Here is a 72,089-nt window from a genome sequence, read left to right on the forward strand (position 1 = left end):
TCTTCTCCAAAGCAACATACCTTTTTACTTTAATTTTGAAGTCAAGGTATTTTCAAAATACCTCTTGAATTAATTTAGCAGCATTTATAAACAAATATCTTTTAGCAGCTGTTGCTCCTTCCTCATCATTCAAACAATTCAAAGAGAGCATTATAACATATACTATCCAGACTCTCTGTGTATTTTTCATCCTTACACGGCTTTATTTTAACCTCTTTCTTTTATTTTTATTTTTTTATCTTTTTGAGACAGGGTTTCTCCGCGAATCTCTGTCCTGGAACTCCCTCTGTTGACCAGGTTGTCCTTGAACTCACAAAGATCTGTCTGCCTCTGCCTTCCAAGTGTTGGGATTAAAGGTTTGTCACCACACCCAACTACTTTCTTCCTTTCTTTCCATCATCTGAGTATCCAGAATTGAAATCAGGCCATTTGGCTTGGCAGCAGGTACCTTAACTGTCTAAGCCATCCTGCTGGTCCTTGCTGGTGCTGCTTCTTTAAAGATTTTTAGTTTTACCATTTTAAAATTCTCTGTGTACATACGCCTGTTTGTGGCCATGTGTATGTGAGTGTGTGTGCCCCACAAGGCCCTAAGTGTCAGATGTCCTAGGGCTAGAGGTATAGGTGGTTACCAGCTGCCTGTGGTGGGTGCTGGGGATCAAACTCAGGACCTCCGGACAAGCAAGCAGCACATGCTCTTAATGGCTAAGCCATCCTGCCGGTCCCAGCTGCTTGCTTCTTGATGCAACATTTGGTCACCAGGGCAGCCTGTGAGTCGGTATTGTCCAATAGAACTGGGATTGATGATGGATGTGCCGTCTGCTACGCTGTTGAAGAGCTGAAATATGCAACTGTGACCCGGAAACTGCAGGCGGTGATATACGTGACTACTGGCTACCACCCTGGACAGTGGAGATGTTCCAATCACTGAATAACGTTCTGCTGGAGAGCACAACACTCCTGGGAACCAGCCCTGAGCTATAACCTGTCATTGATTTTGCTTCTGGAGTGGGAACATAGGCAGCTGGAAAAGGGAGCACTGAGAAGGGATCTGTGCATGGGCAGTGGGAGCCCTATCAGCCCCAGGAGTTCTGGGAAACAGCAGAATTCACATCTTAGGATAAGGCTGTCTCAAATGTCATGGAACTGGCATATTTCTCCAATTTTCCCGTTTAGTTCCTGTGACTTTTTGGGCACTTCCACTTGTCCTGCGCAAGAGAGGACACTGGCTCTAAAGGGTCTCAGTCACAGAACAGGAACAGTCAATGCTGTCAGGGTCTACAATATTGGTTCCCATAGGGTCCTGGTCCTGACCTCTAGGCTCAACCATAGTGTTTTATATATGCCTTCAGAGAAGTTGTCTCATATGTATTTTTTATTTCATTTAGACAATAACTTTATTCCATAATATTCTTCTACTTTGTTTTTCCTACTGAATAGAGTATGTTTCAGAAATATTCCATTGAAATCATTTTTTAAAGATTTTCCTTCTTGGCTGTCTTTATTACAAAAAAGCTTAGGCTGGGGAGAAAAGGACCTTCGGGGGCTTGACTGAAAGAACAGAAAAGCCTCGTGTTTAGCTTATAGATTTCAAAGGCAATTGTTGAGACTGCACTTTGCTTCAAGTCATTTCAGGATGGTGATTTTCCTGTTAAAAAAACAAACAGGCGTTTGCTCGGTGCTAAATTCAGGCAGTGTGTGGGCTGATTAGATAATGGAGTAGGCAATCAATGCATTAACTCCCAGGATGCCTACTGCAGCGGAAGGAAGCAGACTTTTAGGCAAGGTAGCTTCCAGCATGGGAGGTAGCTTCCAGCGTGGGTAGTTGTGGATTCAGTCCACTTCCGCAGCAGACAACAATGTTACTTTTGATGCCCTTTGAAGGATGTCTAGACTCCTAGTTTCTTTTTCTTCTCCCACCTCCTTCAAACATTCCAGACTGGCCTTGAAATCCCTGGGTAGCTTCTTGAACTTCTGAGCTTATTTATACCTTCACCTCCCAATAGCAGGAATTACAAGCATTGACCATCTTGCTCAGCTAAGAATGCATCATGTATACTCCTCCTACCTTTTCCCATTTCCTTGACTGTTCAGTGAGGATGGATGACAAGGGCTATTGAGATCAGACTCTGCCCTGCTCTAAGTTACTCTATATTGTGGAAAACAGTGGGGTTTCAGGCTGTGCCTTGCTTTGGGAGATTCCATTTGAGGATGGAGGATGATTTTCCAACTTGGGGCACCTATAAAAAAAACACCATCTATCCTACACCACCCACAAGGCACAGGCTGATAAATAACATTCCTAAAAGTAGAAAAAGTGCTGTCCTAATGACAGGAAGCTAAGAACTTGGGTTGGCTCAGAAAAAGTATAGCCTTCAAGTCTACTCCCACTGAGCTACCTCCATGAGGGTGGCCCCACGTTCCACATGTACCACAACCCACCAAAAGAGCATCACGACCTAGGGACCAGAGGTCCAAACACATGTGCCGATGCGGGACATTTTACATTCCAACCAAATCAGAGAGTTTTGTGTAGAACAGATTATAAGAAAGCAAGGGTGGGTAGGGAGCTATTGAAATAAAACCTCGATTTGAAACGGACAGTAGCATTTGGGCAGTATGGAGGTTTGAATGAGAATGGTCCCCCAAAGCTCATATGCTTGAATACTTGGTTCCCCAGTTAGTGCCACTGTTTGGGAAGGATTAGAAGGTAGGGTCTTGTATCAGGAGGTGTGTCACTGGGATAGGCTTTAAGGTTTGAGGAGCTCACATCAGGTCCAACTCTGTCTGCAGTTTGTGGATCAGATGTGAGCTCTCAGCTACGTAACCATGACTGCCTACCTGCTGCTTCCCTCCCTGCCAGGATGATCATGGACTAGCGATGTGAAACTGTAAGCAAGCCCCCAATGAAATGCTTCTTTTAATAAAATTCTTGATCATGGTGTTCCCTCAGAGTAATAGAACAGTAACTAAGGCAGGTAGAGAGGCAGCGGTGTGATAGCAGATGTAGGCAGAGCCAGCAAGATTTCTGATGGGTTGAGCGGCTGAAACACCTAGAAAGATGGAGTTGTCATTTCTTCTCCATCTCTCACATCTATCTTCTGTCCCGTTTCACTGCCACTTTCACTGTAGGTCCCATTGAATTTCAGTGCTGTTATTGCTTTCAAGCAGATCATTGTGGGAAATGGGTTAGTTCAGTTCGGGCCTTTGTGAAGGCTTAGCAGCTGCTCACAAAGTCCAAAGTGTAACACGGAAAACCTGCTCCAGTTCAAATGCAACTTGTCTGCTCTGCAATTCAGTCAGAAATTAATCCTTCATATGAGATATTAAGAGATATTGGAACCTTAAAGAGGTGGTTAGGAGTCTGAATGGATTAGATCATGCAAGTCCACTCTAAACCCAGCTTAGCTAGGTCACATGTGCGATCACTGTGTTTCACCATGTGGGTCTATCACTGACTGTTTCAGGATCCTGCCAGCAAGAGTATTACCCAATTTCCAGTTCCTGGCAAACACTAACGCATTTTCTATCTCAGTGGATTTGCCTCCTTTGAACATTTCATATCAATGGAATCATTCAGCATGTGTGTGTGTGTGTGTGTTCTATCTTGCTTTTTTAAACTGATATAACAGTTTTGAGGTTTCTGTTCCAGACACTTATCTTCGCAGTACTGGGTCTTCTTATGTTACCCAGTTGGCCCTCTTTCCTCTCTGACTCTGTAGTCATCCTAAATGGTTTATTCTAGTTGCACGAAATCCACTGCCTTGACCTCAGACTTCTCTTTTAGTTTTTCACCAAATGCCCATCCAAACCACTCTGCAACCCCAGGCAGTGAAGACAAGAGACTCAGTCTCCCATGTCAGAATGCTCAGGCTCCCTCAAATCTTTTGTCCATCTGCAGATGGAAAGTGTAACCCAGAGGCAAGAGCTCAGAGAGACTCAAAACCCAGATCAATCTTCACTCCTGATGTGGCTCATTTGCCGGCTTAGGGCCACTTCCTCTGAGTTCATTTCTCTATCTGGGCAATAAAGAATTGACTTTCAGAGGTATGCTAGGGTCGAATCATGTAGTGCACATGAATTGCTCAGCACATAGCATCACCAATCAATCACCCACTTCCTATATCAATTTCCTGTTTGTCCTTTCTGGTAGAACTGCCACAAATGTAATGACTTAAGCCAAAGACAGATCCTCTTACGCTTCCTGAGGGCAGAAGTCTGCACGGAGTCTCACAGGGCTAACATCAAGGCATATGAAAAGCTTCATTTCTTTGAGACGCTCTTGGGGGAAAATCCATTTTTTTTTTGAGACAGGGTTTCTCTGTAGCTTTTTTTGGTTCCTGTCCTGGAACTAGCTCTTCTAGACCAGGCTGGCCTCGAACTCAGAGATTCGCCTGCCTCTGCCTCCCGAGTGCTGGGATTAAAGGCATGCGCCACCACCACCCGGCGAGAATCCATTTTCTTGACGTCTAATTTCTGGAGACTGCAGGTGGCTGTCTTTCGCTCTTTCTAGTCATGTCTTAGACTTCTGCTTCTGATGTTCTGTTGTTCACTCCAACCCACATGCGATCGCAATTATAAAGATCCTGGAATGACGAATCACAATGTGAGAATACAGGATCCTCCCTCCCTTCATAAGATCGTTCACTCCATCAGTCAAGTCCCCCATTGCCATGTAAAGGAACTGGACAAGTGCCTCAGACGAGGAAGTACTACCATACCATCTCTGAGATCTGTGTCAACACCCGCAAGACCTGGGTTTTTCCCTTCAGTGCCTAGGGCTAGCTCTCTCCAGGTCTATCTACATCCCACTCTCTTCTTTTTTTCCTCTTTTTTTGGATTTTTTGAGACAGGGTTTCTCCGTAGCTTTTTGGTTCCTGTCCTGGAACTAGCTCTTGTAGACTAGGCTGGCCTCGAACTCACAGAGATCCGCCTGCCTCTGCCTCCCGAGTGCTGGGATTAAAGGCGTGCGCCACCACCGCCCGGCCCCACTCTTTTCTCTTATTATTATTAGCTCATGCTCATTTTTTCTATTATCATTAGTATTATTTTATTGCCCTTCGAGACAGGGTCTTTCTACATAGCCATGACTATCCTGGAACTCACTATGTAGACCAGGTGAGTGTTAAAGTCCGAGATCCACTTGTCTCTGCCTCCCCAGTACTGGGATTTACCACTCCCAGCTCTCCTGCTCCTTCTGGACAACAGAATTTAAGAAGTTTTCGCTAGAGCACTCTGGTCCTTCCCCACTTGGAGCTAAAGTCCTGCAGGCTATCTTTATGCAGAGACTTTTGGCTGTCTGTTACAGGGCATAAACATCTCTCTAATCTCAGGGTTGAAAACTGATCTGGATGTAAGGGAGACGGAGGCATGAGGACCAAGAGTTTAAGGTCATCCTTGGATCCAGAGCAAATTTGGTGTCAGATTGGGCAACATGAAACCTAGGCACAAATCCCCGCAAATTAAATATGAAATTAAAAAAAATTCTAACTGACCATGCTGGCTAGTTTTATGTCAACACAAGCTTTAGTCACCAGAAAAGAGTGAGCCGCAATTAAAAAAATGAACCCCAAAGATAAGCTGCAGGAAAAGCTGGAGGGCATTTACTTCTCTCTCTCTCTCTCTCTCTCTCTCTCTCTCTCTCTCTCTCTCTCTCTCTCTCTCTCTCTCTCTCTCTCTTGTTTTTTGAGACACGGTTTCTGTGTAGCCTTGGCTGTTCTGAAGTTTGCTCTGTAGACCAGGTTGACCTTAAACTCACAAAGATCCACCTGCACCTGCCTCTCAAGTGCTGGGATTAAAGCCCGCTGTAGGGCATTTTTAAAATTAGTGATTGATGGGGGAGGGCCCAGCCCATGGTAGGTGGTACCAATCCTGAGACACTGGTCCTGGATTCTACAAGAAGGCAGGCTGTCCAAGTCATGTGGAAGAAGTCAGTAAACAGCAATCCGTGGCCTCTGCATCAGCTTTTAGCCCCAGGTCTCGAGTTCGTGTCCTGACTTCTTCCTTCAGTGATGAACAAAGTAAGCTAAATAAACCTTTTCCTCCTCCTTGATTTTGGCCATGGTGTTTCATCACAGCAGTAAGAGATGGTTCTACACTCCTTGGTGGGAGTTCCCGACTTTCTACTGCCCGGCCACACATTTGCCTATCTGAAAGGTGTGAAATGTTATTCTATTTGAATTACCATGGTTTTGATTAGCTGTGGGGTAATCCATAATAGGCTTGTAAATACTCTATATGCTTTCACGTTGCGGTAAGATTTATTGGTTTTGTTTTTGTTCTTTGTGACAAGGTTTCATATAGCCTAGGCTTGTTTCACACTCATTAAGTAGCTGAGGATGACCTTGAACTCCTGACCCTTCTGCCTTTACCTCTACCTCCCCAGCACTGGGGTTACAGGTGCACACTACCACACCTTGTTTATGGAGTGTTGGGAATAGAACCTAGGGCTTCATGCATGCTAGGCAAGCAATCTCAAAACTGAGTTACAGGCCGGGCGGTGGTGGCGCACGCCTTTAATCCCAGAACTTGGGAGGCAGAGGCAGGCGGATCTCTGTGAGTTCGAGGCCAGCCTGGTCTACAAGAGCTAGTTCCAGGACAGGAACCAAAGCTACAGAGAAACCCTGTCTCGAAAAACCAAAAAAATCAAAACAAAACAAAACTGAGTTACATATCTGGCCTTGTGGTATGATATGCAATACGTATTAGTCTCTGCACCTGGTTCCCAAATGAACTCCTGAAACTATGGTAGAAAACGGCTCTAAGAGAATATTAATTCTAATACTTGGCTTTTGATTTTCATGGTATGGAGTTCTTAAATCCCTTGGACTTCCCTATATAATAAGATCATCTCTTGATCTAATGAAACAACTCTTGGTAGCTCTAGGATGGTGTCAGTTTGGGAGCTTGCTGCGAGCAGAAACAACTAAAGCTGTCAGCATCAAAATGGAACCCCTTATGCTAACCTCTACAAAGCAATTGTTTCTTCAACTTTGACATAACTTCGGTTGTTAGTCATTATGGCAGAGGATATTGTTTCAAAATATCTGACTTGACCCTCTTCTTTTTCACCTTAAGTCTTCCCCTTGTTCCAAACTTTCTGAACATAGGCATAGTTTACTATGGTACAATTACCACTGCCTTGCCCTAAGCTCTCTCTTCTGCTTTTACAGATGCCTCTAGCAGTACAGACACACAGCAATTAACATAGTGCACGTTTATGTCCCTGCCTAGAATGCAAGTTCCCTAAGGGAAAGGACTACGGTGCAGCTAATTGGAAGGGATACTCAATATATTCAACAACCATTTGCTGAGAAATGGTCCTAGGAACAAATTACAGGTGGGTATGAGGTATCCAGAAGCAAAAGTGGACAGGGAAGGAATTCTCTATATTTGGAAGTTTTATATTCTGGATCCCCCTTGATATTTTATGGCATTTTCAAAAGAGGGAATATGTATTATAAATACTTACTTTTTACTGTGTGGCCAGCCCTGTGTTATAGGTACTGCTCAATGGTCTTCCCAACAGCAGCGAAGGGAAGGCATTGACACACATTTCAAAGAGAAAGAGCAGCACCAAGAGAGGAAGGTAACAAAGCCAGTAGTGGGGAATGGCCCGGCAGCATCTCTGAGGCAGGTAGAGAAAGCTGTGCTCTTAGCCAAGCATCTCCTGCTGAGACACTAAGTGGCTTGTTTGTGCGTGAGTCACATTCGTATTATCATTTAGGTGTTGGAGTTTCTAAGAAAAGGGAGAAAGATGGAACACTGAGAATGTTAGTCACTGTGTCACCTTGGGGGCAAGTGAATTCTGATTTTTGTCTACAGTACCTAAGCACCAATCGCAATGCCAGTAATAAAATGAGAACCTGGAACAAGTAAACACCCAGGGCTGCTGAAAGGAACACTTGTCTCAGGGCAGGGCTGGATGGAAGCTAAAGGTGCTCCTCGGGAGAAACATGTCCGTACGAAATCTTTTCACCTACCTTTGATGGATGTGCTAATCTTCTCAGGTCAATACAGGCTCACCCCCAGCAATGCACTGTTAATAACTTATTTAAAAAGTAGCTGGCTTCTATAAATGGACTGCGCCGTCAATGTTTAGGTTTCCTTCTCACAGATGTACTTGCTAATGGTATTTACCATATGCAGTAAGAGCTCAACTGTGCATTCTGACAACAAGAGGCTGCAAAAGTGACCAGATTGGGGAATTCCTGTTCCTTGCTATCAATTGTTTGACATCCAAGGTCTGGACAGAAAGCAAAATAAGAATGTCAGATGGGTGATTTTCACTTTGTTACAGCAGCAGTTGCAGATCAGATCCAGTCCATGGCCTGTATTTTACAAATTAAGTTTTATTGGAACACAGTCAAGTTCATTTGTTTACTCAGTATCCATGGCTGTTTTGACGCTGTAAAGTCGGGGTTAGGCAGTTAGGAGACAGAGCACATGGCCTGCCAAGCCCAGAGCATTGCTCTCGGGCCTTTTAGAGAGCACGTAGGCTGACACCTCGCTGAATAGCAAGTGCCATTTTCCTTACTGTACTCTTGTATCATTTTCAGAGGGATCCAAAGGGTTACAGTCAGTGAGAACATGTGGATTAGAGCCTAGAATGGGGTGCACATCTGTAAGCTAGCAGTTGGGAAGTGGAAGGAGGAGGATTTAAGAGTTTGAGGCTAACGGGTTATATGAGAACTGGTCTCAAAAAAAAAAAAAAAAAGAATGACATGTGGCTTAAGGCTTTTGTGACATCCAGGAAGGCTTAAAGAAGGAAATTACAAATGCAAACCATTGTATCTCTAGGCAAAAATGTCCATGAACTGAACTCTATTAGGGAGTTAATCAAGAGCCAGTATAATAAGTATAATATATATGATTAGGGGACATTTCTTGTGTCGGCAACAGTGTACCTCCTGCTGACAGAATTCTAAGTGGCTGACAGATCGTATCCACTGTATTGGTATATAGGCCTCTTTCTCTGAAAAATGTCCATGAGAAATGAAGAGAACACATCCAGAGGAGGGAAAGGCGAGGAATTGTGTTCAGGAGGCTTTCCCCAAGGTCACTGTGCCCACGACTCAGAACTTCAGGGGAATGACAGGCCAATATTTTGGCTGCTTTTTGTCACAATACTTGTCAAAGCTCATCTGCACAGCAGCCTCCATGGCCAGGATCTTGGGAGCACTGTCCCCATACAAACGCTTCATCTCGGCTTGACGCCGCTCCCCAGGCTTCTCCGAGGGAGGCTCTGTGGACCGGTGGTGGTTGTAGTACAGCCCATGGTCGGCATTTACATAGTCGTCCAGGCGCTCCGCTTCTAGCTGCTGCTGTCGCCCTGGGGATGGATAAGACCATGGCCATAAAAGATATGTACATGCAGGAGAGGACCTGATGAGTACTGCCGCCACTGGCACAACTCTTGTGCAGCCATAACTCACACGCCGCCTGTGGCCCCTAAGGTCCTTCTGTCGCCTTTCCCAGTGGTAAATATGAACCCTGCTGGACCACCGAGGTAATTTTCAGACCCTGAGGCATGGCCTACAGATTCTCGTCATCTATTAGTAGTCATGAAGCTCACTGCTCACTTCTTAGGGGCCACTAGCTGCTGACAGAAATGGCAAAATGCCACCAAGAAACCCATCATTCCAATCCACCAATCCTTTGTAGCAGACCTTAAAAATACAAGAGGAAATGAAAACACGTGGCTTTCGCTGGCCATCTGCTGGGCCATGCATGGCAGGCAGTCCTTGTGTGCTCTCATGTAACGTTCCCCCACGAGAATTACTATCCACTGGATAGACAGAGGCAGGCTCAGTCCCTTGGACCCAGAGCTCCCTGATGCAGCTAGTTTGTTTAGCCAGCTTGCTCCTTCAACCGTGTCTCTTCTCAGACGCTGGGATTACAGGCGGACTGCCATGCACATCTGCTATTGCTGGTGCTAAAGTCCCAACTCTGGTCCTCACACTTGTATGGCATGACAAGTGCTTCACACAGAGCCGACAACTCAAGCCAAGAAGCAGTTCTTACGGCCACAGATGAGGTATGTATGTGGGGTGAACCCTCTGCGCCTGCCACACAAGGAATCTGCTACATAAGCCATCTGCTTTTCTAGGTGTGGGGTGAACCCTCTGCGCCTGCCACACAAGGAATCTGCTACATAAGCCATCTGCTTTTCTAGGTGTGGGGTTTCACTTGTCACTTCACAGCTTAGCCTGGGTGAAACCTGCGAGTCTGCCAATTTAGTAAGTTCCTGTAAAGTAAGCATTTATTCAATTTGTTTCCCCTTTTCTGCTTTTGTTTAAACCACACGTCCCAATAGTACAATTTTTATTCCTATGTAAATAGCCACATAAAATTGTCAACAAAGCAATGCTGCAGAGGGTAAAATGGAGCCAGCTCACACGGATTCTGCAAGTGATGCTGTCAGGAGGGAAATGGATAGCAGAAAGCACATTATCTGTAGCTGCTTTTGTTACCAAGAGGAACGCCTGGAGATAAGGAGTCGAGATGGCTGTAGGGGAATAAAACAATGGCATGAATCAGCCTCTCCTAGTATCTGGAAGGGAAGACGGCACTGAGCTAATCAAGTGTGAAGGGAAGACATTTATATAGCTATTCGCCATCACCCTTGTAAATCTAGTTCTTTATAACTAACACCTTGGAGTTGGCAAGGAGTTTTACAAACTTGGAACCATTATGAAGAATAGATATCGCCAGGCCTGATGGCACAAGCCTTTCAACATGCTAGCCCTCCCAAGGCGGAAGCAGGTGGACAGCTGTGAGTTCTAGACCAGACTGGTCTTCATTGTTAGTCCAGAACAGCCAGAACTGCATAAGGAGACCCTGTCCACATTTCATTCCCACACCCAAGCTGGGCAGTTCACACTTACCTGGAACTCAAGCTTCAAAGATGCTCTGACAGCACCCCCACACATTTGACACGCACACAGACATACACACATATACATAAATAAATAAAAATGGCTATGTCCACATATATTCATCTGGCCACTGTTGTCCTAGAACATCTGCAGTTTACTGTCCCATGTGGAAGTAATACATAATAAGGCAAAAGCCCGTGAAGCCACAGAAAAGAGATGTATATTGATCTTTACTGGAAGATGCAAAAAACTGGCCTACTGCACAAATGAATTGGAGGTCACCAAGTATTTGCTTCAAAACTTGGGACCTTGGGGATGGGGGAGGGGAGTGGGGGGAGGGGGCAATATGTGGGAGGAGGGGGAGGGAAATGGGAAACGGGGAGCAGTTGGAAATTTTAATTAAAAAAGAATAAAAAAATAATAATAATAAAAAAAACAAAAAAAAAAAAAACAAAACAAAACAAAAAAAAAAACTTGGGACTTTCTCCCAAGTTTCAATCATTAGCATTGCTGCTCAGTCCTCAGAGGTATGTACATTCTATACCCCAAACCTGAGTTCTGGTAGAGGAACATGATGGTGAATGAACTGGGCCCCAATTAGCCAGGGGAAATGGCCATTTCACTTCTGACCTCACTTCTGCTGGAAGAACAAAACTTAAAAAACTGAATCAGGGAAAAGCACGTGACAGCTCTCTGTCTGCATCGTATTGCTATAGAGATCCCTGGGTTTTAGATATGGGAGCTTGGGTGTAAGCCCAACCAGGGACTGTCTTTTCCCTGGGCTCACCCCTCTTTTACTCCCCCTCCTCCAGTCCTGGAATCAGTCACCTCTGGTTCTTCCGGCAGAACTCTGAAGTAAACTTAGATTGCCTGGTGGGACAGTGTTTAATAAGCATTGGGATAGTGGCTTAGCCCAAACTCGCAATGTAGCCAAGGTGACTGACTCCAAACTTCTTATCTTATGGTCTGTACCTCTGAGGTGTGGGATTATAGTAGAGTGCCACCACGCCTGGTTTAGACACAGCTGCAGGCTGTGGGCAACCCAGGCAAGAATGTTACCAACTGAGCTATATCTTAGACTCAAAAATTTAGTTCAAAATCAAACACTCTCCGACCAACAGGCTGTGTACTTATGATCCATTAGTATCTGAAAATACTATGAACAGCAGTTCTCAATCTGTGAGTTGTGACCCTTTCACAGGGTCAACCAAGACCACCGAAACACAGATATTTACATTACAAACCATAACAGGACCAAAACTGCAGTTATGAAGTAGCAACAAAAATAATTTTATGCTTGGTGGTCAGCACAACATTAGGAACTGTATTAAAGGGTTGTAACATTAGGAAGGTTGAGAAACACTGATCTAGAATACATTGACTTAGAGAACCAAGAACTGTATGATACAATGGGCTTGAAGGCCTCCGCCCAGTCTGTTTATTAATTATTGCTTTCTTCCTCTCTCCCAAGGAAAGAAGGCATCTTTAACCCTCTACATTTTCTTTGTCAAGGTATGGTGAAGGCTCAACTGAATGATCCAAATGAAGCTGACATCAGCATCACACCGGAGACACAGCTGAATGGTTGCCTTGCACGGATAACAGAGTAGGTCATGTTAATTCTCAAAACACAGTAGCACTCAATGTCACAGCATTTTTTTTTCTCATAGGGTTGTAATAGGGAATCTTAATTAACAACATGACTGCATTGAGGGACACCTAGAGACCCCCTTTGCGCGTGTCTAGGAGTGTTTTTATAGATGAACAACCAAGGAAGAAAGATCTGTCATAAGCCAGGCGGTGGTGGCGCACGCCTTTAATCCCAGCACTTGGGAGGCAGAGGCAGGCGGATCTCTGTGAGTTCGAGGCCAGCCTGGTCTACAAGAGCTAGTTCCAGGACAGGCTCCAAAGCTACAGAGAAACCTTGTCTCGGAAAAACAAAAAGACCAAAAAAAAAAAAAAAAAAAATCTGTCATGAATGATGAATGCGGGTGGCAACGGGCTGGCTCCTAGAGAGAATAAAAGGATTAGCAGGAGTGCTAATGTGCTAAGGTGGCTACTCCCACAAGCCACTGTCAGTTGGTGTTCTGCCTTTTCTCAGTCTCAAAGCCGCGATTCCATCCAACTGATCTTGGACTAAAACTTCTGAAACTCTGAGCCAAATCAATCTTTCCTTCCTAGTTGACAGGTATTTTGTCACAGCCACGGAAAGTCTGACTAATTTTAGGGTATTTGGCCGAGGGAATTTACTAACTACAAATCAGAACAGCACTTAAGTTCCATTGCAGTTTCAACACAGGGCTGAAGCAGGCTAAACAGCATGTCCTTACCACCGGAACATCAAAATGGGAGCTTACTTGGAAAGAGGGTTTTTGCAGACAGTTAAAGAGAATGATGGGATTATACTAGATTAGGGCAGACCCTGAATCTAATGAGAGTGATCTTATATGAGACAGAAAAGGACACAGAGCACACAGGGAAAGCCATGTATACAGACAGAGCCTGTGACACTGCTCTAAGTGAAGCGGTGCTGGGAGACACCAGAAGCTGCGGCAAGCAAGGCTTCAGAGCCTTTTTAGGAAAGTAGCCCCGAGGACACCTTGATTTTGGATTTGAAAAGATAAACCTCTCCCATTTGATCATGAAATTTACTGTAATTTGCTACAGCTACCTTATAAAGCAAATACAAGGATTTTCATGTGGGGTGTAAATAATCCTCCAATCATTAATATGTTTTAAAGGAAAATGTCACTGGACTCCATCTAAATTTAGGGTCCAGAGTTTTGACACGTTTCTGTCTCAGTCTGTGCATCTATACGAGACTGGAGATATGGCTCAGTGGTTAAGAGTTCAACTGCTCTTGCAGAAGATCCAGGTTTAGTTCCCAGCACCCAGGCAGGGGACTTACAACTGCCTATAATTCCAGGCTGCTCTAGCATTGTATCAACACTCTTATACCTTCTGTCCCCCCACTCCCATCAATTAAACTTGATTTTAAAAGAGAGAAATTCCTAATGTAGAATTATAATCCATAATGGGAAAAAATAATCACAGGAAGTTACTCAGACTTTAGGGAAATTTTACACAGCAGGAAAACACTCATTAAATATTCCACAGATAATTAGCTCAAAGGCAGAACAGTTTGAGACAAAGCACTACAATAATGAGTGTTAAAGAATGTTATTTCTCCTCATTTTTCTAGGATTAACATGTCTTTCTTTATGAGAGTTCTCTGCTATGTTGCCAAAGTTAACGATGCTAGCATAACCAAGGGACAGCACAAACGTGACTAAATCAACAATGCCTTTCTGGTTCATCAGCAACAGACTCAAAACACAGGTACTTGCCAAGCACAGTCATCTGATTGGTGTCCTTGTTCTGTGTCCATTGTTCCACATCAAGTGTATCCCTGAAGTCAGTGGACAATCATCATTTTAGCTTTTATGAGGAAAGTGCATTTACCCCGCCCCCTTTCACTTTCTCTGACTTTCCACATCCATCATCTCGATAGCTGCTTTTCTGAGCTTCGCAACATCTGTACCAATGAGATGAAGGCATAAGGTGGGATGGTGCACAGTCAGTGTGATTTCACACTTTCATCCCACTACCCAAACTAAAACAGCTCAGGAAACACTCGACTATAAGCCTTGTTAAATACTCCATCTCCATAAAACCCTCCAGGGTTCCTTATCCTACTTCAAATTTTATGCTTTTGCATTTAAAGATATCATTCACTGGGAAGGGTAGAAGTCACAGGCAAGAACATGCCTGCTGTTTAGACTGAACAACTGTGTTAAACACCTCACTGCTGCTGATGGACCATCTAACTCACACATTCCTGTGGACTGAATACTTCTGAAATACTAAGTTTTAAAAATTCACATATGCAGCTGGGCAGCTATAGTTCAAACCTTTAATCTCAGCACTTGGGAGGCAGAAGCAGGTGGATCTCTGTGAGTTTGAAACCATTCTGGTCTATAGAGTGAGTTCCAGGACAGCTGAGGCTATCGGAGAAACTTTAGAAACTTTATCTCAAAAAAAAAAAAAAATCAGATAAGCCTTTTCTTGGCAGCAATATTTTGCAAAATCCTGTGTTCTCTAACCCATGCTGTAAGTCATAGTGTTACAAGTACATATGAACATGCTCCAACACCTTACCTCTTCATTTGTGATATATGTCTTAATTAGAGTAATGACTGTTCTGTATGAATTTTGAGAAAAACTAAAATTTATTTCTGAGGATCAAGGAAAGAAATGTACTCCATGGGTCTCCTGAGATGATTTGGCGGATACGGGCATTTATCAAGACCCATGACAGGAGTTCAATCCCTGTGACCCATATGGTGGAAGAAGAGAGCCAATTCTGACAAGTATGTCCTCTAACCTGCATTCCCCCAATAGATAAACATAATAAAAAAGAAACATACTCTATGTAAAACAAAGTATTGCTTTCATAGTTGTTTAGATATAGTTTCTTTTTTTAATTATTATTTTTATTTACTATGCATGAGTGTTTTGCCTGCATATATGTCTGTGCACCATGTGCATGTCTGGTGCTCCTGAAGATGAGAAGGCATTAGAGCCCTTAGAACTGGAGTTACAGACAGTTGTGAACTGCAGGGAATGGAACCTGGGTCCTCTGGAAGATCAGTGCTCTTAACCTCTGCGCCATTTCTCTAGCCCCTGGATATACTTTCTACCATGCAACAAAGAAATCAAGTGTTTAATCAGAAGAAAACTGGCAAAAATATGAGAACAAATGTTTTAGTGAAGAATCACAAACGGATACTTGGTATAGGAGGTTCTTCTGTTCATGTGATGGAGGAATTACTTTCATTTAATAAAGAAACTGCCTTGGCCCATTTATAGGCCAGCCCTTAGGTGGGTGGAGTAAACAGAAGAGAATGCTGGGAGAAAGAAGCTGAGTCAGGAGTCGCCATGATTCTCCCACTCCAGACAGACGCAGGTTAAGATCGTCCCTGGTAAGCCAGCTCATGGTGCTACATAGAATATTAGAAATGGGTTAGATCAATATGTAAGAGCTAGCCAATAAGAGGCTGGAACTAATGGGCCAGGCAGTGATCAAAAGAATACAGTTTCCGTGTAATTATTTCGGGGCATAAGCGAGCCATGTGGGCGGCTGGGTGCAGGGGACGCAGCCCTGACGCTCCTATTACAACAGAGTGGCACCCAACATGCTAATGAACTCCACGTAAAACCTGAGAGGGCTTAAAAAGGACAGAAAGAGAATTTAAGACAGCTTTTTGCTGTTTCTGGGTTACGTGCCGCAAAGAAATTGTCCTGACTCAGCAACAGGAAAAAACTGGCTGTTTTAAAATGCCGGCTTTCTGGCCTGTGCCGCCATTGCGATCTCTGTCTGGCTCCTGCGGGAGATGGAGCTTTTGAATGGAGCATTTGGAGTAAAGTGCTACGGCTTGCTCGATGGCAATGTGGACTGCTGTGTGCCTGGAACTGTGTGTGACTCAGGGGCACCAAATGGTTCCTATGCAGGAGCAGCTCAGCTCCGCCATGCGGAACTCTGCTGGTCTCAGGCAGGAACTACCGTAATTACCATAATAACAGCGCAGTTAAGGTTTAGACTGGGCAGGACACAGGCAGTACCATAATACCTCTAAATGGTGCAACTTAGATTTTTAAGAACTGCTTAATATTTTAAAAAATGCTCCTGGATAGTAAAAAAATTACAGATTCACAATAGAACTGATTCAGACACTGTTGGATGAATGTACGTAGGCTTGAGAGAGAGAAAAATATATATATGAAGAATAAAGTTAATGTCTTAAAAAGGGTAAAGTCTTTAAAGAGACAGAGTACAGATAGTTGTAGATTAAAAGAAATAAAGAAAAATAAGCCACGTAAAAATGGAAAATTCACAGAGAGTCTGGATTCTTTGTATTATTGTGTTTTCTTTAAAATTTTTGACTGTGAAGGAGCTAAGTACAGAGAGACATTTCATTATATGGGCTGCCAAGCTAAACCAGAATGGATATAAGGGTATTATGATTTCAGAATATGGGTCTAAGGATATGATGCTTTGGAGAGGGTCTTCTTTTGTTTTCACAGAGGATGCGACCCTGTGGATTTCTTCTATCCCAATATGGTATGATAGACCACGCCCTCCTGAAAGGTTACTGTGAACGCCCTCAAAAAATTACTTCACTCAACTGCCAACTGAGATGACCCTGGCACACAGGTTATCCCATAAAAGACCTGAATAACAGCGCCCCCATTCAGCAGGAAGTAGTTTGGAGAGAAAAAAAAACTGCGCCCATATTCCCAAATATTGTTTATGAATATTTTTTTACATTTAAAGGGGGATATGATATAGATATGAATAATTTGCATTGGTATAGATTTTAAGGTCAATTTTGTTATATGTATATGTATTTCTGATCTTGATTAAGGTATTGTGATTTTGTAGTTCATTTAAAAATGTAATGTATAATTAGGAAATATAGGTTGCTAATGGATAATCATAAATAATAGTCAAGCTTGTAGTCATGTTAGTTAGGTTTTCTAGATGTGCATAGATATATTTCAGATAGGCATTCTTCATATCTTTCAAAGGCTACAGAATATGGCATTTAGTGTTTTAATAACTTAGGGCTTTTCATGACAATGAGACACGTCTGCTCCTGGCAGCACCAATCTACTTCAAGAGGAAGATGGGCATCGAAGAGGCTTCTTATGGAGTTTGATAGCCATTTGGGCATGAAACTGCTCATGCCTGGACTGTTGCATAAACTGGACACAGAGAACCTGCAGAAAGAGGACTGCTGAACTTGCCTAAAGGTGAGATGGTTTTTCAGGGTTCCTGACTCATAAAAGAGTCTGCGAGACATTCTGCAGGACACAGCAAAAAGTGACTGAACTGTCTTTGGAATTTCCTGCTTGATGAAAATGTCTGTTGAATACTATGGGCCTGAAGGCTGAAGATGGATGCCCCAACGGTACAAAAGAACTTTGGGTGACTGTCCAGGCAGTGAGATGTCTCTGTCATTTCTAGAGTTTTGGATCTCTTGTTTACTTAGGTAATATTGTATCCTTCTGGAGTCTTTGATGGAGTTGAAGAATGGATAGATAGTTATAGTTTTCCTTAGTTATGATAAGAGATAAAATAGATATATTGTAACTGTAATTCTTGTTTGATAACCATTTTGTTATATGTAATTTTACCACGTTAAAGTTAAAGCCTTTCTTTTTTGTTTAAACAAAAAAAGGGGAAATGATGGAGGAATTACTTTCATTTAATAAAGAAACTGCCTTGGCCCATTTATAGGCCAGCCCTTAGGTGGGTGGAGTAAACAGAACAGAATGCTGGGAGAAAGAAGCCGAGTCAGGAGTCGCCATGATTCTCCCACTCCAGACAGACGCAGGTTAAGATCGCCCCTGGTAAGCCAGCTCATGGTGCTACATAGAATATTAGAAATGGGTTAGATCAATATGTAAGAGCTAGCCAATAAGAGGCTGGAACTAATGGGCCAGGCAGTGATTAAAAGAATACAGTTTCCGTGTAATTATTTCGGGTAAAGCTAGCCGGGTGGCGGTGGGAAGCAGCCCCGCCGCTCTCATTACAACATTCATGTGCTGTTTTCATTGGCTAATGAATAAAGAAACTGCTTTGGGCCTGATAGGGCAGAACTTAGGTAAGTGGAGAAGACAGAACTGAATGCTGGGAAGAAGAGCAGAGTCAGAGAGAGCCGCCATGGAGCTGCCAGAGTCAGACATGCTGAATCTTTCTCAGTAAGCCACTGCCACGGGGTAATATACAGATTAATAGAAATGGATTAAATCAAGATGTGAGACTTAGCCAATAAGAAACTAGAGCTAATGGGCCAAGCAGTGTTTTAATGAATACAGTTTCTGTGTGATTATTTCGGGTGTAAGATAGCCGGACAGCTGGGACAAACAAAGGGCTCCCCTCATTGAAACAATTGGTGCTCCAATGTGGTCAACTGGATCCACGTAAAACCTGCGAGGGCTTGAAAAGGGAATTCTAGACTATACACATGTACATACATAATACATACATACAGAGAGTTTAACACAGCTTTTTGCTGTTTGCTGGTGGCGTGCCGCAGAGACATTTTCCTGACTCAGCAGCTACAGCAGGAAAAAAGTGGCAGTTTTGAAATGCCTACTTTATGTACTGTGCCAACAGCATGACCACTGACTCTTTTGGGAGACGGAGTATTTGGATGGGATTTGTGAGTGGATTGCTCCGGCTTGCTTGATCACAACTTGGACCGGCTGTGTGCCTGGAAGTTGGGGCATGTGCGTGGTTCAGAGGCTCGAGCAGCTCAGCCATGCAGGACTGGATGGGGCAAGCAGGTACTGACGTATTACCCAAGCAATGACACAACTTAAGTTTTTAAGAAGCGCTTAGCATTTTAAGAAGTGCTCCTGGACAGTAAAGAATGACAGATTTGCAATAGGACAGATTCAAATATAAAAGACCTCTAAATGGGTCACAGTGTTGGATAGGCTTGGGAGAAGGAAAAGGGTATAGAGAGTCATAAAATAAAGTTAATGCTTAAAAAGGAGGGTAAAGTCTTTAAGGAGACAGACTACAGATAGTCATAGACTAATAGGAGTAAAGAAAAATAAGCCACATAAAAATGGAAAATTCACAGAGAGTCTGGATTATGTGTGTTATTGTGTTTTCTTTGAATTTTTTGACTTTGAAGGAGCTAAATACAGAGAGACATTTTATTGTATGGGCTGCTAAGCTAAACCAGCGTGTATATTATAAAAGTATCATGACTTCCAAATTTGAATCTAAGGATAAGTTGCTTTGGAAAAGAGGTTCTTCTTTTGTTTTCACAGAAGATGAGAACCTGTGGATTGCTTCTACACCAATATGGTTTCATGAACCAAGATCTCCTGAAAGGTCGCCATGAGCACCCTCAAAAAATTACTTTGCTCAACTGGTGACTGAGATGAACCTAGCACACAGGATACACCATGAAAGACCTGATTAACAGTGCCCCAATATAGCAGGAAGAAGTTTGGAGAAAAATAACTATGCCCATATTCCCAAATATTGCTAATAACTGTTTATATTTAAAGGGGGATATGATATAGATATGAATAATTTGCATTAGTATGGATTTTGGTTTATTTATACAAATTTAAGGTCAATTTTGTTATATATATATATATATGTATTTCTGATCTTGATTAAGGTATTGTGATTATATAGCTCATTTAAAAATATAATGTATAATTAACAAATATAGCTTAATAGAGAGTCATCTTTATTAGTCAAGCTTATAGTCATGTTAGTTAGATTTTCTAGATGTATAGAGATATATTTCAGTCAGATAGGTATTCTTCAAGTTTTTCAGAGACCTTCAGAATATGGCATATAAATGTTTTAAAAATTTAGGACTTTTCATGACAATGAGATACATCTGCTCCTGGCAGCACAAGCTACTTCAAAAGGAAGATGGGCACTGAAGAGGCTCCTTATGGAGGTGGTTAGCCATTTGGGCAAGAAACTGCTCTTACCTGGACTGCTTCACTGGACATGCAGGACCTGCAGAGAAATGACTGATGAACTTGCCTAAAGGTGAGATGATCCTTCAGAGTTCTTGCTTCATGAAAGAGTCTATGAAACATTCTACAAGACATAGAAGAAAGTGACTGAAAACTGCCAATATAGGCAGAACTGGCTTTGAAATTTCCTACTTTGTGGAAAAGTCTGGTGGATACTATGGCCCTGCAGGCTGAAGATTGATGCTCCAATGGTATGGAAGAACTTTGAATGACTGTCCAGGCAGCAAAATGTCCCTGTCAATTCTAGAGTTTTGGAAATTGTTTATAATGCACTTCATGTTTACTTAGGTAATATTATATCCTTCTGGAGTCTTTGATGGAGTTGAAGAATTTATAGTTATAGCTCTTCTTAGTTATGATAAAAGATAAAGTAGATATAAATATTGTAACTGTAATTCTTGCTTGATAACTGCTTTGTTATATGTAATTTTACTATGTTAAAGTTAAAGCATTCCTTTTTGTTTAAACAGAAAAGGGGAAATGGTATAGGAGGTTCTTCTGTTCATGTGTTTTATTAGTTAATGAATATAATGCTTTGGGCCTGATAGGGCAGAACTTAGGTAGGTGGAGAAGACAGAACTGAATGCTGGGAAGAAGAGCAGAGTCAGAGAGAAGCCATGGACCTTCTGCCTGAGATGGACGCTGGTTAGAATCTTGCCAGTAAACCACAGTCACATGGCGATACACAGATTAATAGAAATGGGTAAAATTAAGATGTAAGAATTAGCCAATAAGAAACTAGAGCTAATGGGCCAAGCAGTGTTTTAATGAATGCAGTTTCTGTGTGATTATTTCGGGTGTAAGATAGCAGGGTGGCTAGGACAAACAAAGGACCCCCCTCTCATTGCAACAGATACTAAAAAAAAATCTTTCATCCAAAGTCTGCTGCTCGGTTCCTTGTATCAACTGGGGATCAATAAATGCTAATCTATTTTTAAGAGGGCACAGATATCTTAAAATGGAAATGAAACTTTTCTACTTTGAAGCTTCTAGGTTTCTGTTTATTAGAAAATTCTGGGCAAGGAGCTGGCTTTAGTGGTGCATATCTTTACTCCCAGTATTCAAGAGGCTGAGGCAGGAGGATCAGAAATTCCAGGTTAGCCTGGGCCATGCAGGAAGACTCTGTCTCAAAACCCCAACCAATCAACCAACCAAATGAAAATTCTACATAAAATATACAATGAGACCATATTGAAAAGTGTCTTGAGACTGAATACTAGTTGTAATAGGAAAGAAGTATTTGTAAATCTTCAAGGGCACTTGAAACAATAATAAATGATCTAGTAAACACTGCCAATGTTTACTAGGAAAATTTCTGCTGTTGAAGATACAGTGATAAGATCTTTATTGTAATGCTCTAACCTGTAGCGTGGACCAAACAGGAAAGCTGTATATGTGGGGCATTTTGTTATTCTGTTTAGGTTCATACTGACTCTACACTGCAAGGAGCTATATAGGACCAGCTCTGAGCTGTGTCCCCGAGAAATGGTCAGAGTACAGTATTTGGAAAATCTTGTAGCGTCAGGGAGAAGCATGGCAGAGAGAAAGATGCATGCTAGTGTGCAGTCAGGAAGAGCTGAATCCTAACAGCAAATGAGTAGCTGTGCAATTAACCTCCTAAACCTTCACTTTTCTCATTTGTAAAATGAGTTTCATGCCTTGAGAGACTGCTGTGTGGATTAGAGGGCATACAGGCATGCACATACATGCACATACCATCTGGTTGAGTGTTTAATGCTCAAAAAAATGGGAGAGGTATCATTAGGAACTCAAATGAACAGTCCTATATAAAATCTCTGGACCAATGTAATTGAGGTACATCAGCATAGTTTTTCTGGGCTTAGGACCAGATTTAGATTAACTGTACATAAATGAAAAGTTCTAAGAACTTTTTATGTTAGAGAAGAAAAGAGATGCAAATGGCAGGGCAGCCAAAAGAACACAAGATAACAGGCCCAAACTTACGCCGCTCTTCTCTGTGCCTCTCAGTCTCTGCAAAGTACTGGCGGAGCTCCTCGGTGATTTCCATATTGCTCAGGTCGCATTCTATTTCATTATCTGAATCCGACTCCATCTCTTCCTCTTCATATGGGGCTTCATCTTCTCTTGTGGTTGCCTGGAATCTACTGCTATCATACAGAGGCTGCCCAGAGCTTTGGAGATGGGAAACACTGTAGGGAGGCTCCTGCCAGACCATGTGTTGGCCTTGATAGTTCCAAGGATGCCCAGCCTCATAAGCAACAGGGTTCCAGGGAAGAACTCCTTGAGGGTAGAACCATGGGGAAGTGAGACAGGAATTCCTGGACTTCCTGTAGACATTCTGGTGGGTTCGCATCCAAACCATTGCATGATGATAATGTCGCCAATATCTTGCATACACTGGGTGAGAATACCAAGGTTCACTAGTTCTCCATTTTGAAGTCTATGGAATGGACACATAGGAGACATCAAATGATTCATCCTCTAGAGAATCTTCAAATGTTTAAACTAACCAACACCTATTCACTGAGTGCTATCATTTCTTTTTCTGTTGCTGTGATAACATACCAGGAACAAGAACAATTTCTAGAAGAAAGCATTAAAGAGGGCCTTGTGCTTCCAGAGAGTTAGTCCATTACAGTCGGGAGGCATGGCAGCAAGCAGCAGGCACAGGAGCCTGAGCAGAAAGCTGAGACGCCACATCTTCAACCATAAACTAAACTAGAGAGTAAACTGAAAAGGGGACAAGGCTATAAATTCTCAAAGCCCACTCCATGTGATGTACTTTCTCCAGCAAGGCTACATTCTTCAATAACCTCCCCAAACAGTGCCACCGACTGGGGATCAGTGTTCAATTACACCAGCCTACAGGGGAGATTTCCCACTCAAACCACCACACTAATACTAAATATCTACTTCCACAAGGATGCTACTAAGCATAAATAAAAAGAAAAAAGTGTCAAACAGGTTTGTACCCACAAACAGGGGGCAAATGTAATATATTTCCGGAGTTACCCACAGGACTATAGCTGAAGGTTATGGAGGCTTATATAATGTGATGATTGGTGTTGACAACATCACAGGATTTAGAATCAGATCTCTGGGTTCAACTGTGGGGGATTCTGTCAATTGCGTCTGGAAGACCAGTCTAGTAGGTGGCACCATTCCCTGGCAAGGATTCTAGAGTGTAAATGGAGCAGAAGCATTAATTCCTCACCCCTTGCTCCCGACTGTATCCAATATTACCGCCACGATGAACTATACCTTTAAACTGGGAGCCAAAATTATTTTTTCTCCCTAAATGTGCATTTATCTGAGAATTTTATCACAACAACAGGAAAAGAAACCAAGGCATTAAGGACAGAGGCAAATAAAGACTGTTTTCACTAAAAAAAGCCTTCATTTAATTCACAGTATTTCTAGCAAGAGTCCACTTTAAGTTTTTTATTAGTATATGTAGTAACAGCTTCATGATGACATCTCCATACTAGTACATTAACATATCCATCCCTATTATGCGTCCCCCTTTTCTACTTTACTGGCTGCTTTCTATAAGATAAGAAAAAAGTCCTGACATTTGTCATTTTGGCTATCTGTACTACTTCTAAAGTAGAAATGAACTGCCAATTCTAATGACCCCAATAGCCTCTGGTTCCTTTTCTTGTTTCCTACTAATCTGCTAGCTTAGTTCACTCTTCAATGTCTGAGACATATATCTAACAGCACACGAGATGGGGCTTTTATTTTTAGTTGCTGATAGACAGGTTGAGTATTCCTTATCTGAAATGCTGGGGCCACAAGTGTTTAAGATCTCAGCAGCATTTGGAATGGCTGCATACATCTTTACTAGAAATCTGTAATCTGTACTATCTCAAAATCTGAAATATTGTGTGTGTGTGTGTGTTGTATTGGTGTACAAACATTTTTGGACTCTGAATGTCTTGGAAGAATGAGTTCATCAAGATTTTAGGGGGTTGTTGGAGTGGGAGGACTATTAGGGGTTGAACATAGAGGTGCTGTGCTAGGCAAGTGCTTTACCGGTCAGCTATATCCTCATCCTAAATGTCAATAAAGACTAACTTTAAAAAATTCGTAAGAAAAATAGGTAATCTTACCATTGCTGCTATCGCTGATTGCAAATTCCAAGCGGGCACTGAAAAGACAAACACAGTATGAACATTTGATCAGCACTGCTATAGTATGGTCACAGCTATTTCATGGTCTTCAAAATAGCTCTTAAGAGGTTGCCCCTGCCAGCATCATGCCCGATCTTCATGCACAAGAACCTGTTACCTGGCTTGTGATCTCATGATCTGGGGAAGAACAATTTCCTTTGGTATAAGTGAGTCAAAGGGCCATGCCTGGTTTTGTATTCAACTACTTGTTTATTGAAAGAAAAATCTATAAAAATTATCACATAACTTAGTATGTGTATAGAAAAACCCACTACAGAGCATGAGCTCCAAGCTCACAACAGTACTTCACTAGTCTAAGCATAGGCTAATGTCTATTTAAAATAACCACAGTTTCTCTTTTTCTTCTTGAACATTTATTTATTATTTATTATGTATGTGGGTGCGCTAGGTGCACCATGCATGTGTGTGGAAGTCACATGTGAATGAGTCAGTTCTCTTTTCTCCTGTGGCTCTGGGATTGACTCAGGTTGTCAGGCTTGGTGGTATGTAGGCAGCTTGGCCCATGGAGCCACCTTGCCAGCCCAAGAGAAGATTATCTTTCCAAGACTGGACGCCTCTGTTGGGTCTTGCCTTAAACTTGCAGAAGTCTCTTGAAACAAGAGGATTCTCTAGTCTCCACTTTGGTTTTGGTTTCCTGTGATATTCTTTCTTTAATCATTCCGCTTCCAGAGGCATAGCATGTTCTAACTGCGTTTGCCAAAGCACTGCTTTGCCAGTTTGGCTCCTTCTTCTACTACCTATCTGTGATCACTCACTCATCCACTGAACAACCTGCCTAAATAGAGGTCTAAGTTCCACCTGCACATCTTGTACAACCCACAAAAATTAATGTTTGGGCTGTTGAGACTGCTCAGCAGGCAGACGTGCTTGCCACATGAGACTGATGAGCTGGAAACCACAGTGGACAGAAAGATTCCCAAAAGTTGTCCTCTGACCTTGGCCTGTACACACACACACACACAAACACACACACACACACAGTGAATTAAAAGATAATTTCTTCTCCTTGGTTAGAGTTTTTAAAATGCCTGACAACACCAGAATGTACTTTTAAAATAGTTATATCAAGCATGGTGGTACATGCCTGTAATTCCAGCACTTGGGAGGTAGAGGCAGGAGGATCACCATGAGGTCAAGGTCAGTATGGACTGTGGAGATTTTCTCTGAAAACAAACAAACAGATAAACAAACAAGAAATATCTTAAAATGCTTGTAAATTTAAGATCATATAAGACAAAAACACTAACAGTGTGATACTTAAAATTTTAGAAATTTTAGAAATCAGATTCTGAAGAAGCCCTATTTGTTTTCCTTAACTAGAAGCCAGAAAAAAACCCAAACTATTAAAAATAAAGGAGACATAATTTGTGACCTCAGTAAAATCTTTTCATGAGTATGTTTTTTTTATGTGAATTTTTTTTTCATGAGTATGTTAAAAACTAAGATGTTGCACTGACTATCCTTGTTTTCAGATTTATCTTAAAGAGAATCGTTCTTATTGAAATGTAGCAAGCTTTCAAATAGGGTATTGATAAGAGGGTTGTCATGACCTACAGACTTCTTTTAAACACAAGTATCTTGTAAATTCAGAGATGTAACACACGCTTGCGAACACACACACACATGCACGCGTGCACGTGCACACAGACAGACACACACACATACACAGACACACACACAGACACACACACTGGATAGAAACCGGGAGAAAGTAATCAAATGCAATGAGTGTATAAGCTGAATTGATCTTTTCAACTCTAATTTAAAGGTTTAATACTGGGTCCATTTCCTGGAAACACAGCTAGCAGCTAATGTTCTTTATAGGCTATGGAGGAAATAGAAAATAGTAATTGGGTGTGTTACCATCTAACAAAATAAAATGAAAGGCAATTATGGTAGAAATCAGTGCACATTTAAGTGCTAAACTGCAAGGAAGCCTGTAAGTGGCTAATTGACTAAAGCCAGGTTTCATATATCTATCACTGAAATCTAAAGAGCTTTCAGTGCCTGCAGCACACAATGACATCAAGATGAACTCCATGCGTGTCTTAATCAAATTTGTTTTCTAGGTTAATAAAGAGCATAGGGATTAAGTATGGAAAGTCCAAGAGTAATCAAGTGTCTTCTGGAAATTAAAAGTTTTGCGTCCTAGCTGGATGTGGCAGTGCATGCCTGTGATCCCAATTCTCATGAGTCTGAAGTGGAAGAATAGAAAGTTTGGCTGAAAAGATAGAAGCAGTCATCAAAAGTCTCCCACCTCCCCCCCCCCAAAAAAAAAACCAGGACCAGATGGTTTCAGCTCAGAATTCTACAAGATTTTCAAAGAAGAACCAATACCAATACTCCTCAAATTATTCCAGACAATAGAAACAGAAGGAACATTGCCAAACTCTTTTTGAGGTTACAATTACCCTGATACCCCAACCAAAGAAAGACATGACTAAGAAAGAGAATTACAGACCAATCTCACTCATGAACATTGATGTAAAAATACTAAATAAAATACTGGCAAATCGAATCCAAGAACACATCAGAACTGTCATCTACCATGATCAACTTGGCTTCATCCCAGAGATTCAGGGATGGTTCAACATACGAAAATATGTCAATGTAATCCACCATATAAACAAACTGAAAAATAAAAACCACATGATCATCTCATTAGATGCCGAAAAAGAATTTGACAAAATACAATATCCCTTCATGATAAAGATCTTGGAGTAAGCAGGGATACAAGAAACATTCCTAAACATAATTAAGGCAATATACAACAAGCCAACAGCCAACATCAAACTAAATGGAAAGAAACTCCCAGCAATCCCACTGAAATCAGGAACAAGATAAGGTTGTCCACTCTCTCCATATCTATTCAATATAGATTTTGAGGTCCAAGCTAGAGCAATAAGACAACAAAAGGAGATTAATGGGATACAAATTGGAAAAGAAGAAGTCAAACTCTCACTGTTTGCTGATGATATGATAGTTTACATAAGTGATCCCAAAAATTCTAACAGGACTTCTACAACTCATAAACACTTTCAGCAGTGTAGCAGGATACAAGATTAACTAAAAAAAAATTCAGTAGCCCTCCTGTACACAGATGATAAAAGAGCTGAGGAAGAAATCAGAAAATCAACACCCTTCACAATAGCCACAAATAACATAAAATATCTTGGAGTAACTCTAACCAAACAAGGGGAAGACTTGTATGACAAGAACTTTAAATCGTTGAAGAAAGAAATTTAAGAAGACACCAGAAAGTGGAAAGATCTTTCGTGCTCTTGGGTAGGTAGAATTAACATAGTAAAAATGGCAATCTTACCAATAGCTATCTACAGATTCAACACAATGCCCATCAAAATTTCAGCAAAATTCTTTTTTTTTTTTTTTTTTTTGATTTTCGAGACAGGGTTTCTCTGTAGCTTTTGGTTCCTGTCCTGGAACTAGCTCTTCTAGACCAGGCTGGCCTCGAACTCACAGAGATCCGCCTGCCTCTGCCTCCCGAGTGCTGGGATTAAAGGCGTGCGCCACCACCGCCTGGCTGCAAAATTCTTAACAGACCTCAAAAGAACGGTACTCAACTTCATACAGAAAAGCAAAAAAGCTGGGCGGTGGTGGCACACGCCTTTAATCCCAGCACTCGGGAGGCAGAGGCAGGTGAATCTCTGTGAGTTTGAGACCAGCCTGGTCTACAAGAGCTAGTTCCAGGACAGGTTCCAAAGCCACAGAGAAACCCTGTCTCGAAAAACCAAAAAATAAATAAATAAATAAATAAATAAATAAATAAAGAAAGAAAGAAAGAAAGAAAGAAAAGCAAAAAAAAAACCAACAACAACAACAACAACAAAAAAAAACCCAGGATAGCCAAAACAATCCTGTACAATAAAAGAACTTCTGGAGGCATCACAATCCCTGACTTCAAACTCTACTACAGAGCTACAGTACTGAAAACAGCCTGGGTATTGGCATAAGAACAGACAGGAGGACCAATGGAACCAAATCAAAGACCCAGATATTAATCCACACACTTTCAAACACCTGATTTTTGACAAAGAAGCAAAAAATATCAAATGGAGAAAAGAAAGCATATTTAACAAGTGGTGCTGGCACAACTGGATATCAACATGTAGAAAAATGAAAATAGACCCATATCTATCGCCATGCACAAAACTCAAGTCTAAATGGATCAAAGACCTCAACTTAAAGCCAGCCACACTGAACGTTATAGAAGAGAAGGTGGAAAATAAACTTGAACACATTGGCACAGGGAACCACTTCCTAAATAGAACATCAGCAGCACAGACACTGAGAGAAATAATTAATAAATGGGACCTCCTGAAACTGAAAAGCTTCTGTAAAGCAAAGGACATGGTCAACAAGACAAAATGACAGCCTACAGAATGGGAAAAGATCTTCACTAACCCCACATCAGACAGAAGTCTGATCTCCAAAATATACAAAGAACTCAAGAAATTGGACACCAAAAAACCACACATAATCCCATAACATAATGGAGTACAGACCTAAACAGAGAACTCTCACCAGAGGAATCTAAAATGGCTGAAAGACACTTAAGGAAATGTTCAACATCCTTAGTAATCAGAGAAATGCAAATCAAAACAACTCTGAGATTCTATCTTAACACCTGTAGGAATGGCCAAGATCAAAAACACTGATGACAACTTATGCTGGAGAGGTTGTGGGGAAAAGGGAACACTTCTGCATTGCTGGTGGGAATACAAGCTGGTACAACCCCTTTGGATGTCAGAGTGGCAATTTCTCAGAAAATTAGAAAACAACCTTTCTCAAGACTCAGTAATACCATTTTGGGGTATAAATCCAAAGGATGCTCAATCATGCCACAAGGACATGTGCTCAACTATGTTCATAGCAGCTTTGTTTGTCATAGCCAGAACCTGGAAGCAACCTAAATGCCCCTTGACCGAAGAATGGATAAGGAAAATGTGGTACATTTACACAATGGAGTACTACACAGCAGAAAAAAAATAACATCTTGAATTTTGCAGGAAAATGAATGGAGCTGGGGCTGGAGAGATGGCTCAGTGGTTAAGAGCATTGCCTGCTCTTCCAAAGGTCCTGAGTTCAATTCCCAGCAACCACATGGTGGCTCACAACCATCTGTAAAGAGGTCTGGCGCCCTCTTCTGGCCTTCAGGCATACAGACAGAATATTGTATACATAATAAACAGATATTTAAAAAAAAAAAAAGAAAATGAATGGAGCTAGAAAACATCATTTTGAGTGAAGTAACCCAGACCCAGAAAGACAATTATCACATGTACTCACTCATAAGTGGTTTTTAAACATAAAGCAAAGAAAACCAGCCTGCAAATCACAATCTCATAGAACTCAGACAACAATCATGATCCTAAGAGAACATACATAGATTTAATCTAAATGGGAAGTACAAAAAGACAAGATCTCCTGAGTAAATTGGGAGCATGGGGATCTTGTGGGAGGGTTGAAGGGGAGGGGAGAGGCATGGAGGGGAGCAGAAAAAAATGTAGTGCTCAATAAAAAGCAATAAATTTTTTTTTCAAAAAAAAAAGAAAGTTTGAGGCCAGCATCAGCAGCTACAGGATCAAGTTACAGACTAGCCTGAACTATACAAGGAGAAGTGTCAGAAAACAATCATAACACCACAAACTGCTTGGGATCTAGACTTCATTCTATGTGTTATAAATTATCGAAATGGGTCAAGTCTGATAAGCTCCAATTAATAAATCCCATTGTGAACGAACATTTATTATAGGCCAAATCCTGTTTTGATTTATAATTGAGAAGATGCAATCTGGCCTTAAAAGTACTAGCATATTCTGAAAATCTATGAGACAGCTGAGGCTTGTCTGCGCAGCTAGACATTTAGGTGGTGTGGAAAAGTGGGTAACCCTTGAAGAGCTTTAAGGGTAATTAGTGCCATTTTCCCAGCAGCTCAAATGTCAACGCCTGTGATTAAAAGAGGCTTCAAAAGAGTTCTAGTTTACACAGAGGTTGCTTATGATTTAGGTTCAACAAATAATTAGGTAGCAGGTTTGTAGTGATACAATGCTCACTCTAAGCACTTCTGCAAGCCAGAAGCCAGGAAGACCATATTTACTCACTAAAGAAATCGGGTTTCAGCTTTCCAAACAGAAGTCCCTCACGTTGAGTCTGGTGTCCCACCATCTAGAAGATAACATAAGGTACCCAAACAAATTCTGCCGGCCACTGCCTGGCTCCCAAATGTTCTCCATGTTCTACTTGGAAGTCAGTGGAGGAATCATATAATTCTTATATATTTCATGAATTATTGAGCTCTACATAGGACTAGCAGAAACAAGAAAGAAATTAGGATCAATTCTAGTCTTGGTAAGTGATTCCTAATATTTGGGGCAAAAGAATAATGTTTCTAGGAATAAGTAAGGAAAATGGGACATTTTATTAAAGCTCTTCAAAGACTTAATTAGCTGGGCGGTGGTGGCACACACCTTTAATCTCAGCACTCAGGAGGCAGAGGCAGGCGGATCTCTGTGAGTTCAAGGTCAGCCTGGTCTACAAGAGCTAGTTCCAGGACAGGCTCCAAAAAGCTACAGAACCAGCCGGGTGGTGGTGGCGCACGCCTTTAATCCCAGCACTCGGGAGGCAGAGGCAGGTGGATCTCTGGGAGTTCGAGGCCAGCCTGGTCTACAAGAGCTAGTTCCAGGACAGGCTCCAAAGCTACAGAGAAACCCTGTCTCGAAAAACCAAAAAAAAAAAAAAAAAAAAAAAAAAAAAAAAAAAAAGCTACAGAACCAAACAAACAAACAAAAAAGAAAGACTTAATCAAAAGTACCAACAAGGGCTGGAGAGATGGCTCAGGGGTTAAGAGCACTTGTTGCTCTTGCAGAGGAGCTGGGTTCGATTCCCAGAATCAACACAGTGGCTGACAACCACCTGTAACCCCAGTTCCAGGGGAATCCAGTGTGTCTTTTGGCTTCCTTGGGCACTTCATGAATGTAGTGCACTTACATACATGCAGGCAAAACATCCATACACATAAAACAGAAATCCATCCTTTCTAAAAAGCAGGAAGAGACCACACAATGGTAACAGTCAGCAGTAGAAAGCATAGCTAGGGCCATGATTTCTGACATAGACTGCTAACTAGCGACAGCAGCATGAGGAAGCAGGCATGGCAGAGTTTTGAGCACATATATACCCGGAAGGAACACACAGTCTTTAGTGCAAGGAAATCGAATCTGCTCCAAAAACACACCACCCCCCACCCAAATGAGTCCAGTGGTATTTTTAGCGGGTTAAGAACATTAGGCAGCCGGGGCAAAGCCAACACTGCAACATCCTCAGGCAGTAAGCAGCATTCTTCTCAAGAAAAGAAAGTGTACGGGGTCTTAAGAGCTTCCATTTTATCTTTCACCGCTTCCCCCAAAAGTCTCCTTTCTGGAACAAGCCTTCAGGGACTGAATAAGTTTTCTTCTGAAGGGCTGGTGGAACTGAGAGAAAAGGGATTGACAATGTCAGGAAAGGCCGGATCCACAGCTCTGCAAACTGGGCAGCCCTCCACAGCCAACACAATGGCATCATGGTCACCACCCAGCTGAGCTCTGGTGAATACAGAGACCATTCATTGTTCTCAACCACCAAAGAAGGGAGAAAAAAACCCACAACAGCATTGAGGTCATTCACGAAACACTGCTAAGGCCTACAGACAAGACAGAGCCTCCCAGTCTTGAATGATATATTTTCCCATACCCCTCTTCTAAGGCAAAAAGAGAAAAAGGAAAAAAAAAAAACACCCAAAACAAACCCCACATTTGTTCTGCTATGACTTTCTTGCTCTAAAAGATAGATTTTTAAAGGCATTAACTATACATGAAGAACAACAGTTAAGAGCTTTGTCATTTTTCCACAAATACAATGTAACTATTTCCACTAATTTACTAAAAACAAACTCCAGCTGTAACGCTTTATTGGATACTTTTTCAAAAGTATGTATTCTTTTCATTGCATATTTGTATGCTTTCTTTTTTCTTGAATATATATATTCTTATAAATATAGGATATAGGGCATGCCATGACAACCAGAAAGTAAAAATCACAAACTCCCTCCAAAACTATGTGTCTTAACATGAATTTTCTTTCTGCCTTTTTTTGGTACAATTTTGAAAATTAAATACATGAAAGCTCATTTGCTTTTACTTTTACAAAGAAAGCCAGTTAAAATCAATTATTAAATTAGTCTTTGTGGCTACAGACTGGAGGTTCAACCCTTTTCTGTTGAGGTCTTCACTGATTTGGCTCTGAGTCACAGACTGATAGTTTGGGGGTGTAATTAAGACCCTCAGAACACACGCTACAAGGGAGTGTGCCGAAGACTAAAACAAAGCAAATGAAGGGGCCACGAGTAACAGAAGTCACCCGTGATTCTACGAAATCGTCCTGAACATGTAATGCTAACCCCAGAGATACCTTTCAATTGTACAAATACCAACAGTTAGCTCAATGGGGAGAAACAATAACTTGCCAATTTCAGACAGTTTCCTGCCCTCCTACTCTGGCTGTCTCCATGCTACTACCCCTAGCTCGTTGAGCACAACAGGCTTGACACCTCATGGATTTCTTCCTATGGCTTTGTATGGTCCCTACTCTGTCATTTAGACATTAAAGGTGGCCTAAGTCCAAATGTCCTACTTCCACCCACAGGACGAGTCAAAGCTCCATTTTTCAAACAAGAACATTTGTTTATTGTGTGTATGTATCACATTTGGTGGTGATAAGTGCTTTCACCCACTAAGCCACCTGCCAACCCCGCAAACTCCATCTTTAGGTGGACACAGGGCCCGCTTATGAGCACACATCTCACTGTGTTTCCGTCTGCAGCAGCCACCATTAGAGTTGAAGATGGAGGGAGACAAGTAAGTGATATTTAATCCCGTTTCACCCTCTCAAACCCAGCTTTACAGTCGTCTGGGTGTTGCAGTAAATGTCACGAGGACGGCATGGGGAGTAGGGGAGAAGATGGAAAGGGGATAGTTACCAACTCTTGCCTCTCCCCCCACAAATCACATTCCACCCACAGAAAGGCAATATTGAATGTATCAGCAAGGGTTTTATTTGCTAAACCCTTAATGTGGCTAGTGTCAATCAGAAATGAACTACAAGGCCAGGAAAGAGCAGGATAGTCTGACTCAGAAACATCACAGGCGATGGGAGAACTGAAAACGGGGACAACCAAGAATGGCAATGACAATCCAGTTGAAAAGAAGAAACAGATGGCATTCATTCCATTTCAGGCATGTGTCTTTCATACAATATATCCTAGTGTGACCATGAAAGAACAGGGGAGCATAGAGCACACACTCAAAATTATTGATACAGCAGTAAAAATCTTTAGTTTAAGTAGTTAAAACCACTTTTATATTTCTGGAGATTTACTTTAAATTACTGTCTATAAACATATTCCTACAGATTCCATACGAATTTCTTTTTCTGAATCCTGTACTTGCTCTGGGCGCTTATTTGGAGGGATAGATCCCACCACGTGCTCCCATTTTCCTGCCACCAGAGAAAACAACAGCTATTGTCTCCCACCTTTGGAGGCTACTAGAATTGTTGAGGTTATCTGTTGCATCCTGATAATATTCTCTTCAACCTCTACAGCCCCAAATTATTAAGGGTTCAGTAGCTCAAAAAACAGCAAAAAGTTCCAAATATTCTCAGCAGTACACGGAAATACGTTAATATATTTTCAATTTATCTGGCCTTAATCAACCAGTTACAGTTTGTAGTCACTTGTCCAAGTGTTCTATGGGTGGATTTGCTAATGTAAAGAAGTAATTCTGAGAGTTCGATATTGGGTCTGTGAACTTTCCTATCTATACTCCAGCAATGTTTAATTTCCTGTCTTCTGTCTTATCTCAACTTCTCCTTAAACGCCGGATTTTAAGACACACAAAATAATACTCTGCCAGCTGTAAAATAGTTTTAGAATGAAAATGTCTCTCTGCAACTTTGGTTTGTATACTTTCCCAGTGCAGCAATCAAGGTGTTGGGGGGGGGGGATATTATATACTTCACTGTGAACTTGCCTGTTAGGTTTCCCCAAAGCATATGCATGTATTTCCTTGTCAATTTGCCATCCTAAAGGGGATATTATTCTGACAAATTATGCTGGCATAAATTGTACTTTTAAACAGTACCACAATCTCACAATTCATAGGAATAGTGAAAGTAAATAACCCTAGAAGCTTTGTGTTATTAACTTTTAGTCCAAAGATTTCAAGTAATGGTCTGGCTTTTGGTTAAAACAAAACAAAAAACAGTTGAGTCCAGAGAGCCTAGCCTAGCAAATGTTCTCAAAATAATTTCCACTAAGACCCCTGACTCCTGATCTACAGAGGCCAAACGAAAGGAAAAGAAAACTTTTTTTTTTTTTTTTTTAATGAGCCAGTATCATAGACGTACCTCCAAGGAATTGTCCTGAGCTAGGGTTGGATAGGCAAAATCAAATTCACGTATAGACCTACTACTGCAAACGGGTCATTTACTGCACATTTGAATTACAGGTTTAAAGTAGTTCCCATGCTTGAGCCTCACTTCTAAAGATTTCGACTGAAAGAGTCTGTGCTTGAGCATCAGAAATTTTAGCAGGCATCCAAGGATTAGTAAGCACGACGGGGTTGAGAGCAGAAACTAGAATTAGGCTTCTTTAAGCAATCTGTTAAGAGTCTGGAACTCTCACGAGTCTCTGCAACTCCTCCTGCGGCCAGATAATGGTAATTAGAGTCACAACGTGACCAAGACAGTCCCTCAAGTTTCTGTGGTTATCAGACCTGGGGCCTCCAGGCTACTCCCTTAATCCCCCAAAGCAACCCATCAGTCCCCGAAGTCACCTCGTGGGCATGCAGCTTGCAGATGTCAGGCGGTGGGCAACCACGGGCCCAATTTTCGGTGGAGCGGGGGTAGGGAGGAGGGGGAGGGGAGGAGATACAAGGAACGGGGAAGGAGGGAGATGTTGCCTGGGCAACTAGGAACGCGCTTCCGGTTCGGCTTCCGAAGGAAGGAAGTTCCGCCTTAGCCGCCGACGTCACCTCGCCTTTGGGGCTGCACAGAGCTGACAGGCAAGCACACAAGGAATTTGCACGTCCGGGTGTGGCGAAGGCGGTTGGAGGGCGGTCCCGGCCGACGGTCCAGGGCCTATTGGGTACCAGGGCGGGACTGTTAGCTCCCATTTTTTGTTCTTTTCTTTAGCTTTCGCTTTCTCCTACGTACCTAAAATGGAGGCTGGGAAGTGCTCCTGCTTTGGAAATCTAGATTCACTCAGATCTGAGCTCTGTGTATTTAACTGCCTCAGTCCGCTATTTCCAAACCTTAACACGGTACCTAGCCTGATGTATTGTGCCCCACCTCAGACAAAAAAGTACCAACAATTTCTGTCATCATAATCATCAGCAGGGCATGTCCTGCTAGAGTCCAGGAGAGTCCTTAATAATCAAATATAAACTACTAGAAGTCTCAGTGTAATTATTTGGCAAAATATGCCATAACTTGTGGGAAACTTTTCCTATGAAAATTGGATTTGGACCAGATGCTTATTTGCATGGTTATTCCAAAAAGTGAAAACTGGAAACAATTTAAAAGTGAAAAAGAAAAAAAGGCTAAGAGAATTAGGTAGTGTCAGTAGTGAGACACTAATTACCTTGTTCTTGTAATGTGGACGAATCATACTGGTATAAAAATATTTAACAAATATATACGTACTGTGTGCTAAGTGTCTGCATTGTCTTGTAGCTTCTAGGCACATGTGGCTTTGAGATATTGAAATGTGAGAATTTTTAATATGCTAAAGTAAATTCCATAGTATACTTTAAAGAATTAATATTGAAAAAAAGAATATAAAAATATCTAGTTATTATTGAGACAGTCTCACTTTTGGTTGGCTTGAAACTCACCATGTAGTCCAGGCTGGCTTGAATTCACAGAGATTCACCTGCCTCTTCCATGTTGGAATTAAAGGCATGTATCACCAAGTCTGACTTAACTCTAAAATTCTAAACTGTGATATAGCTCAGTTGATGGATTGCTTACCTAGAGTGCACGATGCCCTGGATTATACCCCTAGCACCCCTTAAAACTGGTCATGGTGGCACACCTGTAATCCCAGAATTCTGGAGATGGAGACAAGGTTATCTTTGGTGACATAGTGAATCTGAGACCAGCCTGGGATACATGGAGCTCTGTTCCAGGGGAAAAAATAAACCTTGCCCTAGGGGAGGAGAATTTATCTTAAGGAAGAGTAAGATTAATTTCATCTTTATATTTTTACCTTATTAATGTGCTTGTTAGACCATAAAATGATATATGTGGGATACATTGTGATTCTAATGGAGAGTAGTATTTTCTTTACTGAATATACACTGGTAAACAAGATAGCTTTTTAAGTTCATAAAATTGACAGTTGGTTGGGTAGAGAGTGTGGACAGTAAATGAAAGTGCAGTTATGTTTTGGTTTTGTTTGTTTGTTTTAGAGTCTTAGGTAGCCTACTCACTATGTAGCCCGGGGGGAACTTGAATTGTTCATGTCCTTGCTTCTATTTTCCAGATGGGAAAGGGTTCACTACCATACCTGGCATATTGTAGTAGATTATGTGAAGAATATGTTGTAAACAGGGCCAGTCTATACACTCGCATGTACGCACGCATGTGCTTTGGTGTAAGCAAAAAAATGAGTTGCCAGTAGCAACCCTCACATGTGACAACTGAAAAAAAAAATGTCCCCTGGGGCAAAGTTACCGTCAGTTGAGACTTATTGTCTTAAGACTTGGACAACTCGTCCATTATAAAGACAAAGCACTTTTGGAATTTTCTGTCTTTCAGGTGGTCTAGGCACCCAGCAGCAAGTTAGCTGAAGATGAAGTCAAGAAGCTAGCAGATTCTCTCCTCCCCCTTGCCTTATGGAGATAGCTATCTTCTTGGCTGAATTTTAGTGGTTATTTCAAATTAGTTGCATAAAAACATTGATGGTGTTTAACAGTGCGCCACTAAAATGTGAGAATCCAATCCATGATCACTTTTCGATTCCAAGTGCAGAAATTGATGCTGTCCACAGACAGTAACATAAATGTATGGATGGCATTTGATACATTTGCTCATTAATAAAGGGGAAATGGCTGTGAAAAAAAAGGGTGAGAATTCTGTTTAAGAAGCAGGTCAACATAAGGCAATATACAGCAAACCAACAGCCAACATCAAACTAAATGGAGAGAAACTCCCAGCGATTACACTGATCAGGAACATGACAAGGTTGTCCACTCTTTCCATGCCTATTCAATATAGTTTTTGAGGTACTAGCTATAGCAATAAGACACCAAAGGGAGATCAAGGGAATACAAATTGGAAAAGAAGAAGTCAAACTCTCACTGTTGGCTGATAATATGATAGTTTACATAAGTGATCCCAAAAATTCTACCAAGGAACTTCTACAACTCATAAACACTTTCAGCAATGTAGCAGGATACAAGATTAACTCAAAAAAATCAGTAGCCCTCCTGTACCCTGATGATAAAAGAGCTGAGGAAGAAATCAGAGAATCAACACCCTTCACAATAGCCACAAATAGCATAAAGTATCTTGGAGTAACTCTAACCAAACAAGTGGAAGGCTTGTATGACAAGAACTTTAAATCGTTGAAGAAACTGAAGAAGACACCAGAAAGTGGAAAAATGTCCCATGCTCTTGGGTAGGCAGAATTAATATAGTAAAAATGGCAATCTTACCAAAAGCAATCTACAGATTCAATGCAATGCCCATCAAAATCCCAGCAAAATTCTTCAAAGACCTCAAAAGAACAGTACTCAACATCATTTGGAAAAGCAAAAAACCCAGGATAGCCAAAATAATCCTGGGCAATAAAAGAACTTCTGCAGGCATCACAATTCCTGACTTCAAACTCTACTACAGAGCTACAGTACTGAAAACAGCCTGGTATTGGCATAAGAACAGACAGGAGGACCAATGGAACTGAATAGAAGACCCGGATATCAATTCACACAGCTTCAAACACCTGATATTTGATAAAGAAGCAAAAAATATCAAATGGAAAAAGAAAGCATATTTAACAAGTGGTGCTGGCATAACTGGATATCAACATGTAGAAAAATGAAAATAGACCCATATCTATCACCATGCACAAAACTCAAGTCCAAATAGATCAAAGACCTCAACATAAAGTCAGCCACACTAAATCTTATAGAAGAGAAAGTGGGAAGTACACTTGAACGCATTGGCACAGGGAACCACTTCCTAAATAGAACCCCAGCAGCACAGACACTGAGAGAAACAATTAATAAATGGGACCTCCTGAAACTGAAAAGCTTCTGTAAAGCAAAGGACATGGTCAACAAGACAAAACAACAGTTTACAGAATGGGAAAAGATCTTCACCAACCCCACATCAGACAGAGGTCTGATCTCCAAAATATACAAAGAACTCAAGAAATTGGACACCAACAGATCACATAATCCAATAAAAAAATGAACTACAGACCGAAACAGAGAACTCTCACCAGAGGAATCTAAAATGGCTGAAAGACACTTAAGGAAATGTTCAACATCCTTAGTTATCAGAGAAATGAAAATCAAAACAACTCTGAGATTCCATCTTCCACCTGTAAGAATGGCCAAGATCAAAACCACTGAGGACAACTTATGCTGGAGAGGTTGTGAGGAAAAGGGAACACTTCTTTCTGCATTGCTGGTGAGAATGCAAGCCGGTACAGCCCCTTTGGATGTCAGTGTGACGATTTCTCAGAAAATTAGGAAACAACCTTCCTTAAGACCCAATAATACTACTTTTGGGTCTATATCTAAAGGATGCTCAATTGTGCCTCAAGGACATGTGCTCAACTGTGGTCATAGCAACTTTGTTTGTCATAGCTGGAACCTGGAAACAACCTAAATGCCCCTCGATCAAAGAATGAATAAAAAAATTTGGTAATTTACACAATGGAGTACAATACAGCAGAAAAAAATTTACAGCTTGAATTTTGCAGGAAAATGGATGGAACTAGAAAACATTATTTTGAGTGAGGTAACCCAGACACAGAAAGACAATTTTCTCATGTACTAACTCATAGGTGGTTTTTAAACATAAAGCAAAGAAAGCCAGCCTACAAACCACAATCCCAGAGAATTTAGACAACACTGTGGACACTAAGAGAGACTTACATAGATCTAATCTACATGGGAAGTAGAAAGTATAAAAAGACAAGATCTCCTGAGTAAATTGGGAGCATCGGGACCTTGGGGGAGGAATGAAGAGGGGAGGGGAGAGACAGGGAGGGGAGTAGAGAAAAATTTAGAGCTCAATAAGTATCATGGAAAAAAAAAGAAGCAGGTCATTCTCCACAGCGTGAAAGGGTGAGAGGATTTGGGAATGCTAGGGAAGGTTGTAGCATTACTTGTCTTTTATCGCCACCTTGTGGGAAGTTTTAATCCGCTCATTCCTCATCCTGCATTTCCTTTCTTTGGTTCTGTTTTTAAGATTCTGCCAAACTTTACAAGGTCACCTATGCTGAGGAATTTTAAACTGCTGTGTTCTCACGCTTGAGACTATTGGTGTTTGAGGCTGTGTAGTACCTACGCATCTCAGAGTATTTAGAAACAACCCTGGTTTCCCAGGTTGCCTCTCATTTGTAAGAAACAGAAATCTTGTCAAATGTCCCCTGTGGCACAGAATTGCTCGTGGTTGCAAACCACTCCGTTAAGCCAGACAGCCATGTACCTTTTCCGGTTTTTGCAGCTTGTATAGCACAGTAGTCTTAGGGCATCGGTTCTCAACCTGTGTGCTGTGACCCCTTTGGCACACCTCTATCTCCAAACATATTCATGTTATGATGCAAAACAGCAGCAAAATTGCAGTTATGAGGGAGCACATAAAAAGCAATTTTATGGACTGGTGGTGGTGGTGCACGCCTTTAGTCCCAGCACTTGGGAGGCAGAGGTAGGCAGATCTCTGTGAGTTTGAGGTCAGCTTGGTTTTAAGAGCTAGTTCCAGGACAGCCTGAAGAAACAGACACACAGAGAAACCCTGTCTAGGACAACCCCCCCAAAAGTAATTTTACGACTGGGGGTCATCACAACATGAGGATCTGTATTAAAGTGTCGCAGAATTAGGAAGGCTAGCATCCTAGGAATGACTTGTATGGTAAGGATAGGACAACAGTGCACCTAAGAAACGAGATTCCAATCATAAATAGCTACAACAGGATATGCCCTCCTGTTCACGGTTAGCAAAACCCCACTCCTGCTCAAGCCAGCAGTGGGAGGAGAGATCTATGACAAGATGAGAGAGTGGAGTGCTAAGTCCTACATACTAAGGATGCGAATCTACAGAGGGAGTAGCATAGCACAACCCTAGGCTCTGCCCCACAAATGGGACACAGGTGTGGGTGATCCAGTGATGCTGAGGAGTCCATAGCTAATCTCCAGGGCTCTTTGGACCTCCCTACTCCACCCTAGGGCCCGTGAGTCGGGAAGTAAGTGGTCAGAAAGCACATTCCTGTAATAGCTGCACTTGGGAGGTGGTGGCTGGAGGATCAGAAATTCAAGGTCATTCTTGTCGGAACAAGCTAGACGCCAGCCTCCACAACTTGTTACACTGTCTCAAAGGACAACCAAGGAAAGAGCGGCTTTCTAGGAACACCTCTAACATCCCCGGCTCCTGTCTCTCTTAGGTCCTCTCCTATGCTTTCTCCTTGTTCTGGGATTCAAGACCTACCCACCAGGCCCTCTCAGTGGCCGGTTGCCCTTACTGACAAGACTGGGCACTCAGGTCAGCATTCCAAGCTGCGTGGCCTTCCAGGACCCCGCTCTTTGGGCTGTTCAAGTCTGATTCTTTCCCCTGCTTGGGGCACAGCAGTCAAGGTCTTTTCTGAAACTTTCCCAGAGCCTCAGAGGCTTCCCATTCTCATGCAAATTCACCTCACTCTTCCAGTGGTCACTTTTTCCTATTTCCTGCCCTCTGAACAAGTGAAAAACTTGTTTGGGTTCTCTGATCCTTTCAATACTTCCTTGGATCTTTCAGTCCATTCTTTTTGCTGGTCTTCCTCTCTGGCTTTCTTTTGTGGTCACCCTTCTGTAAAAATCGGGCTGCCTTTATTTCTTCACCTTCTCCTCTACTCTCATGGTTATTTCTTTCAGCATCTCTCTCTGAGGCCATTGCAGACTTTTCCTGGCATACTGCTTATCAGTCGTCCTTTCTGTAGGGCTTTCCGTAAACTGACTGTGCCTTCTTTTTCTTTTTGCAATTAGAATGTCCATCTCATACTACAAAAGTAACACATGCTTATAATGCAATAGGAGAGGGGGTAGAGAGAGGGAGGAAGGGAGGTAGGAGGAACAGGAAGAGACAATTACAACAGCAATAAAAGTACAAGTCTGGGAAAACCCAGGTAGTTTAACCACAAAGGAAAATGCCAAGAATCACTTGCTCTGGGTGTGGTAGTACACACCTGTGATCCAGTACTAGGGAGGTGAGAGATTGAGAGATGAGAATTGAGAGTTTGAGGCCAGCCTGGGATTCACAGTGAGAGCCTGTCTCAAAAAACAAACAAACAAAAAAACCAAGACTGCCGAGATGGTTCAGTGAGTAAAAGCACTTGCTGGGTAAGCCTGATGATTTGAGCTCAGTGCCTGGGCCTCCACAGCTCCCTGGAATTTATTCTCTCTCTCTCTCTCTCTCTCTCTCTCTCTCTCTCTCTCTCTCTCTCTCTTTCATAAATAAGATAATACCTGCCTCCTTAATGTACCTAAACACAATTAAGGCAATATACAGCAAGCCAACAGCCAACATCAAACTAAATGGAGAGAAATTCCCAGCGATACCACTGAAATCAGGAACAAGACAAGGTTGTCCAATCTCTCCATATCTATTCAATATAGTACTTGAGGTACTATATTGCTAGAGCAATAAGACACCAAAGGGAGATCAAGGGAATACAGATTGGAAAAGAAGAAGTCAATCTTTCACTATTTGCTGATGATATAATAGTTTACATAAGTGATCCCAAAAATTCTACCAAGGAACTTCTACAACTCATAAACACTTTCAGCAATGTAGCAGGATACAAGATTTATTCAAAAAAATCAGTAGCCCTCCTGTACACAGATGATAAAAGGGCTGGGGAAGAAATCAAAGAATCAATACCCTTCACAATAGCCACAAATAGCACAAAATATCTTGGAGTAACTCTAACCAAACAAGTGGAAGACTTGTATGACAAGAACTTTAAATCTTTGAAGAAAGAAACTGAAGAAGACACAAGAAAGTGGAAAGATCTCCCATGTTCTTGGGTAGGTAGAATTAGCATAGTAAAAATGGCAATCTTACCAAAAGCAATCCACAGATTCAATACAGTGTCCAGCAAATTCTTCACAGACCTTGAAAGAAAGGTACTCAACTTCATATGAAAAGGCAAAAAATCCAGGATAGTCAAAACAATCCTGTACAGTAAAAGAACTTCTGGAGGCATCACAATTCCTGACTTCAAACTCTACTACAGAGCTACAGTACTGAAAACAGCCTGGTATTGGCATAGGAACAGACAGGAGGACCAATGAAAGTGAATAGAAGACCCGGATATCAATTCACACAGCTTCAAACACCTGATATTTGATAAAGAAACAAAAAATATCAAATGGAAAAAAGAAAGCATATTTAACAAGTGGTGCTGGCATAACTGGATATCAACATGTAGAAGAATGAAAATAGAGCCATATCTATCACCATGCACAACACTCAAGTCCAAATGGATCAAAGACCTCAACTTAAAGCTGGCCATACTGAACCTCATAGAAGAGCCAGAATGGCTACTCTGACTTGTAGGAAGGAGGGATGGTGGCAGAGCCTTCATTCTCAGACATGGACCAGTAATTGGGCCCAAGATCCTGGAAAGGGGTGTGATATTGAAAGCAGTGACTCTCTGATGCTGGAGCCTTTTGTTTACAACATGGGGCCCTCAGCAATTATTAATTTACCTCTTACTGCCTACCACTCATTGTAAGGATTCCTGAGAACGGGACCACATTTTGTTTGGTTGTATGTTATCAAAATCTAGTAGACTATGAACGAATAACTTGTGGTGAAATTAAATAATAAAATAAAATGGGACGGTACTTGTGGTTATTTGGTTGTTTACATACTTAAATTTTTTGATCAAAAGCTTAATTTTCAGCCAGGCAGGCGGTGGTGTCACACAACTTTAAGCCCCGTACTTGGGAGGCAGAGAGAAGTGGATCTCTGTGAGTTTGAGGCCAGCCTGGTCTACAGGCCAGCCTGGGGAATTTCAGGAGAGCCAAGGCTATACAGAGAAACCCTGTCTCTAAAACACCAAAGACAAAAACAAACAGATAATACTACTTTAATTTTTATTTTGCTGAGTTGTGGGAAAAATCTCAAGAGACTAACTCATGTCCATATTGTTATTTTAATGTAGGAGTTCTTTCAAGGGTAACTTACTATCAAACTGATCTTCATTAATGCCCTGAATCTTCTGTACATGGAAGTATTAGTAATTTGAAAAGAGTATTAGAAAGTTGAAGTGCAAAAGAACCAACTAATTTCTGGTGTGCACTCAGAACTTCAGCATCAAAAATTGTATTTTCATTTATTAATTTTTTTTGAGACAAGGTCTCACTATGTAGCTCTGTCTGTCCTGGAACTCACTATGTAGACTAGGCTGGCCTCAAGCTCATAGAGATCCACTTGTTTCTGCCTCCCAAGTCCTAGGGGATTAAATGCATGCATCCCTACACCTGGCTCTGTATTTTATTTTTATTCATTTGTTTGTGAGATATTTCATCAGTTCTCTGAGAACTTCATAGAGTGCATTTGGGTGAAAATTTGCATTTGGTTATTTCTTTGTCAATTTTAAATATTTTTATTTAAGAAATTGCATTTTCACTTGGGATACAGTGCTTATGAAGTGTATGTGAAAATTGTGTGTGCATGTCATCTTGACATAAGTTAGAGTCATTTGGGAAGAGGGAAACTCAATAAGAAAATGTTCCCACCAAACTGGCCACAGAGTAAGCCCGGGGTACATTTTCTTGATTGATAATTGATGTGGCAGGGTTCAGCTTGCTGCAGATGGTGGGGTCCTGGGTTCTGTAAGAAAGCAGGGTGAGCAAGCCATGAGGAGCAAGCCAATAAGCAGCACCTCTGAATTCCTGTCCTGACTTCCCTCAGCAATGGGGTGTGGCTTGAGAGTCCTAAGGTGAAATAAATCCTTTCCTCTCCAAAGTTGTTTACAGTCACGGTGTTCTATCAGCAGCAATAGAATTACCCACTTTCATCCAGCAGAGGGCAGAGTTGTACATGCTTATTCCTGGAGAAACATTGGCCTTGTAAAGTTGAAACAAGTATATTTATTAATTTGTCTTTCCCTGTGGTGACATGTGTCACAGGTAAATTAGTCTATCTGTACATCTAAAATTCAATAACGTATTGTTTCTAGATGATATTCCATTAATGTATTTCCAACTCTATTTTTTCGTGTTATTACATCTTCAACAGCCCCAGAATTGGGTTCAAATTATTCTCTAGCAGTTCATTTCCATGGGCTATGGTTGTTTGAGTCTCAGAATGTGTAAGCCTTTTGTAGAGCCGTTTCCTCCATGGTATGCTTTCTGTCCTGACAAGATGCTTTATTAAAACAGAGGGAAAGCTCATCTCCATGTACTGCACAGTATCTAAGATGCCTTAGGGATTAAGGAAAGATTAGTTTAACAGCGCTCTTTCCACACTGCCGGATTTTTCATGGCCTGGATCATATACATGCTGAACTTACCATGTATAATGGATGGACTGCTCTAGGTTTGTCCTTTAATTTCCTGGGCTGTGTTGCTGCTTCTCAGAACTCCTATCTTCTTTTGTTAGTGGGGGATCTGTGACGGCTGCTGGGCCCTCTTTGCAGGTGGCCTTACAGGGCATGGGGGCCCATTCCTCAGATGTGTGGCCCGTCACCTATGCCACAGACCAGAGTAACTGAAGCAACAGTAGCTACTGTGACATAACTGTAGGAGAGCAAATTCTCTAGTGTCCTCCCTGCAAAGACTTGAGCAGAATGAATTTCTGAGTTCCCTCCTGAAAGACTTTATATGAGTGAATTCCAGAGTTCTTGGGCAGTTCAGAGAAATCTCTAAGTGAGAACTCTGAACTTTGTGTAATATTACAAAATATTTTCACCTTTAAAGCAGGTCAAGCACATTTTGTACTTTACTTTAGATATGTTTTTGATGCCACACTGTATAATTTATTCAATACTATAAAAGAACCAATGGAAATATATGTGAAGATATTTATTAAAGAATGATTTATGGACAATTAGTTATATTTGAACACAGTTAGGGACAAGGATTATTAGGCAGCCATCAAAATGCAAATTATAAATATTATATAGGGATGTGTAAAAGGAGTGAAGTAAGTAAAATGAAAACATAATTAAACATTTTTTTAATAGTTGTGCTGAGATCAAGAGTAATGTGACTGGGGAAAGAAGGCAGGAAGGATGGAATTGCCGTGATTATTATTTTTTTATTCTTTGAGACAGGGTTTCTCTGGGTAACAGTCTTTGCTGGCCTTGAACTCAAAGATGTCGGTCTGCCTCTGCCTCCTGAGTGTTAGGATTACAGGCGTGCCCAGCAGAGATTCTTAAATCCACGCCTGGGAGCAAGAGATAGCTCTCTGTCTCCTACCCCTTTGAAGTCTCATTATTGCTGTTATAATTGTGTTTCTGGAAAAGAGGCTTCTAAAGAGCTTTTCATATTTAGCTTCAAATCCAGTAGTGCCCGTTTATCCAGTATGCTAGAGAAGTAGTGGATTTAATAACTTGTGAGTCTATTTTTGTTTTTATTGATGTTTGCTCCTCTCAACACACACACACACACACACACAGAGAGAGAGAGAGAGAGAGAGAGAGATGTTTTGACTAGAGATCTTTCTATGAGATTTTTGCTTTCTTGTTATTGCCAGTGGTTATCTGAGCCTTTTTTCTTTTTTCCTTATGTCTCAGGCTTACCAAGATAAATGTCAGTCTCTCTCTGAGACGAGACTACAATGATGTCCTTATGTGAAGTTCAAGTGTAGGCTTGTTTGCTTTTGTATGGAGTGATCAAATGTCTTTGATTTTTGATGGCTTGATTTTTATTTTTGATTTTTATTTGTTGTTGCTGTTGATCTTTCACTCTCTTGCAGTCAGTTTTATCAGGGGCTGTTTTCATGGCTGCTGGTGTCTCAGCCTTTGACAGCCTCCATCCCTAACTTCTCAACCAATTTGCTGCTTCTAGTGTGCTTTGTGAGAAAAGTCACACAAGTGTGTTGCTCGAATTCTACCCAGAGTGCTCCCATGGTTATTCTGCTTTTTGGGAGCATCTTGCTGCTGGAGAGAGGTCTGTCTTGGTTGCTCAGAGGTACATTTTGCTTACTTCTCAGCTCTTGGTTGTTTCTGGTATAGGTTGAGGTCTCTGGAAGACCTCTGTGCATGAGGGACATGCTGCTGCAGGGAAAAATAGAATTCTGGTTCACTGAATCTGAGCATAGCCGTAGTAAATCCAGTCAACACCAACAAATCAATGGGAACCGAGAGCAGAGTTCAGCAGTCAATAGCTATAAAAAAAAAAGTTCCCAGTGCCTCTGCGCCCTTCTCTTTCCTTGTCACGTCATCTCTTCCCTTCACAGACGTCATCCTGATCTGCCTTACCTCCAGCCGAGAAAGGAGCAATGCAACAAGGAAGATCAGAAATGTTACAAAAATACAGCAGAGCATAATAGTTTATGCTATTTAAGATTCTTTTTATTTACAGGCTGGAGTGCTTGTCAAGCATCCAGGAGCCCTGATTCAACCCAGCCAGCACTGCACAAACAGAGTGTGGTAGTACTTACCTGTAATCCCAACACTTGCAAGGTGGACATAAACTGGAAATCCAAGGTCCTCTCCAGCTACATAGCTCTTCTGAAGAGTTCCTCTTCTAATTATCGATCGACATCAACTCCATTTGAAGGTGTTGATGTACTTATAGAACTTGGGGAAACCTTGTATGAGTACGGGCCTCTGCTTTCTTCCTAAAGTCTTTGCTAGATGGGCAAAACAAAATATGCATACTCACTCCCTACTTTTTAGGGCAGCAGTTGAAATAATAACTTGTAACGGGATACAATGTTGGGTGTTCTTTGATTCTTAAGGACCTTGCAGATTCCATGAACCCCTTTGTGAAAAGTACCTTATTCTTTGGAAGGGAGAAGATATTTTCTTACTTATTATTATAAGACTTACAACTGATACTTCATATAAAAAGACAAGATTAAAAAATTGGCTTAATATATATTCTTTGGTATTTTTGAGACAAGATCTCATGGAGCCCAGGCTAGCTGTGAACTTCCTTGTGTAGATGAGGATGACCTGAACTTCCAATCCTTTTATTTCTACCTCCAAAGTGCTGCGATTACAGGCATGTGCCACCACACACAACCTTTTCATTTACTATAAATTAATAAAATTTCTTACTGTATTCATTACTTGGTTCGTTTGTGTGTACGTGTGTGAGCACACGTGTGCCACGGTGGAAGAACAAGCTGTCTTTTGACCTCCAGACCCATACCATGGCACAAACCCAAGTCGTTAGGTTTGGCAGAAAGTTTGGTACTTGCTGAGCCATCTCATCAATTCTGATATAAGCATTAAGGCCATTAAGGAGCCTTTAGAAATGAATACTCAGAGATTTGGGAAGACTGTCCATTTGAATGGGAGTCTGATTGGAGGACAATGTGTGGACTCTGGTGGTTATAAACTGGCGGAGCTCAGCAAAGCCTACTTGCATGCATTCTTGGCCTTTGTGCGGAAAGTTTTCTCCCCTCCAGGAGAAGGGTCCGTCAAGTAGGGAGAAAGGGGTGTGAGTGTTTGAGCAAGTCCCTTCTTAGGTTTTGTGGCCTGCTTCTGGAGAAGGTCAGAGGGTGTAGCATGAATAATAAAAACCCAGAGACAGATATTGGGATTCAACCTGAAGATCAGAAAAGCAAAGTAGCCATGCCACTAGAGAACCCTTACCTCTACAAAATCTTCAGGCTGAAAAGAGAGCGAGTTCCTGTCTCACCTGCTTTATATTCCATGAAGTGCTGGGATTAAAGGCGTGCACCCCCACCGCCTAGTGGTGACTGCTGGGATTGAAGGCGTGTTTCACCAGTGCCTGATCTGTATGGCTGGCTAACCAGTGTGGCTGTTTTGCTCTTTGATCTTCAGGCAAGCTTTATTTATTACAATACAAATAAAATATCACTATAAGAGGGCTGTCTTGCTTCTGCTGTTTTCTCAGTTGCTAAATTGCCATATTTTGGGGGGTATTGTGTCCCGAGCCCCATCAGTTTACAGTGATGTTTGAGATGTTACCCATCTTGTAAGAATCAATTTAGGGGATCTGGTGACTCAGTGTAAAGTGTTTGCTCCATAAGCATAAGGACCTGAGTTCAGATCCCCAACATCCATGTAAAAAATCTGGGTGTGGTAATACATAACCTAAGCCCAGAGGAGGCAGAGATGGTCAGAACCTGGAAGATTTCTGACCATCCAATCTACCTGAATCAGAAAGCCTGCCTCAAAATATTAAGTGGAGAGCAAAAGAGGAAGCAACCAATGTTGACTTCCAATCCCATATGCACTTATACATCTGTGCACATATACAAACACACACACACATTCACATGTGTCACACACACACACACAATTGTGGTGGTGGTGGAAATTTTTTTCAGTGTGATTCAAATGATGATCAGTACTGAAGAACTAGCTGGACGCTATAGTCATGAATACCTAAAGTCATCATCGCCTGAATAAAAAACACGTTGGAACTCGATGCACCCTGTGAATTCTGGTTTGTTCACAGTAGTAGAGTCAAGGCGAACTTCTAAGAAAATCATCTGATAAGACGTTTAGAAGCAATTTCAAACACAGCCTCAGGAGCTTCAAAACCATTCTGAGTCACATTTCATCTATTAAAACATTCTCTCATCACATTTTGTGGTGTTGTGAAAAATTCTGAAATAACCAATATTCTTCATATTGTTTGTGCTCATTTTCTGTTGAGAATATTAATGGGAGACGAAATGGTCCAAAAGTTAAGAATTAGAGGGTACTTTCTTTTCTGGCTGAAAGAGTCTGTGAACACCTAGACATCTGATAACAGCAGTTCAGTGGGTGTTAAGGATAATGGATATACTTTATTGTTGATATTCAACTAGTTTCCTATGGCAATAAATGTGCAATGACATCAATACCCCCAACTGATGAGACCATGGAGATTAAGCACCAGTTTGTTCCTTTGCCACAGCACTTCTTAGCTCAGGATTCATATTAGAAACACTTCACAAGCTTAAAGTAACTCCAAACCCAGGCCACATTGTAGACCAATTAAAAACTCCACTCTCTTGGGACGGAGACCTAGATCCCTGTGTTTAAAAACTCACTAGATGGTTTTAACCTGTATCAGAGTTTTTGGATACACTCCTTTAGAGAACATTCCCGCTTGGTTTTATTTAAGCTTAAGTTCTTTAGAGACTCTCACAATATTTAACAGCCCTTTCCCTTAAGTCTTTCAGGACCATTTCTGTCTCTTTAGCTTTAAACAAAAAGCGACTCATTCCAAATGAATAATCTTACCCATTTTCTTTTATTCTGTCCCTCTGTTTCTTTGCTGTAGCTTTTTTTTTCTCTACCATATTGATCAAAACTGTGTAATGGCACATGGAGTTAGGTCATCCTTGGTTTAAACACAGGGCGAACTATTTACTAATTGTCACGGATTGGTGATTTAGCTGGTGTCCAAGGTGATTTCTCCAATGTGCACAGTAGTTTCTCCTTGGGTGGGGATGGCTTTACTCACTATGAACGATTTGGGAGTATTGAAGAGGTTTTTGACTGTCACTACTATTCTGACATCCACTAGATAGATGCCATGGGTAGTTCTAAAGAGAAAGAACCTTGGTTTATAGAGGAAGGACAGAGTTTGGGCATCTGACTTCAGTATCATTCCTCTACTTTCCATCAGGGTGACCTTGAGCAACTTAATCTGTCTGCCAAATCCCTTTTCCTTTTCACTGGTCTTGGACTTAATGTGGGCTTTACATAGGAAAATATATTTATGACATTAACACAGTTAATTATCATCAAAATGTGTCTCCCTCTATCTGGAGAATGTATGGCCTTTCTTCTGCACATCTGATAATATCAGAGCTGCTGTTTTATGACTGAGGAGGAGAAGAGATGAAGCGGTTGGAGGGATTGTCTTTTACCATGCATCTGCTTGGAATCCTAAGTAGAAACCCAACAAAAATCCCTGCCCTCCGTTTGCGTCCCTCTGCTGCCTTACCTCTGGCTGGACGCTTGTGCTGAAATAGAGCCTTCCAGCACACAGGCTTGTACTGGGCCTGATAAGCACTAAGATATGCTTGCAAGTGCTGCTTTTAAAAGCATAGGCTTTAATGGTAATGAACATGGTTTGTTAATAAACTTTATTATTAACAAGAGGCAGATAGTTACAGGAGTTTGAAGTTCATGGAAGAGCTCGGCGCTAAAAACGGGGGTTTGGGAGGCATAATTACAGAAGGAGTCCAAGTTATGGGAGAAAAAGAAACCGCAAGGGATGCTGTAGGGCAAGAACGACACTCAGGATGGAACTGGAGAAATAATACCTAGCTTACCGTCCTTGCAAACCCACCGTGCTTCCCAGCACCCTTTCACCTAGTGCACACATCTGGATGTTAGAGAAGATCCCTGTTAATCCTAATGCACACATCTGGATGTTAGAGAAGATTCCTGTTAATCCCGTGTCCTTGTCGACAAGTTAGGTAAGGCTGGCTTGAAAAATAAATTGATTTTCACTGAAGAAAAAAGGTTGTGCTCCCCAAACTAGATAGGGAATCTCTGTATTGATTGCTCCCCATTAGTAAGGGTCATTTAAAGGTTTTGTTGTTGTTGTTGTTTTGGTTTTTATTGCTGTACAATAGACATGCCAAAGTGGATGGGAGAACTACCATGAGACCTCAGTCCTGGACAAAGAACCACAGGCAACTAAGGAATGCGGAGACAGGGAGAACTAGTCTTTCCCAGGGAAGAGCACGCCGATTGGTTATCCAATACCACATGGTCATTCCTGAAAACACACATACAAGTAATATTGTACAGATGGAGCAGGCCATATTTAGAAATATATATGTTCACACACATGTACACACACACACTTAATGAAAAAAGAGGCTGCTTATTTGAAAGAGAGCAAGGAAGGGTGTATGAGAGGGTTTAGAGGGAGGAACAGGAATGGAGAAATTCTGTAATTATAATCTCAAAAATAAAAGGAAAAAGGTAAAAACAAAGCTTTGTTATAATTATTTATATTACAAAACAGAAAATTTGAACCTTTTCTACATACATGTCTTTCTTTAGTGATAGTGTCATGTAACCATTTAGTAAGTGCTTTATTGCAAGATAATTCATACACCGTACAATTCACCCACATAAAGTATCAGTGGTTGATAGCGTTGTCACAGACTTACACAGGCATCAGCAAAATAGGTTTTAGAACATGTGTATCTGTTCCCCTCTGAAGAAACCCTACACCTGCTCAATCAGTCTTCATTTTTTATATTTTAAAGATTTATTTTATTTTTTAAAATCATGCATGTGTGTGTGTGGAATTACAGGTGGTTCTGAGCTTCCCAAAGTACTGGAAACTGAGCTTCAGTCCTTTGCAAAAGCCTTACACGCTCTTAACAGTTAGGCATTCCCATCTCCTTCATCTTCTCTCCACCCTCCTAGCAGTACACAGTTCTAGCTATAAATTTGCCTGTTTTAGACATTCCTACAAAATGGGGCTCTTTCCATCTGATTTCTTTCACAAAACACAATGTTTGAAAAATTTGCCCATGTTGCAGTACTCATCAGCATCTTATTTCTTTGTTGTAGAATAATATTCCATTGTAAGGATATAATGTATTTTGTTTATCTATTCACTAGTTAATAGCCCTTCTACATTTTGGCTATTATGAGTGCTTCAATGAATACTTTTCCACAAGTTTTTTTTTAAATACCTGCTCTCTATTATTTTGATCATATACTTTGAAGCATTTACTGGGTTATATAGTAACTTTATGTTTAATCTTTTCAGAAATGGCAGAGTTTGCCATTTTGCACTCCTATCAACCTGGTATGAGTATTTAGATCTCTCTACATATTCCCCAACATTTACTATTGTCTGTAGTTTTGCTCATAGCCACAATAGTGGGTATGAAGTGGCATATTATTTCAGTTTTAATTGTACATTATTTTAAAATGATGTTGTTTGGCTGGGCATGGTGGTGCACTCAGGAGGCAGAGGCAGTCAGATCTCTGAGTTGGAAGCCAGCCTGGTCTACAAAGCAAATTCCAGGACAGCCAGGGGTACACAGAGAAACCCTGCCAAAAACAAAAACAAAAACAAACCAACCAAACAAAAAAGGATGCTATTTGATATTCATTTCCAGGTTCCTATCTGCCTTTCAAAAATCTACATTTGAACTGGTTATAAAATACTCCTTCAAATAGGGATATAATAATTTTCTAGGTCATTCTTGTATCTAGGGACATTTAAATTGTTTCCAAGTTTTTGCCATTATTAGTAGATCTTTTTATTCTGTTTATAAGATTAATATTTTCTCTTGACCGTCTTCCTTGCTCATATAATCCCTCCTCCCTCTCTTCAACTGGACTCACAGAGCTCAGCCTGTGGATCTCTGCATCTGCTTCCATCAGTTACTGGATGAAGGTTCTATGATGACAGTTAGGGCAGTCACCAATCTAATTACAGGAGGTCAGTTCAGGTACCCTCTCCACTATTGCTAGGAGACTTAGTTGGGCTCATCCCTGTAGATTCCTGGCAATTTCCCTAGTACCAGGTGTTTCCTAGCCCTATAATGGCTCCCTTTATCAAGATCTCTTTCCTTGTTCTACCTCTCCATCCCTCCCCTAACTCTACCATCCCATTTTCTCATGTTCTCTTTCCCTATCCCTTCCCTGTTACTACTCCCTGCCCCCAGTTTACCCAGGAGATCTCATCTAATTCCCCTTCACATTCCCCTTCCCAAGGCAGTCCATGTGTCCCTCTTAGGGTCCTCCTTGTTACTTAGCTTCTCTGGAGCTGTGGATTATAGTCTGGTTATCCTTTGCTTTACATCTAATATCTACTTATGAGTGAGTACATACTGTGCTTGTCTTTCTGAGTCTGGATTACCTCACTCAGGATTTTTTTTTTCTATTTCCATCGATTTGGCTACAATTTTTTTTTTCTTTTGGTTTTTTGAGACAGGGTTTCTCTGTAGCTTTGGAGCCTGTCCTGGAACTAGCTCTTGTAGCCCAGGCTGACCTCGAACTCACAGAGATCCACCAGCCTCTGCCTCCCGAGTGCTGGGATTAAAGGCGTGCGCCACACCGCCCAGCTCCAAATTTCATGTCATTGTTTTTAACATCGGAGTAACATTCCATTGTGTAAGTATACCACATTTTCTTTATCCATTCTTCAATTGAGGGGTATCTAGGTTGTTTCCAGGTTCTGGTTATTATAAATAATGCTGCTATAAACATAGTTGAGCAAATATCCTTGTGGTATGATTTAGCATTCTTTGGTTATATACCCAAGATTGGTATAGCCGGATCTTGAGGTAGACTGATTCACAATTTCCTAATAAACCGCCATACTGATATCCAAAGAAGCTGTACAGGTTTGCATTCCTCACCAGCAGTGGAGGAATGTTCCCTTTGTTCCACATCCTTTCCAACATAGGTTGACATCAGTGTTTTTAAACTTAGCAGTTCTGACATGTGTAAGATGTTATCTCAGAGTCGTTTTGATATGTATTTCCCTGATGATTAAGGATTTTGAACAATTCCTTAACTGTTCCTTGGCCATTTGAGATTCTTCTGTTGAGAATTCTCTGTTTAGATTTGTACCCCATTTTTAAATTGGATTGTTTGGTATTTTGATGTCTATTTTCTTGAGTCCTTTATATGTTTTGGAGATCAGCCGTCTGTCAGATGTGGGGTTGGTGACGATCTTTTCTAATTCTGTAATCTGCCGTTTTGTCTTATTTACTGTGTCTTTTGCCTTACAGAAGATTTTCAGGAAGTCTCATTTATTGATTGTTGTTCTCAGTGTCTGTGCTACTGGTGTTAAATTTAGGAAGTGGTCTCCTGTGCTAATGTGTTCAAGTGTACTTCCCACTTTCTCTTCTATCAGGTTTAGTGTACCTGGTTTTATGTTGAAGTCTTTGATTCACTTCGACTTGAATTTTGTGCATGGCAATAGATATGGATCTATTTGCAATCTTCTACATGTTGACATCCAGTTATGCCAGCACCACTTGTTGAAGATGCTTTCTTTTTTCCATTGTACAGTTTTGGCTTCTTTGTCTTCAATTTGAGACAGCTGATCTCAATGACAGCTGGGGAGCATGCATGGGAAGGAACTAGGCCCTCTGCATGTGAGCAACAGTTGTGTAGTCTGCTCTGGGACCCCTGGCGGTGGGACCAGGATCTATTCCTGGTGCATGAGCTGGCTTTTTGGAACTCACTGCTTTGATGCAGTGGGGAGGGGCTTAGTCCTGCCTCAACTCAATGTGCCAGGCTTTGTGGACTCCCTATGGGAGACCTTACCCTTTCTGAGAAGTGAATGGGGGTGGGTTCGGGGGAGGTGGGGGAGAGCGGGAGGAGGTGAGGAAGAGGGAAATGTGTTTGGTATGTAAAATGAATAAAAAATAAAAATAACATTAATATTTGCATTGTTTCATTAAACTATATTAAATCGATTTGATGTCTTTTTGAAATATTTATTTTTTATTTTGAATTATGTGTATTTGTAGGTTGGTATATGCACATGAGTACAGGTATGTGTGGAGGCCAGAAGAGAATGTCAGATCCCTTGGGGCTGGGGTTACAGGTTGCTGTGAGCGCTCTGGTGTGGGTGAAAATCTCTCTAACCTCTCTAACCTGATGGCATCTGAACAAGTGGCCTGGTACACTTAAATTTAGAGTTAGCTGTATGTGTGTTTATAGTTGTTTTTTTTTTGTTTATTTGTTTCATTTTTTGAGACAAGACAGCCCATATTGGCCTTTTCATTATGTATTGAGAATGACTTTGAACTCCTTATCCTGCCAGTCCTTCCTGAGATTACAAGCATGTGCACCTGATGCTATATATATATATATATATACATTTGTGTACAATTTGCATGTGTTTATGAGTGTGAATATGTGTGTGTTTTGGGGTGTGCACGCACGTGCATACATATGAATGGAGGCCAGAAGACAACCTTGGGTATTATGCTTGGTCATTATTCATTATGTTTTTATTTTTATTTATTTATTTTTTTGTCTCTCACTAGCCTGGGCTTGCCGGTTTGGCTAGGCTGGCTGGCCAGTGAGGCCTGGGGGCTGCACTCAGGTTCCCAGGCTTGCAAAGCAAGCACTTTAGCAACTGACACATCTGCCCAGCCCACTAAATGATTTGCAGTGCTTATAAAACCAGGAATATAAACAAACGAGGAAAGAACTTCCTCTCCGCACTCCAAAATTCTCACTGCTACTTGCGGAGGAATTCCTACTTGAGTCGCTTTGGATTACCTTCAGGTGCTAACTGCCTCTGATGGTTGAGTCCTAGGAAAACCATCTGTCTACAGGCAGTTCTAGTAAGTTCCCTGCAGGCCACAGAGGAAATCTCAAAGCATTGCTTTCCATTGCCTTTGGTCTTCTTGTTAGTTTAAGTACATTTAAGAGCAAAATTCATACACATACAAGGAAGAACATTTCTGTGGATCCTTCCATTGACTTCAGAAAATGGATCCGAGTGACAGTAATTCCCTATGCATTAATCAGACAGCTTGCAGGGTGCATCAGCTGCTACTTTCAGTTATTTCCCAAAGTTTTTACTCTAGCTAGATCTAAAGAGATCTTTGTATGCTGAGATATGCCTCCAATGTAAGTGCTTGGTCATAAAATGGATTCTTCCTTCCTACCCCACCCCCAGCATAAGTAAAAATGCCTTTTTTAACTTTGAATAGCAAACTATGAGTCTACACGTACTTCCACACGCCGATCATGCATTTTCATACACATATTGGGCACCCATTGCACATAAAGCAAGGCACTGAGTCTTTGAACTCAATTGCAAGGGATTGGATGCTAGGGATGATGATCCTGAGGCAAATGAGGAAAGGTTCATGGGCCAGGGATTGTCAGACTGAACATTCTTTCTAGACCTCAGCTTTATTTATGTTCGTTTCTGTTTTAGAAAGTAGAGCTAAACCCCAAACGCAGAATTGGCTGGGAGGGCTCTGGAGGCCCTGGATAGTTGAGGGAAGTTTGTGGAGCTGACGCTTAGGGAATCTACGTTGTGTTGAAGGCTCTGGAGAAGAGCAGATTTATCTCACTTGGCCATTTTGCTGTGGTCCCTGAATGCTGACAAGAACCCTCAGGCATGTGTTTACAAAGCTGTCTTCTCCCAGAAATCCCTTGTGTTTTTATCAGAAAAATACAAGTAGTTTAGCCCTGAGTCCAGAGATTGGACACTGTTGGTGAGGGGCCTTGGAAGCTACTTTTTTAAAAAACCAAGTTTCCCCAGCAGTGCTTCTGCATAGACAGTTTTCAGCATGTCTATAGCACTGTGATTCTGTTTAAGATTTGGGCCTGGGCTGGGTGATGGTGGTGCACACCTTTAATCCTAGTATTCTGGAGCCAGAGGCAGGAGGATCTCTGTGAGTTCGAGGCCAGCCTGATTTACAAGAGCTAGTTCCAGGACAGGCTCCAAAGCTACAGAGATACCCTGTTTCCAAAAACAAACAAACAAACAAACAGAAACAACAACAACAAAAAAGAGATTTTTGGGCTTGGCCCTTCTGAGCACGGGGATCATTTGGGGGAATGTCAAAGTATTCAAGTCCCACTGCTAGCGTCTGAGGTCTTAACTGTCCTTGAGTGGGCTTTCCCATCCATTTCCTAAGCTTCCCAGGGGAGTTCAGGGCAGGCACATAGAGATCAGACTTTCAGTCTTTCCACTCTGCTAGTCCAGAAGCTGATCATCCAAGAGAGTTCATGCTACAGAGAAGACTGTTACATAGGGGGCCATTATTAATACAAAGCCAAGCCGGGCGGTGGTGGCGCACGCCTTTAATCCCAGCACTCAGGAGGCAGAGGCAGGAGGATCTCTGTGAGTTCGAGACCAGCCTGGTCTACAAGAGCTAGTTCCAGGACAGGCTCCAAAACCACAGAGAAACCCTGTCTCAAAAAACCAAAAAAAAAAAAAAAAAAAAAAAAAAAAAAATACAAAGCCAATACGGCAGTCTTCCTTGGACTGGTTACTGCTTGGTTGGTAGAGTGCTTTACTTAGCACGTAGGAAGTTCAGGATTTAAGTGCTAGATAAAAAGGGTCTAGGTGACCCACGCCTTCAATCCCAACACTCTGGAGGAAGAGTCAGGAGGGTCAGAAGTTCAAGGTCATCCTTGGTTACCAAGCAAATTCAAGGGTAGTCTGGGACGCGTAAGATTTTGGCTCTTCAAGAAGAGAGAGTACTGCATCCTAGAGACAGTTGTGCTTTTAGCATTCAAAGGAGAGGGCGGGAGAGCAGGGAAGCAAGCAAGCACTCTTTAAAAGACTTGCTGCTTCTAGAAGGTTCATCAAGCAGCTGGTGTCTTGATTATAAAGTGACACTTTCAGCTTCCAGCAATAAGTGGTCTCACCAGGTCTCCAGAATGAATAGAACCCCGACTGACCACAGTGTGACCATTTTTCATCTGCACAGGATATCTGTCCTAGCAAGAGGCTGCCTTCTCATGGCTAGTAGAAAAAAAAAATCACCGGCTTTGTTCACAGTCTTTTTACTCCAAATAATGCCGTGTCTTTTTCTTCTTTACAAATGGCACAGCAGATGGCAGTCCAACATAAAAAGAATGAGAGGATCATGCCACCACCTCTAATGGTGACACACAAGCATGAGCTAGCAGCCTTTGGGAAGCCACTGAGTGAAGAAGCACTACCCTAATGAAACTCTCAGTCTGCCAGAATGGCCCTCCATCTGTGCCGGCCGGCCGAAGCAATCCTTGCAGCCAGGTGGGCTCTGAGCCCTTGAAAGGTGTTGCCTGCGACTGAAGAAGCAGAACAAGATACCGCGTGAGTGTTTTGTGTGTTTCCTAAAAATGTGCAGAGTAAAGCTGAGTGGAAAAGAGAAAAGCATGGAGTCACATGAAGCTACCCCAGCTCAGTGAAAGCAGCCACACTCACAGGCAGGGACAGCCGTGAGGAATTAAGCCTCGAAAGGAGTGCTCCTAGAACAGGGTTCCACATGCAGTTCATCTGTATCTACAGGGAAGGGGGCTCACCACGGATCCTTGTGAGTTATGGAAACTGGAGCTAGGGCCGACCTGAAGGGTTGTTGTGAAGATAAAGTGGGCTGAAGCTCCCAAAGTGCTCGCGCAGAGCACAAGGCGATAATTAGCGATGGTTGAGCTTTCCCTTCCTCTTTGTAAAGCGAATATAAATACTCTTCCGGGCTTCTTTGCAAGGCTAACTGCATCAGCACGCAGAGCGCATGGGTCCATAGTAGGCGTAGTTCTCAAATGCCATGCTTGTTCCTTCTGAGGGAAGGGGCTTTTCTTCCACGTCTTTGGTAGCGATACCATTTTACATTGCAGACCCAGACAGGCCCTGGGGATTTACTGGAGATATTAAGTCTTTCTTTCTATCCTTTCTCTCAGTTACATGAGTGTCACTTTTAGGAAACTTTCTTGTGACAGTCTAGCACGTATTTGAGGCTATTATCTAATGTCAGGCTTGTCTTTCATCTTAATCCACAGCCATCGCTTAGGTTTTCCTGCCCTTACAGTTTACACAGATATATTACCTCACATGGTTGAGCCCAACTTTGATCTATTTTCACCAATTTAGAGGTCATATTTTACCCAATCAGTTGTCCCTAACTCTTCCACAAGGCTCTTCCTTTCTAAGTACTTTTCTTAGTCTTGCTTTCTAAATGCAACAAATTGCGTGTGTGCCAAACACACTCGACCTTTGGCTGAAATACGTCGCTCTCAGGGACTTTTCTTTTTTATCTTCCATATTTAGCCTAGCTTTGTTGCTGAGTACTTGTGGATCATGCTTGTGCATACGAATCAATTGCTTCTTACAGTAGCAGCAAGGAATGTCTAGAATTTTGGGGTTTTTGACCAAAACTTCTGAAAAACTCAAATAGTAAAGACTACCTTTGGGGCACCGGGCAGATGTTTGATTTTTGTCATGGATTATGTGCTAACTTAAAACTTGAAGGTTCAATTTAAAAGTGTTCTTAAACATCCTTAAACAAAACAAAACCTAAGTACCACCTCATCGGCTATCCAACTGCTTTACCTCTGGGTGGTGGTGGTAGTGTTGATTGGGCTAGCAATATGTGGGTAGCTACCTAAAAGCGTGTTGAGTGAAACAAACGTGCCTTGTGTCTCTCACAATATGTGCTTCTGATTAAAAGCGGTTAGTGTGACATGGCACAATCGATCAACTTTATTCCTTGACTTTTCAGCTGGTACTTCAAGTAATGAGAACTGCAATGGAAAGCTTTTGTAGATTCTGGCACGGAGTAGTTGGTGATTTGACGTTCAGAGAATCTCATGTTTTGCAGTCTGCTTAGTTTTTTTTTTTTTTTTTTTGATTTTCAAGTCAGGGTTTCTCTGTAGCTTTTGGTTCCTGTCCTGGAACTAGCTCTTCTAGACCAGGATGACCTCGAACTCACAGAGATCCGCTCTGCTTAGTTTTTTAATGTGTGGGCTCAGGTGTCCCGAGGAAAGACAATTGCAGCTCCACTTCTGGAACGCAATAGCGGAGTGAGGAGCCACGCGAAGCTGTGTCCCCCACAGGACGACTAAAGGGAAGTCTTGTTTTGTAGTCAGATCACTTCAGCTGTTGACTCTCCATGGTGAATGAGAAACAAAGCCATAAAGCGAGAAGAGATATTTCCTTTTCTAGGAGATGGAACTGCCTAGAAAATTCGAGAACTAAAAACACCTCACCAAACCCTGGATAGAAATCTTGTCAGATCTGATAACTAATGCTTTGAGTCTTTATCTACTCTAAGTGGTTAGAGTTGCCAACGAGTGTATATTAGGAGAAACATTCTGGCTAGTCTCTGAATGGGGAGGGTGTTTATCAGTCAGCGAGATATACACAGAATTCCTCCACAGACTTACTACTTCCAGTCAAGCTTTCTTATTTTACTGGGTTTGTAAATCACGGAGTGTGCTAGAAATATCGAGTAATGGCGAGCTGTGATGTGTGGGAAAGACTTGCCATTAGTGTCAATTTTTGTCTTTCTCTAGAGGTCCTGCAAAGAAAATACTAGAGGGTAAAGGGAGTGCCTTCTGAGGGCTGCTATTTGTTATCTGAGGAGGGGCTCTTTAGGGCCTGGGGCACAGTGTTTGAAGGTTGGCAGGTTGCTTAAAGTGCAGCCGGGAGACAGAAATCACACACTTTATCTCTCAGTGGAATAGCTGGTGAAATTCCACATTTCCACAAAAGCCACCTAGTATTTCCTCACCATCTCTATGGTTTTGCCAACCAGACTGTCCTCATCATTGTGCAGGAAAACTAAAATGTAGGTATGTTATGATGCCCATGCTTCCAACACAAATAAGCTGATTGAAAAAAGCTATGCTTGACCTGAAAACTTATATAGTAGTAGAAGAAAATTAACGCAGGCACACATTGAAACTAAACTGTTACATGGACAAAGCAAGATAGCAAGGCATTTGTGGAGATGGAACCCAGATTTATTTACTGCCGCGTAGTTTACATTGGTCTTACTTCATAAACATAAACTAGATATGCTTGACATACTATTCCCAAAGTGTTAAGATAAGTATTAATTACTTTTCTCTCCACAGCGACAAAATACCCAACAAAAGCAACTTATGAAAGAAGGAGTCTATTTCATCTTTTAGTTTGAGGGTAGAGTCCAGCAGGGCAGGGAAGGCATTGCAGTAGGCACAAGATATGGCTGGTCACATTACTAGGAAACAGAGAAGAGACAGGAAGTGATCCTGGACTATAAAACCTCAAGGTCATCTCCGCTTCCCCAGACTCATTTTCTTTCTTTCTTTCTTTCTTTCTTTCTTTCTTTCTTTCTTTCTTTCTTTCTTTCTTTCTTTCTTTCTTTTTTTTGTTTTCTGTTTTTTTTCTAGCTAATTTTAAATTTTATTTATTTATTTATTAAAAATTTCCATTTCCTCCCATCCTCCCATTTCCCTCCCCCTCTCCCCACTCTCCCTCCCCCTTTCTCTCTAGTCCTAAGAGAAGTCAGGGTTCCCTGCCCTGTGGGAAGTCCAAGGCCCTCCCCTCTCCATCCAGGTCTAGGAAGGTGTGCATCCAAATCCAGACTCATTTTCTGCAGAAAGCTTCTACCCCCTAAAGTTTCCAGTTTTCCAAAAACGGGCAAAGAGTCAGGGACCAAGTATTCAAACCTGAGTTGAGTCTATGGGGGACAGTTCACATTCAAACCACGATAAGGCAAAAGAGTAACAAAAGAAGGCAGAAATTGAATTTGACTCTTGAGGACAGTAACTGCGTCGGGGAAAAGCCAAACAGGCACAGCTTTCTCCTGAAGGCATTCTTCAGTCAAGGCTAAAACTCAGTCTGAAAGCCGCTGTCACCAGTAAAAGGCAACAGAAGAAGACTGGACAATACGATCAAGGACTCTGTCCACAAGAGAAACTGGGTTTAGAATTTGAATTGTGACATGACATTGGTAAGCACTTGAGGATTTCTTTTGAAATACCAGAGAAGCTACTGTGCCTGTGCCGTTAAAACATTGTTATAGGCCTAGGATTAGCCTTGAGTCTAAGGATGAAACAGATCCACCATGACAACGTGTAAAATCAAGCCTTCACGAGTTCAAGGTTATCAGCTAGTTATTTATGTATCTGCTAAAACAAAAACCAATAATATTCCATAGAGGATAAAAGGATGTCAAATCTTTAAAGCATACCATCCACAATATATAACAGAAAATTTCATTTATCTACAAAAACGGAACTGGCCAGAAAGATGGCTAACTGGGTAAAAATGCTTGCCTCACAAGTCAGATGACCTGAGTTCAATTCCTAGACCTTACATGTAAAAGCCAGATACAATAAGGCAAGATGAGAGGTAGATACAGGAGATTTTATAGACTCTTACAAGCCTCCTAGCTTGGCGTATATAACCTCAGGGGCAGAAACAATGAGACAGACTCTGCCTCAAAACAAGGTAGAAGGAGAGACCAATTCCCAACAAGTTGTCATCTGACCTCCACACGTGTGCTATGGCACATACATGCCTGCACACACATACACACACACACCACACAAAATAAATTAATAGATTTTTTTTTCTTCAAAAAGCAGAGACATGTGACCTAAGTCAGGAAAGAAAGTAGTGAGTAGAAAGAGTCTTGGGTTCACAACCAGGAACTCTGCAGGGACTATTATTAATCACACCCAAGAACCTTAATGAAAAGAATCATAATGAATAAAAAGACTAGGAACAAAGATACAGAAATCAAAACTACAAAAAGCCCACATGAAAATCTAAAACTGTAAAATACAATGAGAGAAGCAATAATGCACTGAATAGGTTTAATAGCAGTTTGGAACTGGGAGACAAAAGAATCAAGGAGTTTTCAAGACAACTCAGTAGAAATGCTCCAAAAATGAAGAGTAGGAGGGAAAAAGTTTATTGTGAATTATTTTACCATTTTTTTTTCTTTTTTGGGGGGCTTGCCACCCAGCTCTGAAATAAATCACACACACGGAGGCTTAGTCTTAGTTATAAATGCCTGGCTTTTTTCTTGCCTGCTTTTCTTAAATTATCCAGTTTACCCTTTGCCTCTGGGCTTTTAGCCTTCTAACTTCTGTATATCTCACTTTCCTTCTTACTCCGTGCATGACCCCTGCCGTCCTCCAGGCCTTTCTCTTGCTTTTTGTTCCCGCTTCTATTTATATTCTTTGTCTACAAGCCCCACCTGTCCTTGCTCCTGCCTTGCTACTGGCCGTTCATCTCTTTATTAGGACCATCAGGTGTTTCAGACAGGCACCGTAACACAGCTTCCCAGAGCTAAACAAATGCAGCGTAAACAAAAGTCACGCACCTGAAGCTAATATTCCCCAACAGGCGTTGAAATAAAACGAGCGTTCTCACTGATGGGTGGGACAATATTAAGTGACCTTACATCCATACATGTAATTAGTGTTTAGGAAGGATAGGAGAGAAGGGACAGATAAAAGAAGAATATGAAGATATAATGGCTACAAGATTCCCAGCGGTGAAGATCATCCATTTGTGAAGGTAGGAAACGAAGTTATCACTAAACAGGAAAAATGCACTGAAGACCACATGGAGCCACATCATGGTCACACAACCAAGAGGTGAAGGTGGAAGAAATCTTCAAAGCAGCTAGTGAGGAGAGGGATACAGCAGAAACAATGTCGTGAAGGACGACTTCTCATCAGAAATAAAGGCCTAGAGACAACGGAATGACATCTTTCTTGCTTTCATATGTGTGTATGTTCATGTTTGCCCATGTGTGAGCACATGTGGGGTTGTAGGTACGTGTGTGTGTGTGTGTGTGTGTGTGTGTGTGTGCGCATACATGTGGAGCCCTAAGGTCAATGTTGGGATTCATATTCAATTACTCTTCTACTTTATTCAATGAAGCAGGATCCCTCAAGCAAATCCAGAGCTCATCTTTCTAGTGAGTTTGCTCTGGGGATGCCCTGCTTCTACATTGGAGAGCTGGAATTACAGGCTGGCCACCATGCTCATTTTGTATTTATCTAGATTCTGGAGATTAGAACTGCACCCCTCATGACTGTACAGCAAACCCTTCAGTAAACCATCTCCCCAGCTCCAAAGTGTCATTTTTGGGGGGTGAGGGACAAGGCATTTCTGAAATTCAGGCTGTCCTCAGGCTGTCCTCAGACTCCCAAAATCATCCTAACTCAGCCTCCTGAGTGCAGGGTTCACAGATGTGTGCCACTATGCCTAGCTAGGAATCATACTTTTAAATTTCTGAACGAAAAAAAATCACAATTCTATATGTGGTAAAAAACAACAAACAATAATTCCAAATGGACACCAATACCTATATCTAGAGACTGTGTTTTTTTAGATATGAAACAAAAATCAACTATGGTTTTGATTTTTGTAAACTATGGTTTTGATTTTTGTTTTGTTTTGTGTTTTGGAGACAGGATTTCTCTGTAGCTTTGGTTCCTGTCCTGGAACTAGCTCTTGTAGACCAGGCTTGTCTCAAACTCACAGAGATCTGCCTGCCTCTGCCTCCTGAGTGATGGGATTAAAGGCATACATTACCACTGCCCAGCCGAAAACTATGTTTTAAGATGAACAAAAAGTCTAAGGATTGTGTTCCAGGAAGAATTCAAAAGGAAAAGGCATCAAATAATAAATATTCCAAATACAAAAGAAGGAATTAAAAGCACTGAAAATGATAACTATCTTGATAAAAATAAGACTTTCTTTTTGTTTTTAACCTTAGTGCCTTTAAACTGCAAATGATTCTTTAAAGTTAAAAAAAATAGTATTTAATTTTAGGATCACTAACATGTCAGTGATAAGAGAGTGAGTTAATAGAATTAAACTATTACAGGCTCTTTCATTTTTCTATGAATTCATAGAAAGTTAAGTCTATATAGGTTTTAAGTCAGGACTCACATTATCTTGTTTAGAATACCTAACTAGTAAAGGAAATGCAAGGAGGAATGGGCAAAAAGTCATTGGAGGAATGCAGTGGAATAGAAGAACTTTATTTAATTAACCAAAGAGAAAGTAGAAGTCAAAATAATGATGATGAAAGTATATGAAATAACTATAAAATGGTATTTTAACATTTCTCTGGTAGAGAGCTGGGGATGTAGTGCCAGGGGAAAGTTAGTGAGTGAATACTACAGTCTTCACCTAGTGCCACCCCCAGTACTACAGAACTCCACTGTGGTGATGCACACTTGCAATCTTAGCACTTGGGATGTAGAGGGAAAAGGACCATAATGGTCCTTCTTGGCTGCATAGAGTGTTCAAGGCCAGCCTGGGACACACTATTTCAAATAATAACAGCAACCAAGTTTATCTAGAAGAATAAACAAATGGAAAAAAACTAAGAGAACCACTGCTGCGGGAGAGTTATCTGTATTCTGTCAATCATGTATTTTAATAAAATGCTGATTGGCCAGGCAGGAAGTATAGGTGGGTCAACCAGACAGGAAGTAGAGGCAGGGCGATGAGAACAGGAGAATTCTGGGAAGGAGGAAGCCCATTCCTCCCATTCCTGCCCAGACTCTGAAGAAGCAACATGTGATCTGCCCCACTGTGAAAGGTACTGAGCCACATGGCAAACATAGATCAGAATAATGGGTTAATATAAGTGATAAGAGCTAATAAGTAACCTGAGCTAATGGGCCAATCAGTTTATAATTTACGTAGACCTGTGTGTGATTTTCTTTGGGACTTGCCGGCTGTGGGGTACTGGGCAGGACAGAAACCCCAACAAGCAGGCCTCATGTTACAAATCACATATCCCCTTTTGTTCACTTGTTTGAAGCAGGGTCTTACTATACCTCTCAGGCTGGCCTCAAATTTGTAATCATTCTGCCTTAGCTTCCCACAGTGTGAAGACTACAGGTTTGCACCATCATGCCTGTCTAAGAAAAACTTATTCTAACATTATATAAGAATGCTCACAAAACTACAGTGGTTAAAACCTTGTGTTAGTAATTCAGAAGAGACAGATGAATACAAAGAGGGTAATTGATATAGGAGAATTTGCCATTTCCATTTGATGTTGCTAATGAGGGACACATGAGTCAACACATCAGATGTGGAAGACCAAACATTTCCATCAAAGATTGGAAAGAAAGCAAAGATATCTGCTTTTACAACTTCATTACACTGTTGTGTAAAAGTGATGTGGATGTTTTCTTTATTTGTAGATGTCAAGCTAATGCAATTCAATAGGGTAAATGAGAATCTTTTCAACACATAATCCTCGAATAAGTAGCTATTCATATGGAAAGTGACCAGCCTTAACCTCAAGCTCATCTATGGATCTTACACAAGTCCAACCCATGTCCAATGGTTTGATAGAAATGGAAACACTGGTCTAACATTTATAAATTAACGTAGAAGAACCAGAGTTATCAAAGCCCACTCTTTCCCCTTTTAAGAGATCATGTCCACAAAGTATTGGTAGAATGAATTCCCACAGCCATATACATATTGTGGAAAATGGATCTGCAACAAAAATGAGAAAACTACAATGACAGGCTGAGTAAAAACAAATTCCAGGAACGTTACTGCATGATTCAACTTTTAGAAAGTTCAAGAATATGCAAGACCTACAGTAATAGAAATGAGAATAGTGGTTACCCACTGTGGATGGAATGGAATTGAAGGAGACATAAAGGATCTTTGTTGAGGATGAAGGAAATCTTGTTCTTGGATCCAGGTTTGTTAATGCCCATATACTATATATGCACATCATAATCCATCCAGTTATAGAGTAAAACATAAGCCAAAATGCTAACCACATTGAAGTTGAATGTTTCTTCTTGGAAATGCCCATGTTTTCAGGTTTCCCAGTGAACATTTATTTCTTGAACAAGTAGAATTCACTTTTAAGAAATAAATCATTTTGTTGTCTGTGATAGTGAGGTACTTTTATTTTTAATAATTTGGTCACTTACAAATTTATGTCTAACAAGGTCACATTTTCCCTGGATGTGCTTAATGTTCTAACATTTTTGCATTAGCATACTGCCTACAGGGCATTTCAGCGTTCAGACAAATTATGTATGGCATTTATGTGGCTGGAAAGTAAGTTGGATAAAATAAGATGGTCTAGAAGATTCACCACCATAGTGATGTGGTATGTCTCTCTGTATGCTGTGAATATGTTTTATTACCATTCGTTAATAAAGAAGATGATTTGACCAATAGCCAGGCAGAATAGAACCAGGCAGGAAAAGCAAACAGAGATTGAATGAGAAAAAGGGCAAAGTCAGGGAGACACTGGCAGCTGACTGAGAAGCAAGATGTGAGGTAACAAGTAAAACATAGAATAATAGAAATGGGTTAGTTTAAGCTGTAAGAGGTAGTTAATAATAAACCTGAGCTAACAGGCCAAACAGTTTGTAATTAATATTAAGCCTAAGAGTGACTCCTGCACTCCTTTCTCCTTCTCCTCTGCAGGATTCCCGAACTGCACCTAATGTCTGATTGTGGGTCTATGCATCTACTTTCATCAGTTGCTGGATGACGCCTCTCTGATGACAATTGGGATAAGCACCAATCTGGTCCCTGGAGGTGGCTAGTTCAGGCTACATATCCACTATTGCTAGGAGTCTAAGATGGGGTCCTCCCCATAGACTCCTGGGAGATTCCCCTGAACCAGGCTTCCACTTGGCTCCAAAATGTACCCCCTGCAGTTCCCCCAGCACTCCTCCCCTTCACACTCCTCCCAACCTTATCACTTGTGTTCCCTTCCATACCTGCTCTCAGTCACTCACAAAATCGTTTATTTCCCCTTCCTAGGGAGATCTGGGTGTCTTCCCATGAAATCTTTTTATTACCTAGTCTCTCTGGGTTTATAGATTGTAGAGATTTTAGGATCACTTTTGTATACTATCATATCATCTGCAAATGGTGAAAGTTTGACTTCTTCCTTTCCAATTTGTATCCCCTTGATCTCCTTTTGTTGACTTATTGCTCTGGCTAGAATCTCAAGAACTATGTTGAATAGATATGGAGAGAGTGGACAACCTTGTCTTGTTCCTGATTTCAGTGGAATCGCTGGGAGTTTATCTCCATTTAGTTTAATGTTGGCTGTTGGCTTGCTGTATATTGCCTTAATTATGTTTAGGTATGTTCTTTGTATCCCTTCTCTTTCCAAAACCTTTATCAAAAAGAGATGTTGTATTTTGTCAAAGACTTTTTCAGCATCTAATGAGATGATTATTTGTATGTGTGTGTGTTTCAGTTTGTTTATATGGTGGATTACATTGACAGATTTTGTATGTTGAACCATCTCTGCATCTCTGGGATGAAGCCAACTTGATCATGGTGAATTATTTTTATGATGCGTTCTTGGATTCTGTTTGTCAGTATTTTTTGAGTATTTTTTCATCAATGTTCATGAGTGAGACTGGTCTGTAATTCTCTTTTTTAGTAATGTTTTTGTGTGGTTTGTGTATTAGGGTAATTGTAGCCTCATACAAAGCATTTCACAATGTTCCTTCTGTTTCTATTATGTGGAACACTTTGAGGAGTATAGGAATTAGTTCTTTGAAGTTCTGGTAGAATTCTCTACTAAAACCAACTGGTCCTGGGCTTTTTTTTGGTTCGGAGGCTTTTGATGACTGCTTCTATTTCCTTAGGGGTTATAGTTCTATTTAAATTGTTCAACTGGTCTTGATGTTGTTCCTATACAGAAAATTGTCCATTACTTTTACATTTTCCAATTTTGTGGAGAACAGGTTTTTGTAGTATGACCTAATGATTCCCTGGATTTCCTCAGTGTCTGTTGTTATGTCTTCCTTTTCATTTCTGATTTTGTTAAATTGGATGTTTCCTCTCTGCCTTTTGATGAGTTTGGATAAGGGTTTGCCTATCTTGTTGATTTTTCTCAAAGAACCAGCTCTTTGTTTCATTGATTCTTTGTATTGTTTTCTTGGTTTGTATTTTATTGATTTCAGCCCTCAATTTGATTACTTCCTCTTGTCTACTCCTCCTGGGTGAGTCTGCTTCTTTTTGTTCTAGAGCTTTCAGGTGTGCTGTTAAGTCACTAGTGTGAGGTTTCTTCCCTTTCTTTATGTAGGCACTTAGTGTTATGAACTATCCTCTTAGCACTGCTTTCATAGTGTCCTATAGGTTTGGGTACATTGTGCTTTCAATACTAGGAAGCCTTTAATTTCTTTATTTCTTCCTTGACCCAGGGGTGGTTCAGTTGAGCACTGTTCAATTTCCATGAGTTTGTAGGCTTTCTACAATTATTATTGCTGTTAAATTCTAACTTTAAACCGTGGTGATCTGATAAGATACAGAGGGTTATTCAAATTTTTTGTATCTGTTGAGGTTTGTTTTGTTACTGAGTATGTGATCAAGTTTAGAGACGGTTTCATGAGGTGCTGAGAAGAAGAATATGCTTTTGTGTTTGGGTAGAATGTTCTGTAGATGTCTGTTAAGTCCATTTGAGTCTTGTCATCTGTTCTCTTATTTCTCTGTTAAGTTTCTGTCTGTCAGACCTGTCCATTGTGGAGAGTGGAGTGTGGAAATCTCCTATTAGTGTGTGGGGTTTGATGTGTGATTTAAGCTTTAGTAATGTTTCTTTTACATATGTGGGTGCTCTTGTATTTGGGGCATAGGTGTTCAGTATTGAGACTTCATTTTAATTGATTGTTCCTGTTAAGATTATAAAATGTCCTTCTCCATCTCTTCTGATTGATTTTAGCTTGAGGTCTATTTTGTTAGATATTAGGATAGCTACACAAGCTTGTTTCTTAGGTCCACTTGATTGGAAAATCTTTTCCCAACCCTTTACTCTGAGGTGACGTCTGTCTTTGAGGTTGAGGTGTGTTTCTTGTAAACAGCAGAAGGGTGGATCCTGCTTTTGTATCAATTCTCTTATCCTGTGCCTTTTTATAGGTGAATTGAGTCCATTGATATTAAGAGATATTGATGACCAGTAATTGTTAATTCCTGTTATTTTTTGGTGTATTTCCCTTCTTTCGGGTTTCCTAGTGTGAGGTTATTTGTTGCCTGTATTTTTGTGGGTGCAGTTAGCTGGGTTGGAGTTTTCCATCTAGAACTTTCTGTAGTTTTGGATTTGTATATTGTTTAAATCTGGTTTTGTCATGGAATATCTTGTTTTCTCCATCTATGATGATTGAAAGCTTTACTGGGTACAGTAGTCTGTGCTTGCATCCATGGTCTCTTAGTGTTTGCAGCACATCTGTCCAGGACCTTCTGGCTTTCAAGGTTTCCATTGAGAAGTCAGGTGTAATTCTGCTATGTCTGCCTTACTTGACCTCTTTCCTTTGCAGCTCTTAATATTCTTTCTTTATTCTGTATGCTCTGCATTTTGAATATTATATGGTGAGGGGACTTTTTTTTCTTTTTGGTCCAGTCTATTTGGAGTTCTGTAAGCTTCTTGTACCTTCATAGGGATATCCTTCTTTAGGTTGGGAAAGTTTTCTTCTATGATTTTGTTGAAAATATTTTCTGTGCCCTTGAGCTGGAATTCTTCTCCTTCTATCCCTATTATTCTAAGGTTTGTTCTTTTCATTGTGTCCAATATTTCTTCGATGTGTTGTGTTAAGAATTTGTTGGATTTAGTTTTCTTTGACTGATGTATCTATTTCCTCTATAGTATTCTCAGCACCTGAGATTCTCTCTTCCATCTCTTGTATTCTGTTGATTATGCTTGTTTCTGTAGTTCCCATTCATTTACCCAGATTTTCCATTTCCAGAATTCCCTCAGTTTCTGTTTTCTTTATTACTTCTATTTCAATCATCAAGTCTTGAATTGTTTTAACTGTTTGCTTTACCTGTTTGATTGTTTTTCTTGAATTTTTTGGGCGGGTTTCTTTGAGAGATTTATTGATTTCTTCCAATTTTTTGTTTGCCTTTTCCTCCATTTCTTTAAGGGAGTTTTTAATTTCCTCTTTAAAGGTCTCCATCATTTTCATAATGTTACATTTAAAGTCTCTTTCTTTTGCTTCTTCTGGGTTAGGATGATCAAGTCTTCCTGTTGTGTAATCACTGGGTTCTGGTGTTACCGTTTTTGCTTTTTAGGTTGTTGAATGAATTCTTGCATTGGCACCTACCCATTTTTTCCTCCAGTTGGTGCCAGCAGTGTCTTTGCCTCTTAGTCCAATCCTTGCAGTGGCTCTCTGTGTCTTTAGGAACTGTTCTTGGTCTATTCCGTGTCTCATGGAGCCACTGTGGGTTTTTTTTGGCCTGCTCTCTGCAGTGACAGCCTGTGCTTCAGAATTCCTCTCTTCATCCTCTCTGTAGGAAGCTTGCCTGCTGGCTGGTTAGAGAAGCTGAGGCAGGTGGGGGAGCGGCCTGGGGTTTTGCCCCTATGGAGGGCCTAGAGAGTGGGGTGCCCTGCTGGGTGGTGTTCAACTCACCTTTTCTTCCTCTCTGTGTATTTGAGTTTTTCTGTAGTCATGAGGGTGGGGGGAGATAGGAGGATTTGGGGGCAGAGTGGGACTTGAGGCTTACCGGGTCTGAGTGATGGGATGGGGGTATTGGAGCCAGCCTACGTGCAGGAAACTTGCCTGTTGGCTGGCTAGAGAAGCTAAGGTAAG

At 41.2% G+C, this 72,089-nt stretch overlaps 1 protein-coding gene across 1 annotated transcript; it reads right to left on the reverse strand.

The window, feature by feature from the left end:
- Positions 1-8,140: 8,140 nt before the first annotated feature.
- On the reverse strand, positions 8,141-35,615 carry Gemin8 (gem nuclear organelle associated protein 8). Its single transcript, XM_057758934.1, has 4 exons — positions 35,518-35,615; positions 24,548-24,585; positions 22,419-22,875; positions 8,141-9,328 (listed from the first exon to the last, which is right to left on the reverse strand). Exons 2-4 carry the CDS (start codon positions 24,548-24,550, stop codon positions 9,072-9,074), a joined length of 717 nt encoding a protein of 238 aa, XP_057614917.1. The 5' UTR covers positions 24,551-24,585; positions 35,518-35,615; the 3' UTR covers positions 8,141-9,071.
- Positions 35,616-72,089: the final 36,474 nt, after the last annotated feature.

The sequence above is a fragment of the Chionomys nivalis genome, chromosome X (assembly GCF_950005125.1).
Source record: "Chionomys nivalis chromosome X, mChiNiv1.1, whole genome shotgun sequence".
NCBI classification, from domain to species: Eukaryota; Metazoa; Chordata; class Mammalia; order Rodentia; family Cricetidae; genus Chionomys; species Chionomys nivalis.

Excerpts from the sequence above, each read along its gene's own strand:
- Gemin8 (XM_057758934.1), bottom strand. Across the intron at positions 9,329-22,418 it reads GAGGCACAGAGAAGAGCGGC|GGCGACAGCAGCAGCTAGAA; the intron begins GTAAGTTTGGGC and ends ATCCATCCCCAG.